Here is a 71,872-nt window from a genome sequence, read left to right on the forward strand (position 1 = left end):
TATGTGATGAGAACCAGAGATTGTTAGAGCAAGATTGGCAACTTGTGGTGAGATTGTGATAAAGCCATTGGTGATGATTATATAGCAGTTGAGTGAGAAGGAAGCAATGATGTCACAACGGCAGTTAATGGTAGTTACGAGGAAACTAGCCGTTAGACAGAAAAGGGGCTTTAATTGCTATGCTTCTTCGAAGAGGCAAATCCCAAGATTTCCTCTTAATTTGTCAAATGTAGCAGCATCTAAGGGTTTGGTAAAGATGTCAGCCAATTGTCTCTCTGTGGGGACATGTTCCAAAGTAACAATTTTATCCTCCACTAATTCCCTGATGAAGTGATGTCTGATATCTATGTGTTTGGTTCTGCTATGTTGAATAGGGTTCTTGGCAATATTGATAGCACTCAAATTGTCACAGTACAATGTCATGACATCTTGCTCAACTTCATATTCCTTGAGCATCTGCTTCATCCAAATAAGTTGAGTACAACTGCTTCCAGCAGCTATATATTCAGCTTCAGCTGTGGATAAAGACACGCAGTTTTGCTTCTTGCTAAACCAAGAGATTAAGTTGTTCCCAAAGAAGAAACACCCTCCAGATGTACTCTTTCTATCATCAGCACTCCCTGCCCAATCTGCATCACAATACCCTACAAGACAAGAGTTAGTATCATTTGTATAAATAATCCCATAGTCACAAGTACCATTTATGTACTTAATGATTCTTTTCACTTGTAAGAGATGACTGGTCTTTGGAGCAGCTTGATATCTTGCACAAGCACCAACAGCAAAGGTAATGGCAGGTCTGCTAGCAGTGAGGTACAACAAACTTCCAATCATGCTTCTATATAAGCTTTGATCAACATCCTCTCCCTGATTGTCTTTAGACAGCTTGATATGTGTAGCATAGGAGTCCTTTTATGTCCAGATTTTTCAAGTCCAAACTTCTCGACAATGCCCCTAGCATACTTACTCTGGGAAATAAACATGGTGTCTTCCATTTGTTTGATCTGAAGTCCCAGAAAGTAGTTCAATTCACCAACTAAGCTCATCTCAAACTATGACTTCATTTGTTGGACAAAATGTTCCACCATCGTGTTCGACATCCCACCAAACACAATATCATCAACATATATCTGTGCAATCATGAGTTTTCCTCTTTCATTTTTCACAAATAATGTCTTGTCTATTCCTCCCTTGCAGTAACCATTGCTCACCAAAAACTCTGTAAGACGTTCATACCAAGCTCTCGGAGCCTGTTTTAATCCATACAAGGCTTTCTTGAGTTTGTAGACATGTTCAGGATGATGTGGATCTGTGAATCCCTTTGGCTGTTCAACATAAACTTCCTCATTCAGATAACCATTTAGAAAGGCACTTTTGACATCCATTTGGAATAATCTGAACTTCAAAAGACAGGCAACACCAAGCAAAAGTCTTATGGATTCCAACCTAGCCACTGGAGCAAAGGTTTCATCAAAGTCTACTCCTTCAATCTGAGTGTATCCTTGAGCCACCAGTCTTGCTTTGTTTCTAGTTACTACACCATTCTCATCTGACTTGTTCTTGAAAATCCACTTGGTTCCTATGATGTTTACTCCCTCAGGCCTAGGAATGAGATCCCATACTTCATTTCTTCTGAATTGATCAAGTTCTTCTTGCATAGCATTTATCCAGTATTCATCTGTCAGAGCCTCCTTGACATTCTTGGGTTCTAACTTGGATATAAAACATTCATGAGCAATGTAGCTTCTAGCCCTGGTAGTAACTCCTTCTTTGAGATCACCAATAATATTCTCTTGAGGATGATTCTTTTGAATTCTGATCGATGGAGCTTTATTTGCAGAGGTCAACTAGTGATCTTGCTCATCAGAACTGGTTTCTGATTCAATGTCGAGGTCAATAGTTGGGACATCGGCTGTGACATGTGGACCATCATCATCTTCAGTTGCACCAGTGTCTTCTCTGTCATTTGGTTGATCATCAATAGAGACATTTACAGATTCCATCATTACCTTTGTTCGAGAATTGTACACTCTGTAAGCTTTGCTGTTTGTAGAGTATCCCATGAAAATTCCTTCATCACTCTTAGGATCTAGATTTCTTCTTTGTTCACGATCAGCCAGAATATAACATTTACTCCCAAAGATATGAAAGTGTTTCACAGTTGGCTTCCTTCCTTTCCAGAGTTCATATAGAGTGACTGTGGTTCCAGCTCTAATGGTTACTATATTGTGAATGTAACAGGCTGTGTTCATGGCTTCTGCCCAGAACTTGTTAGAAATCTTCCTTGCATGAAGCATAACCCTGGTGGATTCTTGAAGAGTCTTGTTTTTCCTTTCAACAATTCCATTCTGCTGAGGTGTAATTGGAGCTGAGAATTCATGGCTTATTCCTTCTGAATCACAGAAGTCAGAGAATTTGGAGTTCTCAAACTCTCTTCCATGATCACTTCTGATTCTTACTACAGAGCAATTCTTCTCAGTTTGAAGTTTCAGACATAGCCTTCTGAATATGTCAAAGGTTTCTGATTTTTCCTTCATGAAGTCAATCCAAGTGAACCTGGAATAATCATCAACACAGACATAAACATATTTCTTACCTCCTAGACTTTCTACCTGCATGGGTCCCATCAAGTCCATGTGAAGAAGCTCAAGGACTTTTGTTGTAGTTGGATGCTGAAGCTTTGCATGAGATGTTTTGGTCAGCTTTCCAATCTTGCATTCTCCACATATCTTTTCTTCATCTATTTTCAGTTTTGGTAGCCCTCGTACAGCATCTTTAGAGATAACTTTCTGCATACTCTTGAGATTGATGTGACCTAAACGTTGGTGCCATAGATTCAACTCATCCACCTTTGATATCAAACATCTAGACACTTGGGCTTTCTTTTGTGGAATCCACATGTAGCAATTGTCTTTGGACCTGACACCTCTCATCACAATCTCTTGATCACTAGTGGTAACAATGCATTCAGTCTTGCTAAACTTCACATCCAGATCTTGATCACACAACTGACTTATACTGATTAGATTTGCTGCCAACCCCTTGACAAGAAGAACGTTGTTCAGATTAGGAGATCCAGAGTTTACCAATTTCCCAATGCCTTTGATTTTTCCTTTAGCACCATCTCCAAAGGTGACTGATTTACTGGAGTATTCCTTGAGATTTTCCAGATACTCCTTATTCCCAGTCATGTGTTTTGAGCAGCCACTATCAAAATACCAGTCTTCACTTGATGAGACTCTAAAAGATGTGTGTGCTATAAGACATGAAACTTCTCCTTTGGGTACCCAAGCTTTCTTAGATGTCTTGAGAACCTTCTGGATCTGAGGATATCCGTATAGCTTGAAGCAGTAGGGCTTAATGTGACCAAACCTACCACAATAATGACATCTCCATGGAATTTGAGCAGTAGCCTTCTGAGTAGTAGGATGTTGAGGCATATGTTGTGACATCGGGCTTGACCTCTGATAGTTCTCTGGGTTTTTAAACTCAGAGTTTTCCTTAGCTCTTACAAACTTCCTTGATGCTTTCTGATTTCCTCTATTCTCAGACTTGTAACTGAAACCAATGCCTTTAACACTCTTTCCTTGCTTGCTTGTTTCTTCCAGAATCTCTTCAAGTATATTAGATCCACTATTCAGCATACGCACTGACTTGTAGGTATTTTCCAGTTTGGCTGTCAATGTAGCTACTTTCTCTTGAAGATCAACTATAGTTAACAGAAGATTGGCTTTTTCAACAGTTTCAAGATCCTTTAATTTTGAGTTCCATTTATCCAAGTCATCTTGCAGTTTATCAATGGTCTCCCTCAGTTTTTCATTTTCAGTCTTAACTAGTTTCATCTCATCTTCTTGCTCCTTCAGATGTTTGCAAGTTTCCTTCCATTTAACATGTAGGAGTTTGTAAGTCTCTTCCAAATCCTCAAATGTCATTTCATCACCACTGGAATCTGAGTCATTGACAGCCCCTGAGAAGGCATTAACCTTGTTGGCAGATAACTCTTCCTCATCCTCAGTATCTTCATCTGACCATGTCACTACCATGCCTTTCTTTTGTTTCTTCAAGTAGGTTGCACACTCAGATCTAATGTGACCATAACCCTCACATTCATGACACTGAACACCCTTGTTTAGGCCTGATTTGTCCTCTTCTTTGACCTTTCGCTGGGAATTGTAGGATTTAGAGTTGTCTGACTTAATGTCCTGGACATTTGGCCTAGTCCTTCTGTCTATCTTCCTTAGAGCTCTGTTGAATTTTCTAGCAAGAAGTGCCAGAGCTTCAGATAGATTCTCACTTTCACTATCAGCATCATCTCCTTCAGTGGTGTTGGATACAAACGCAATGCTTTTGGTCTTCTTTTCAGGTTTTTCACCCAACTTTAACTCATAAGTCTGCAGAGAACCAATCAGCTCATCCACTTTCAAACTGCTGATATCTTGAGCTTCTTCAATAGCAGTGACCTTCATTGCAAACTTGCTGGTTACAGACCTCAAGATTTTCCTCACAAGCTTTTCATCTGACATAGGTTCTCCCAGAGCAAATGAAGCATTTGACAGATCACGCACACGCATGTGATATTCAGAAATTGTCTCATCTTCTGTCATTGTCAAGTTCTCAAAACGAGTAGTAAGCATCTGGAGTCTAGACATCCTCACCCTGGTTGTACCTTCATGTGCTGTTTTCAAAATCTCCCAAGCATCTTTGGCTACAGTGCAAGTATTAATCAATCTAAACATGTTTTTGTCCACAGCATTGAAGATAGCATTCATTGCTTTTGAGTTTGCCAGAGAAGCTTCTTCTTCAGCACTTGTCCATTCATCCTCAGGTTTTTCTTCAGGAGTAGATGTACTTCCTTCTGCTTGAGCTTTGACAGGATGCTTCCAGCCTTTGACAACAGCCTTCCAAGTTTTGATATCAATAGACTTGAGAAAGGCTATCATTCGAACCTTCCAGTAATCATAATTGGAGCCATCCAGGATAGGTGGCCTGTTGATCGATCCTCCCTCCTTATTGTCCATGAGATCAAGAAAATATCTCCCTGGAGCTCACCCACACAGAACAGGGGTGCCTGCTCTGATGCCAATTGTAATTCTAGATCCCTTAGAACAAATGTCCTGCACGATGCTGGGACAATCGATTAGAACATCATACGACTGAAAAGCATGAACACACAAAACAAACAACTAAAAGAAACAAGACACAGAAAGTTGTTAACCCAGTTCGGTGAAACTACACCTACGTCTGGTTAGCTTTCGCCCAATGAAAAGGAATTCCACTATCTCAAGAACTAGGTATTACAGACACACATGAACACATCAAGTTCATTGTTCTTAACCTAATCTACCCAGTGGTATTCTACTTAGAACCACAGCCTAAGTATGAGAGCCCCTCTCACTTTTCCTCATTCACTGCCACAGTGATTGGTAACAACAATAACACAAGGTTTGTTTGACACTCAAACACAACACAGAACTCAGTCTCACTTTATAGAATCAGTGAGCAAGACTAGTTCAAAACAAACAAAGACAAAGAACAACTTACACGCTTAAGAACACTTGATCTTCAAGGTAATTCTCTCGATCACATCAAGCTTCAGGTCTTTGTCTATATATATACTTCAGCAGAGGCGGCTAGGGTTTTTTTGGGCTTAAGAACACTTTGATCCAACTCATATCAGTAGAGAATCTTCCAAGATCTAATATGAGTGATCAACAAATAAAATAGAAACAAATCTTTTTAATCACAGATTTGCTCCAACAAAAACAACCCGCAACTGGCTCCCAACAATCAGTTACTTGACCTTCAAGTAAGAACAGAACATACCATAAAGCATAACCATAAGGGACCCACTTGCATGCCAGCAGGGGCGGATGTCCTGGCCTTCACCAAGGCAGATGTCACAACATCGGCTAGGGCATCAGGTTGTTTTTAACAAAATTGATGACAACAAAGGAACAACAATTTTGTAAACAGATGAAACAAACATTAAAATAAATAAAAAGTTATTTTTGTTAAAGAAAGTTGAAATAAACGCACTCTAAAGTAGCTTTTCTAAATAATATGCTTTCAACTTATTTTAAAATAATAATTTTTTAAAAAGCTGAAACAAACATAAAAATGAAAAAATGTGATATTTTTTTCTAAAATAAGCTGAAACAAACACACTCTAAAGTAGCTTTTTTAAATAATCTACTTTCAACTTTTTATAAAATAATAATTTTTTGAAAAGCTGAAACAAACATAAAAAATATTTTTTATTGAAAAAAGCGATTTTTCTAAATACAAGTTGAAATAAACGCACTATAAACTCTAAAGTAGGTTTTCCAAATAATATGCTTTCAACTTTTTGTAAAATAATGATTTTTTGAAAAGCTTAAACAAACTTAAATATGATAAAGATGATTTTTGCAACAAAAAAAACTGAAACAAACATAATCTAAAGTAGCTTTTTCAAATAATCTGCTTTCAGTTTTTTTTTAAATAATGATTTTGTGAAAAGCTGAACAAACATTAAAATGATAAAAGTGTTTTTTTCTTAAATAAAGTTGAAATAAACACACTCTAAAGTAGCTTTTCCAAAAAATCCGCTTTCAGTTTTTTTAAAATAAGGCTTAAATAAGCTTTAGGTCTCTGAAATTGTAAAAGGAATCAAAATTAGTCATTGAAACTTTTTAGCATGAAATGTTATCCTTGGAATTTTTTTTAATCAAATTGGGTCCCTACGACTGTTTTAGTCTTATGTGGCTCGAATTTTTCCTTGTCATCATTTCCACGTGTTTTTTTTATTTTCCATATCAGATATAATGATTAAATAAATGTTTTTTGAGAGAGAGGGATAAGTCAAGAACCGGAGCAGTAGAGTAGAGGGCAAGACCAAGGAGGCTCATTTGCTGAAGGTAATTCCTGATTTCTCAAGGCTGATCTGTTGTCCAGAAGCAACCGTGTACTTGTTAAGAATAGTGATGAGTTGATAGGACTCTTCTAGAGTTGCTTTGGCAAAGAACAAAGAGTCATCTGTAAAAAATATGTGAGTAATAGATGGACAAGTTATAGTAATTTTCAAACCTTCTACTCGACCCTCTTCATGAGCTCTTGAGAGTGAGTGGGAGAGAGCTTCAGCTGCAAGAACAAAGAGGTAAGGATAAAGGGGGTCTCCTTGTTTAATACCTCTTTCTGGGATAATTTTTCTTCCTAGTACACCATTCACTTTAAATCTGTAAGAAATTCCTTTGACATATTTCATTATTCTGTCTAGCCAGATGTTGTAGAACCCGAAAGCTTTTAGGCATAGCTCTAGGAAGTCCCATTCCAACCTATCATACGCTTCATTCATATCTAGTTTCAAGGCCATATACTTATCTTTGTTGTTGCTCTTCTTTTTCAGGAAATTGAAGGCTTCATGGGCTACAATAATGTTGTCTTGAATTTTTCTGCCCCCTATAAAAGCCCTTTGAGCCGGAGAAACTATCTCATTCATAAAAGGTTTGAGCCGGTTGACCATAACATTAGATATAACCTTATAAATAAAATTGCAGCAGCTAATGGGGCGTAGTTGGCTTATCTTTTCAGGTTTGTCCACCTTTGGAATGAAAGCAACTATAGTTTCATTGGAAAACTCCGGGAGGGTACCATCAAGGAAGAACTTTCTTACTACTTCACAAATGTCTTATATGGTTTTCCAATGTTGCTTGGAAAATAGCTCGTTGAGTCCATCAGGACCTGGGGCTTTTAGTTCTCCCATATTGTCAATGGCCTTTGAAATTCTGGCAACTGTCGGTCAGATGTTCTACCAGATGTTTAAGACATCTTGTGTAACATTACTCAAAACACAGTAAATATTGCAGCAAGATAAATGACTGAAAAACTAAAATCACACAGAAAATTGTTAACCCAGTTCGGTGCAATATCACCTACGTCTGGAGGGTTTTCACCCAAGAGAGATAATCCACTATTATAGAGAAATTATACACAAAAGGTCTCACAAGAACTGCCCTAGTTCAACTACCTTTTCTACCTAACTCTACCCGTGGAATATTACTTAGGTCTCCCCCTAAGTATGAGAACTCCCTCTCACTCTCTCACACAATCATTGCCACAGTGATTGAACTCAAACACGAGATACAAAGACAGATCTCAAGATCACACAATAAACACACAACCCTTAGCTCACAACTATTGCATAAAGCTGCTAAGGGAACAAGAACAGTATCAACTCAATGAAACCCTAATCCAATACACTGTCTCGATGCCTAACCAACTAGGTCTTGGGTCTTCATAAGTAATAGTCTTCCAGTCCTTGTCTTCGTTGGGCTTGAAAGATCACAGAGTCCACACACACAATCAGGAAGTTGTTATTAGAAACAAACAGACAACAAATCTACACATGATCTTCGGGTAGCTAATAAAAGTGCAGATTCCAACTTCCATAAATAGCTCCAAATCAAACTCCCTTGAACCGGGTTTGATTACACATATAATATTCCTTGACGGCGCACAGAAGCTCCCAATAGTAACCTAACTTGATCACAAAGTAATCAACTTGAAGCTTCACAACAAATCAACCAAGTTACAGAACGTTTCCCAGGGACACATGTCATAGCTCGATGTTACAACAACTTGTCCGACATCTTGCCACACAAACATACTTAGCTAAAATGCAGACAATCAAACAAAGGAACAACAATCTCCCCCTTTGTCAAATTTTAGCTAATACAATCCACTACCATAAGGACTCTTCAGAATACTTGCAGCTTGAAACATCAGAGAAGAGTAAACCACAACATATGAAGGTAGCTTACACACCGATTCACACATAGCTATCACATCAATTCACACATAGTTATCAACAACATCTATACACATCCAGAAGTAGTAGTACTCAAACACACAAGGCAGATCAGAGTGCACATCAGATAACTAGTGCATATAGCAACATAAGCAGGAATAACCAGAAACTACTCTGCAAACTACAACTACACTACTCCCCCTTATTAGCGCAATTTGGCAAAGACTCAAAGAAGATCATATGAAGAAACTGCATACAGTGGAGTGAACCATAATAGCTAACCAAAGTGTAAATATTGTAGAATTATTATAGACCATGAGAGAAGTAGTCTTCAGCAAATACATCCAAAACAATAGAACCATAAAATAACAAAGTGAAGCACTGGAAGTGGAAGAACTGGTAGAACCAGTTACATCCTCCTTTCCTGCTCCATCAGACTCCTCTTCTTCTTTGTCAGACCCACTTTCTTCTTCTCCAACAGTTTCATATTGAGCTTCTTCTTCAACAACTGTATTCTCATCCTCAGCATTCTCAGCTTCCTCTTCAACCTCTTCTTCCTCAACAGCAGCAGGAACTTCAGTCAAAGCTTTGATCAGTTGATCAACATTAAGTTTCCTTACCCTGCAAGCCTGAATAGTGTTTTGAAGTGTCTTGGAAACTTCCTGCAACTCAGCAACAATGTCTTCCTTCCTTGACCCAGGTGGCTTAGTGTCACTGGCACTGGCAGTTCCTCTAGAAGCAGATATCATGATGTCTGGAACATGTGGTCCAGTAAACATGCGATAATTAAATTTCAGAGGTTGAGGTTTCTTACCTAGAGGTTTATCAGCCCTCAGAATAGTGGAATGTTGGTGCAAGATAAGTCCAGAGAGAAGACAGGGAAACAAGATAGGTAGCTTCACAGCAAAGGAACTTGCATGCTTTAGAGTTTGCTCATAAACAAGATTACCAAAATCAAATTCTCCTCCTTTACCAATCAGGTAAAGCATTTTGGCCAGTGGTGGAGTCACTCTAGAGAGATGTTGAGTAGTCATCCAGTTTGTAGTGCCTATTTTGTAGAGCACAACATACTTAGCAGTAAGTTTTCCAGAGGGTAAGACCCCTTTATTTGGCCACTTCTTGACCAACTTCCCAGTAAGAGTGTTAGCAGCCCTATCCAAGTCAGGCTCCTCCTCAGTCACAGCATCAGGGCTTCTGCCCAAATAGGTGTTGATCACTTCAGGAGAGAAAGCAATTCCTTTTCCTCTCACAAACACTTTCCTATACTCAGCACTATCCTCATTATCACAATCAGAGGGAACACAATGAATTCCCTTACCTGTTGAATATAACACTTACCAATTCCAGTCACAGTCTTCATCAGCTCTGCCTATTCAATAACAACCATGATCTCAGTGTAGCTTAAGGCTTCTTCACTTAATTCTTTTTCAACAGCACCCCTCCTCTAGAACACAAATTTCCATCTCTGAGAAAACTCAGCAGAGTGGAAGGACACATTGTCCATGGGTGCATCTGGAACATTCAAGGGAATTCTCTTCCCCTTGACTCTTTTCTTGGCAGTGGTGGAGATGTCTGGAACATCTGGCTCGACATCTGGTTCAGAGTCAGTTTCAGAAACATGTTTCCTCTTCCTTCCATTAGAGACAGCAATCTTCTCCTCTTTCTTTTCCTTCTTTTCCTTCTTCTCAGAAACTGAGATCTGAGACGCTTTTGGACTTTTGGGGGTCTGAGCACCAGAACCCTTTTTCTTCTTTTTCTTCCTATCTGCATCATTCTTGCTTGCAGAAGCAGTGGCCTTCTTGCCAGCAGAGGCAGTGGCCTTCTTGATCAATTCTTCATTATCAGATTCCTCTTCTTCAGAGGCAATCAACACTTGTTACTTACCTTTTTCTGGACAAGGGTGCATGTGATTTCTCATGGGGGATCTCAGCAGAGGGAGTCTTCTCACTTGAAGATTCATGGCTTGCAACATCAGAAACATCGCCCTTCTCAGCATCACACTCATGAGAGTTCCCTTCAGAGTTGGAATTAGAACCACAATCTTCCTGTGATTCAACATCTGGCGTGACATCCTGTGCAGTGGCAGCATTAGCAAGAGTCTCCAATACATCATTGATGACTTGAGTTGCTTCATCATTGGGAACATCGATTTCTGGATCAACATCAACCTGGGGGTCAGGAATAGAATCTTCAGAGATGTCCTGAACACTGGAAGCTTTCCATGTTCCTTTCTTGACACCATGTTTGATTCTCAGACTTCTTGTCCTCTTAGCAGGTCCAGAAGATTCTGGAGAGGCAATTTTGGCAGAGGAGCGCGTAACCCTAGAGGGTGTAGAAGATGAAGTCTTCAATCCAAGAAATTTGACTCCATGAGAGTTTTTGACAGGCTTGGGACCGGCATCGTTCTTCTTTCCTGAATCTTGAGTCATGATTGTGAAGAACTTGAGACAAACACAAAAGTAACCGTTAGAGGTTAGAGAGAAAGATGATCGAAAATAACTGAGGTTTGTGTAATCAAGAGGATTCAGTTCTGTGACTTCCTCAATTTCTTCAAGGGCGGTTAAATAGAGAGAAAAATAGTTGTTGCCCTTGACATGTGTCAATATCTGCTATAAGTCAGTTATTACACAAATCCCTAATTTTCCTCTAAGTTTTTCAAATTTTGCCACATCTAAGGCTTTAGTAAAAATATATGCTAACTGCAGATCAGTTTCCACATGCTCAAGAGTAATTACTTTTTCATCAACCAAATCTCTGATAAAATGATATCGGATATCAATGTGCTTGGTACGACTGTGCTGAATAAGATTCTTTGAGATGTTGATGACGCTCAAGTTTTCACAGGACAATGTCATAACATCTTGTAAGACATTGTATTCTTTCAACATCTGCTTCATCCATAGTAACTGAGTGCATCCACTTCCAGCAGCTATGTACTCAGCCTCAACAGTAGATAAGGAGACACAGATTTGTTTCTTGCTGAACCAAGAGATAAGGTTACTCCCCAAAAAGAAACATCCTCCTGAAGTGCTCTTCCTGTTATTTGCATTTCCTGCCCAATCTGCATCACATTATCCCACAAGTCTAGAATTTGTATGATGAGCATAGAAAATACCATAGTCACTCGTTCCACTAACATACTTGATAATCCTTTTCACTTGAACAAGATGGCTTTCCTTAGGAGTAGCTTGATACCTTGCACACACTCCTACTGCAAAGGCAATGTCAGGTCTACTAGCAGTGAGGTACAGAAGACTGCCTATCATACTTCTGTAAAGACTTTGATCAACATCAGGACCACGGTCATCTTTTGTCAATTTTATGTGACTAGCTGCAGGAGTTCTTTTATGAGTTGAACCTTCAAGACCAAACTTCTTGACTAGTTCTTTGGCATACTTGCTCTGTGAAATAAGCATAGAGTCTTCCATCTGTTTAACTTGCTATCCTAGGAAGTAGTTTAATTCACCAACCAAACTCATCTCAAACTCAGATTTCATATGTTGAACAAAATGTTCTACCATGTGGTCTGACATCCCGTCAAAGACAATGTCATCCACATATATCTGAGCTATCATAAGATTTCCACCATCATTTTTCACCAATATGGTCTTGTCTATTCCTCCCTTGCTATATCCCTTATTTATCAGGAATTCAATCATTCTTTCATACCAAGCCCTTGGTGCTTGCTTCACTCCATACAATGATTTTCCCAACTTCTAAACATGTTCTGAAAATTTTGGATCTACAAAGCCCTTTGGTTGTTCTACATAGACTTCCTCATTCAGATATCCATTCAAGAAAGCACTCTTTACATCCATTTGGTACAACTTGAACTTCAGCAGACATGCTACTCCTAACAGCAATCTGATTGATTCCAATCGAGCAACAGGGGCAAAAGTCTCATCAAAACCAATTCCCTCAATCTGAGTATACCCTTGAGCAACTAATCTGGCTTTGTTTCTCGTCATAGTACCATTTTCATCTGATTTGTTTCTGAAAATTCACTTGGCACCAATCACATTCACACCATCTAGTCTAGGAACAAGATCCACACTTCATTCCTCATGATTTGACTCAGTTCTTCCTGCATGGCATTGATCTAGTACTCATCAGTTAGAGCTTCCTTGATGTTCTTTGGCTCAATCCTGAAGATAAAACAAGCATTTGCAATGATGTCTCTAGATCTAGTGATGAATCCTTCATTCAAACTCCCAATAATGTTCTCTTTGGGATGAATTTTCTGAATTCTAATTGATTTTTTCTTCTTCTGATTCAAGGTCAGACCTGCTGTCTGTGACATTTGGTATTTCATCAACTATCTGAGGCACATTATCATCTCCATCTATATTGTCTTCTTCCAGATTGTTTCCACTGTCATCCACAACCACATTTATGGACTCCATCATAGTCTTTGTGTGAGAATTGAAAACCATGTATGCCTTGCTATTCATTGAGTAACCCAGAAATATCCCTTCATCACTCTTGGGATCAAGTTTCCTTCTCTGTTCTCTATCAGTTAAAATGTAACATCTACTTTCAAAGACATGAAAGTACTTAACAGTAGGTTTCTTTCCCTTCCACAACTCATATAAAGTAGAATTAGTTCCTGAGCGGATAGTTACTCTGTTGTGAATATAACAAGCAGTATTTATGGCCTCAGCCCAGAAGTGATAAGGAACTTTCTTTGCATTAAGCATCACCCTGGCAGATTCTTGTAGAGTTCTGTTCTTCCTTTCAACCACACCATTCTGTTGAGGAGTGATAGGAGCTGAAAATTCATGCTTGATTCCTTCACTGACACAATATTTTGAGAATTTGCTATTCTCAAATTTCTTACCATGGTCACTTCTAATTCTCACAATACCATAGCCCTTCTCTATCTGGAGTTGTTGGCTTAGTTCTCTAAACACTTCAAAAGCTTCTGATTTTTCTGCAAGAAAGCTCACCCAAGTGAATCTTGAAAAATCATAAACACATATGATGACCCGGGTGTTTAAGTCATTTTTCTAGTTTATTTTTATGCATTTTAATATATTATTTAGGGTATTTTAGTCATTTTAAGTCACTTGAGGATTATTTCATGCATTTTATTATTTTTATTAGTTTTATTAGTTTTCATGATATCTTTCTAGTTTTTGTTAGGATTTAAATGGTTTTATTCTAGGATAAGATAAGTTTAATTTAGATTTTTATCTTATAATTATCTCTAATCTGTTTTTATTTGCTTTGTTTTAGAGGAAGATTTGAAGGAAATCAAGAGAAGATGAAGATATGGTGTGGCTGGAGATTTTGGCATCAAATCCGTGCGAATTCAGCTTGTTTCTCGCGCAAATGCTTGAGCTTCATGGTTGCTGGAATTTTCTGCACGAAAACTCGTGCCAATCCTTCCCTGTTTCGCGCAATTTCCATGCTTTTCCATTTATGCCCGAATTTCCATGCTATTTTCAGTGTTTTATGGCGCAAATGCGCCAAGCTCTGCTGGAAGGTTATAAAACACGGTTTTAACCTAATTTTTGCTATTCTTGGAGATGGAACACACTTTTGAGACTCTTTGGAGGCAGAGCTTTGAATTCTTTAGGTTCCTTTACAGGTTTCTACTGTAATTTGGATGTTTTGTCATCTTCTTCTTGAATTTTTCTCCAAGACTATGAGGAACTAATCCTCTTTTGCATTAGGGATAGATGAAGTTACATCTTTGATTATGTTTGGATTCGTTTCGGTTATTATATGAATGACTATATTTCGTTCTTGAATTTCTCTCTTGCTTTGATTGTTGTCTACGGCGCATAGATTGTTTTACTTGTTTCTATACAATTGGGAAATTGATAGGAACTAGGGATCTAGAGAGGAATTGGATTTTGGTCTCTACGCCTTAGGGATAAGGGTAGCAATAAATCTGTGATTGTCTGATATTCAACTGAATCTCTAGTTAATGAGGATTAGGTACTAAGAGATTAGCTATCACAAATTAACTAGAAGGAGAACTTGACTAAGGAATTAGTAAGTAATCACAAAGTCATAACACCTTGAATGAGTTTAGTCGAATTCATATGTAATTGGAGCGGGTACAAGCATAATGAGGGTAACAGGTTCAATTCCCTAGTGCAGCTTTTCTCCCTAAGTTTTCAAATCAACAACCATTTATTTGTTTTTCTTGATTTATTTTCGTGATAATCACAATCAATCAATCATCTATTTTTATCTTTGCAACTAAATTGGTAAATTTAGAAGTAAACTCACACAATCCTTGTGTTCGATAATTAAAACCCTGGGCGAAACTGTACACTTGCAGTTTGGCACATCAACATACAAACACATACCTTTTTCCACCAAAGTTTTCTTTCTGCATTGGTCTCATCAAGTCCATGTGCAACAATTCCAAAGATCTTGTTGTACCAACATGAGTCAGTTTCTTGTGAAATGTCTGAGTCTGCTTTCCAATATGACATTCTCCACACACTTTGTCCTCTTCAATCTTCAGTCTGGGAAGGCCTCTGATAGCTTCCTTAGATATGACCTTCTTCATGCTTTTAGGGTTTAGATGCCCTAATTTTTTATGCCATAGTTTTGCTTCATCTTCCTTTGACACGAGACACACTGAGGTCATAGCCTTGTTCTGTGGAGACCACATGTAGCAGTTGTCTTTGGATCTCACTCCAGTCATTAGGGGTGTAATCGGACCGGATTGGTTCGGATTTAGGGTGTTTAAATGTCCGAACCAATCAAACATGTTCGGTTTGGATTGGTTCAGATTTTCTAATTTTTGCTTCTAAATCCGAACCAAACCAACCCGATATCAATTGGATTGGTTCGGATCGGATGGTCGGGTTAGGAATAAAAAAATATTATTTAAAAATTTGCATGAAAATTATTCTAAAAACGTGAAAAAATATATATAAATATAGAAAAATTTAACATTTCCAAATAACAAAACATTCAATAATGACATAATCCATATAATCCAAATAAAACCAACATCTCCAATACATATAAATAGGCAATGTAATGGGATAGAATGTTTTGGATGAATGTAAATAACACTTCTCAATTCATTGGGTTGGTTCGGATAGATCGGTTTTTCAATTCCTAAATCTGATACCCGAACCGATGGTTGTCAGATGCAGTAAAAAAAATCCGAACCGAACTGATGATCCAATCCAACCCACCAAAATGTGTGCGGTTCGATCGGATTCGCGGATCGGACTGTACCCGCTTACACCCCTACCAGTCATGACCACTTCCTCATTCTCATCAGTAACTTTGCAGCCAGCTTTGTTGAATGGGACATTCAAGTCCAAGTCACACAATTGACTTATACTGATTAGGTTTGCTGTCAATCCTTCCACCAGTAGTACATTATTCAGATTTGGAGAGCTAATACTAACTATCTTCCCAGATCCTTTGATCTTACCTTTAGCACCATCACCAAAAGTGACATAACTGGTAGAATGTGGCTTGATATTGTCAAGATACATCTTCACACCTGTCATGTGCCTGGAACATCCACTATCAAAGTACCAATCCTCCTTAGAAGATACTCTCAGAGAAGTGTAAGCAACCAGTGCTGTGACATTGTTCTTAGGTTTCCATTCTCTTCTCTTTGGACTAGCATAAGTGTGCATCTGAGTAACCTTCCAATTTTGAGGAGCCACATACAGTCTGTAACAATAGGGTCTTGTATGTCCATGCTTACCACAGTGATGACATCTCCAGTTTGAGCTTCTCATTTTCTGAACTGGAGGATAAGAATAAGGAATCTGACACTACCCATGTTGAACACCATTTGAGCTTCTCATTGTGTCATATCCTTTGCCACTTTTCCTGTTTCCAAAATCAATTCAAACACATCAGTCCCTTTATTCAACATACGAACAGATTTTATCATGCCTTCAATCTTTGAATTCAGCACAGTGACTTATTCTTGAAGATTGTCATTTATGATCAGCAAATTCTGATTCTCAATCTCCAGATCCTTGACAATTCCTTCCAATTTCTTCCCTCTTTTACATGCATCCTTCCAGTTATTGAATATAAGTTTATAGGTTTCAGCAAGTTCCTCCTCATATATCTCACCATCACTTGACTCTGTTTCAGAGTTGCACTTCACAGTAAGACCCATGACTTGAGGTTCATCTTCATCTTTTGTGTCATCATCAGACCAAGTTGCCACCATCTCTTTTCCTAGTTTCTTTAGATAGGTAACACATTCTGCTTTAATATGCACATATCCTTCGCATTCATGACACTAGACTCATTTTCTTTTGTTGGGCTTGTCTTCTTCCTTGTTTCTGCGAGCAAAACCAGAGTTCTTCCCAATGTCAGACTGTTTGTCTGGCACATTTGGTCTAGGTCTTCTTTCAAACCTCATCATAACTTTGTTGAACTTTCTCCCAAGCAAAGCTATTGCCTCAGACAGATTTTCATCAGACTCTTTCTCACTTGAATCATCATCTTCAGCCTTTGACACAAATGCTATGCTTTTACTCTTCTTATCTGACATTTCATTCAATGACATCTCAAAGGTTTGCAAAGAACCAATTAATTCATCAACTTTTATGTTGCCAATATCCTGAGCTTCCTCAATTGCTGTCACCTTCATATCAAATCTCTTAGGTAAAACCTGATAATTTTTCTAACTAACTTTTCCTCAGACATTTGTTCTCCAAGGGCAAATGATGCATTTGTCATGTCTCGCACCCTCATCTGAAATTCAGAAACAGTTTCATCCTCCTTCATCTTCAGATTCTCAAACTGAGTGGTGAGAAGTTGAAGTCTTGACACTCTCACTCTTGTAGTATCTTCATGAGCCACCCTGAGGATTTCCCAAGCATCCTTAGCCACAGTGCATGTGTTGATCAATCTGAACATGTTCTTGTCCACTCCATTGAAGATGACATTCAGTGTTTTTGAGTTTGCTAGAGCTTCATCATCTTCTTCTTTGGTCCATTCTTCCTCAAGCTCCAGTTCAGTGGTTGAAGTTCCTTCTTTGTCACTCTTCATCGGGTGCTTCCAACCTTTGACAATAGATTTCCATGTATTGCTATCAATGGATCTCAAGAATGAAATCATTCGTGCTTTCCAGTAGTCATAGTTAGAGCCATCCAAGATTGGTGGCCTATGCACATATCCTCCTTCCTTGATGTTGTTCATAATACCAGAAATGTCTCCCTAGATCTCACCCAATAGTAGAACAGGGGTGCCTGCTCTAATGCCAATTGAAATTCTGGCAACTGTCGGACAGATGTTCTACCAGATGTCTAAGACATCTTGTGTAACATTACTCAAAACACAGTAAATATTGCAGCAAGATAAATGACTGAAAAACTAAAATCACACATGAAATTGTTAACCCAGTTCGGTGCAATATCACCTACGTCTGGAGGGTTTTCACTCAAGAGAGATAATCCACTATTACAGAGAAATTCTACACAAAAGGTCTCACAAGAATTGCCCTAGTTCAACTACCTTTTTCTACGTAACTCTACCCGTGGAATATTACTTAGGTCTCCCCCTAAGTATGAGAACTCCCTCTCACTCTCTCACACAACCACTGCCACAGTGATTGAACTCAAACACGATTTACAAAGACAGATCTCAAGATCACACAGTAAACACACAACCCTTAGCTCACAACTATTGCATAAAGCTGCTAAGGAAACAAGAACAGTATGAACTCAATGAAACCCTAATCCAATACACTGTCTCGATGCCTAACCAACTAGGTATTGGGTTTCATAAGTAATAGTCTTCCAGGCCTTGTCTTCGTTGGGCTTGAAAGATGACAGAGTCCACACACACAATCAAGAAGTTGTTATTAGAAACAAACATGCAACAAATATGCACATGATCTTCGGGTAATTAATAAAAGTGCAGATTCCAACTTCCATAAATAGCTCCAAATCAAACCCCCTTGAACCGGGTTTGATTACACATAGAATATTCCTTGACGGCGTACAGAAGCTCCTAATAGTAACCAAACTTGATCACAAAGTAATCAACTTGAAGCTTCACAACAAATCAACCAAGTTACAGAACGTTTCCCGGGGACACATGTCATAGCACGATGTTACCACATACTTAACTAAAATGCAGACAATCAAACAAAGGAACAACAACCTTTTTTTACTTCTTCATTGTTACTTGTTCCAATATAGGTGCATTGCACTGAGGTGGTATAACATTTGGGATATCTTCCACCCCCTGTTCTAAAGCACACGGTCCAGAATAAGAAAAGAGTTATGAGTAGAAGCTTTCAATTGCCAGCACAATTTGGTATGTCTCTTTAGCCCATTCACCATTATCGGTTTTGATTTTCAATAGCTTATTTCTTCCCCTTCTTTGCAGAGTAGTGGCATGGAAGAATTTAGAATTCCGGTCTCCCCATTACAGCCATTTTAGTCGTGATCTCTGCCCCCAATATTTTTCTTCTTGTTCCCAAAGGGATTTAATTTGTTTTTGGATGTCCCTCATGGCCTCTGTGATCTGGGGAGAGGAGTCTTGATTACCCAAGGCTTCAAGTTTCTTCTTAAGAGCACTAATCTCCTTATCGACTCTTTTGAAAGTATTTTTGCTCTCGGATGTCAAAGATTGACTGGTTTTTTTGATTTTTGCCTGTAGGGTGGACCAAACAGATTCCTGGTGCCTAGCAGCGTTCCAGCTTGTATTAACCACTTGACCACAGTGCTTGTGATCCCCCCAGTACGCTTCATACTTGAAGGGAGTGAGACTCCTTCCCTTGGGCTTCATGGATATGATTATTGGGCTATGGTCAGAGGAAACAAGAATAGCTTGAAATTCGGCATGTGGGTACTGTTGTCTCCACTCCCAATTAGTGAGTATTCTATCTATTCGTTCCCTTATGAGAACTTCTTGTCTTCTACCTCCTCTCCATGTAAACTTGCACCCACTGAAGTCTGTATCCATCAGGGCGTTAGATCGGATAAAGTCGCGGAATAACAGGATCATGTTCGTGCAGGCGGGGCGAAGCCCTTCCTTTTCATGTGGATAAAGGATTTCATTAAAATCCCCAAAACAGAGCCATGGTCTGGAGCTACAGGTTTGAAGGCAGGAAATTTCATCCTAGAGATGTTTCCTCTGTGCAAAGTCTGGATGGCCATACACAAAAGTATTGCACCAAGAAGCTCCATCTTCTTTAGGACTCAAGATGGAATGAATATAGTTGTCAGTAAAAGATAAAATTTCAACTTGTAGATCCTTTTTCCAGAGGAGACTCAGTCCTCCAGACAAGCCTTGTGGTTCAACGGAGAAAGAAAAATCAAACCTTAAATATTTTTTGAGTTTTTCAATTTTTTTCTTTTTTATTTATTTTTTTAATAAGGAAAATAAGAGAAGGGGAAAAATACTTACAGAGGTTCCTAAGTTCAATCATTGTTGCAGGGGAGGCAGCCCCACGACAGTTCCAACTGATTAGAATCATGGGACTGTTGGGGGCTTGATTTGGCCTGCCTCCTCGGCCTTTGAAGATACTGAGTTCCCCTAATAAAGAGATGTAGATATGCGCTACAGCTTAGGGTCCAAGAAACAACCTACATTATTCTTTTCTTCATTTTCAAGACTACTCTCTCTTCCTCGTTTGAGTGAGAGTTTGTCCAGAGATATGGAGTACCGGTGCTCTGTATCAGAAGTTGGTGGATCCTCTTCTCCATCCTCTTGCGGAAATTCAACAAAGTATTTGGTGGCAGAAGAGCTTTTCTGAATCTCTCGTCTTGGTTCCCACACTTGAGGAGGGGGTTCCCTAAGATAGCTTTCTTTCTAAAGGTGACCATGATATGGTCCAGAGTTGAAGGCTTTTTTTCTCTGTCTTCTCAACACTAGAGAATTATTGTTAGTTGGCCCACCCTTGCTTGTGAAAGGCTAGCTTCCATAGGGCCCAGGAGAAGGAAGCCTCGAACTAGTCTTGCACGGTATGTGGTTGTATGCACTTGTATCCGCATGTTTGGGCCCATACCCATCTTTTTGTAGGCCCAAATACTCCCTTCTTGCAGGTCCTAGCCCCACTTCAAGATTTAGGGAGTTTAAATCTACCTTGATAGGTTTTGGCCCCGGGGCATCAACTAAAAAACCCAGTGGGGAGAGAGTGTACCACTTGTTGTCGTTGTTGTCCAAGTTTGCCCTCAAATCGCTACTTGGGTGGCCAACATTCTTAGGCGAGGTGACAGACACACTCCTAGAGACGCCATCGTCATCAATACCAGAAACAGCGCCCCCAATAGGCAATCCGTGAACCGGTGGGCCATCCCCAAGACCTAAGTTCCCTATCAGGGAGTGATGCTTCAGTAGAAGGTTCCCTCAAAGTTTCGCAAATGCCCTTCCCTGAAGATTCCCAGTAGAAGGGGGAAAGGTAGGGTCGCAGGGTAAAAAAGTAAGGGGTGACTCCCTTAGGGGAAGCAAAGTTGACTCTTAAGGATTTTCTGTTGTACTGGGTCCCCCCTCGATTAGGCTGACAGGGTTGGTGGGGTCTGGCACGTGACCATGTCTCCCTGGTACGCTCTCTGTTGCCACCTCATATTCTCTCGGATATGACTGTGGTGGCTGCACCTTTCTCAGGGAAGTTTCCGATAAGATAGAGTTAAGCGATTTAGCTTGTGGGACCCCTAGCTCCGGGCCAAACCTTGATTTCGAGGGGTTTGTACCGCCATGGCCTTTGGCTGAGTGCATCTCTTATGATCGTGGCCAATGATGCCACAGTTGTAGCAAAAACTAGTCAACTTCTCGTACTTGAGAAAAGCCCACGACTTGGACTGATCTTTCCTAGGGATCCAAAACCCAGTAATCAAAGGTCTCCTCGAATTAAGGCTCACCTTTACTCGCAAAAATGTTCTCAGTAAGTGGCCTTCAACAACAGGATTTTCCACCTCAAGGACAGGTGCTCTGCTATTTTATTAGCATTACCAGTTGAGAGGGAGTCAAGAGAGAGGCCATGAATCTGAACCAAGCAATCAATGAAGGAAAAGTCGAGCTCAAAGATAGAGGTCTCTGGATTCTAGCTTTGGAGACTCACTAAGTGGCCCATCACGCTCCAGGGGCCTCCTTCCCGAAACTTCTTAGCTATTAGACTGTCTCTGAAGTTGAAGAGGAAGACATTTACTCCCATATCAGCTATGGTGACACCATTCTTAAGCCCCCAGGCTTTGAAGAAGATATCCTTGACTGTATGTTTGCTCAAGGTTTTGTCTGTGAGAACTTTGCCTACAAGCGTCCTTCCTGCTAGCTGGAAACCCTCAGAGGGGTTAAATTGGAGCTGGATAGTAACTCCCTCCATATCTAGAGGGGACATATTAGTATCGCTTTCCATGGATGGAATGGTAGCATGGACTAGAGGTAGAGATCGAGAGGGGTTGGGGTAGAGGCAGAAACAGTGAAGGGATCAAACACAAACGACCTAAGGTCAAAGGGGGGGGGGAGGGGGGTTCACGATGACCCAAAGAGACCCTGTCGGGGTAGAGTACTCCGTTAGACGGAGAGAAAAGCCCTAGCAGAGGCCAGTCCAAAGGTGGTACTGATTGTGCCGATTCCTCAATTGAATTGTGGACATCAACATTAAGAATATTACTCACAATCACACAGATTTGAGAATAAAAAGAGAGGTCCCGGACTGGAACAAGAACTGGGATGGGGCCAATGTTTCCTGGATGCGTTCTCCAACCCACATGAGCCTTCATAGTTATGCTAGACCATTGAGTGTGTTGTTTCTTACCCCAACCGCTTGTACCCTTAATGGGCTTTTAGCCCAATGAAATAGTGATCTACATCACGTTGACAAAAAGGTCAGTTACGGACGTCCTATATATTAAGAAGGTACACTAAAAAATCACAAATCATGCAGATTTTTAAATTGTATAGTAGCTTCCCCAAAACTTCAAAGGAGTATAGTATAAATACTGAAACAAAATAATTTTACATTTTGAAAGCATCCTTCTGAAATAGGATTAAAGTAACCTTAGATGACAGCTAGTAAGAAATGACTAGCTAGAGGTAGTATTAATTAACCAGTTGTTGGAATATTGCCTCCAGGGCACATCATAGTATATTACTCATGCTTTGTGTTCCATGTGGCTATTGTTTATACGAGAATATCTTGTATTTGTGAAGATCCTGGCTTATTTGATGGATTGAACCAACTACAGCAGCCAATGAAACAAGTAAGCAGAGGCAGTTTAAAAGTTGGAGTGCACACCACTTCACTGATAGTTTTCTTATGCGTTTCTGGGCAATGTGCATTTGTATAGGGAAGAACACAACAAGAGGCCCGAACCCAATTGCTCCAAGCAGGGAAAGAACCTCATTGAAAAATGGCATTGCCATGGCAAGAATTGTAGCCAAAATCACGAATATCGTCCTCCATATTAGCCTGAACAGGTTGAAATAAACTGTTACACTGCCCATCCTGATTGGATATTCCTTGTTTATGAAATTTGAATCTGGCCAAACTATGTTAGCGCCCATTTCAACTACACGAAAGAATGGTTGAGCCATCACCTGCAATAAAATATTGATTTGATTTCTCAACAACAAAGTTTAACCAAAGTTAAATATCAAGTAGTAATCATCCAACCTGATATGCTCCAATCATGTGGATTACGATGAAACCATTTCCCAAGGCGACCAACCAAAAGGGCTCACGAAATCCAGTAAAAATGTTACCAGGTGTATGATCACCAAATGAAGCATAGCCAAGGCCACTACATAGTAGAAATACTGTTGTCATTGCTGTGATCCCTATCACGTTAGCCTTTTTCATTTGTTTATTTTCTGGTGGATGTGACTTTAGAGTGTCCTGTACCAAGCATGGAATAATCAGATTCAGAGTAAAAATAAAACCCACACACAATTCCAGTTTGTGCATCTCTTGGTTTCTTTTAATTGAGTAAATTGTGTTTTACCATTATATCATAAATAACAGTAGCGTAATTGCAAGCGAGTGCTATATTTCCCATTGAACTGAAAACCCTCCAAATTTTGTCTTCTGCAGACAGTTCCGGCCCTATTTTGGTTCCAGTTATGCTGGTTGAAGCTCCTTCTCCTGTTCTTAACCAAAATGCCATTGTAATGAAATTAGATACAACTTCATAACAAAAATATAACCATGAAAAAATAAGATAAATAAAAAATCTCTTGAATTTTGATAAATTTATAATTAAGAGATAAAATTAAACATTTATTAATTAAGGATAAATTCTCTGTATTAAATTATTGTTCTTATGATAAAAAGTACCTGAGATGAGAACCGAGAGACATAGCCCAATTGCAATGAATACATAACCAAATGAGGTGATAGCAGCAACTGTTGAGAGCCATGTGAGTTCGTGGAAGTTTGGGATCTGAGACAAGAAAATTTGCAATATCCCAAAGCCGATCATGAAGGGATTATAAGAAAATTTGCACTCAGCTGCATGTCCTCTTTGGTGGAAGCAAACTGCTTTCTTTATAGCTCTGCAGTACTCATATTACATTCATCATCGATCATGAACCACACAAAGCAGGGAAAATCATAAATCAATCTGATCGACCTTGAGGATCTAAAGAAAGAAATTCTTAAAATGATGTCACACCTGCACATTATTTTAACCGGCCACCATGAAAAGATGGGATGTCTAACTTACTCATAGACTTAAATAATCACATTAATTCTCCTAACAAAAACAATGTTATTAATAACAATTCAAGTAATATAGTACAACTAATTAACTAGCTCGTTAATGTAATAACGTACACCAAGCTTATGGATGAAGTTATTGTGTAGCCCACTGTGATCCCGGCGAGCTTCGCATATACAATTGATCCACAAATCACTTGCATCGTTCCACCTGTATATTATCAAATACCAGTATGAAAATTTTGGATAAATGTGTGATGTTGAATCACTATCTTGGTCATCAAGATTTGATTCCTCCCATCTTGCACAATAACAATTATTTCCTATGTATGTGATACTGGGAAAGTGCGAAATACGTACGTACCTAAGTATGCCTTGACAGCCTGCATGTAAGTGTAATTTCTCTTGCCATTGACTGGGTCTGGAAATCTGTAGCAATCGGCTACAAGGCTGTAAGTGAAAACAGAAATGGATGCAAATAAGAGCACGCTGGCTATACCAGCTATCCATCCTAGTTGGGCCAATGCCCACGCTAGAGCTAGCACACCAGCCCCAATCACCACCGTTATTATGTGCGTCGTAGCAGTAAAAGCATTCCCTGCGTACAATTGTAACCCAAAATATTATATGTATTTTATTTTATTTAGCATTTTCTGATTCAAACTAAGCAAATAAAAAAAAAAATACATACAAGTTTCTATTGAAAGAAATTTTTAAAACATTAATATATTAGATATTATAATTCAATATAAACGGTTGGACTTCAGTTTAATTTACTATTGATCTGTTTTTTTAACCTTATTTAATAGCTTATTACAGAATAGAAAAATATTAACAGAAAAGGATGCAAGTATTATAAGAGATAACAGAGAAAAGAGGAAAAGGAAAAAGCCAGTAGCTTCATGAAGGAGAAAGTAACTGCATTACAGAAAATGAATTTTCAGTTAAAATACATTGAATCTGACCCCAGCTTATATAATATGAATCTAATACTAAGCTGGTAACTAATTCTGTTATTAAACTCTAACAGCTAAGCAGCAGATGCTTGTTTAGTATCTAATACCCCCTACAAGCTGGAGGATGGTATATGTCAACCATACCCAGCTTGGGAAGTAGGGAAACAAAGACATGAAAAGAGGTAGCTTTTGTAAACAAATCAGCTAATTGATCTTTGGATCCAATAGGAAGCGGATGCATTAAGCCAGCTTGTGATTTTCCCCGGACTATGTAAGTATGTGACAATCAATGTCCAAATGTTTTGTCCGTTCATGAAAAACGGGGTTGGCAGCTATGTAGAGAGCACTTTGATTGTCACAATAGAGAGCTGGTGTTCGGAAAGAAGTGACCTGAAGATCTTTCAATAGGTAAGTGAGCCATTGAAACTCACAAGTAGCAGCCGCAAGCGCATGATATTCCGCCTCAGAAGACGATCAAGAGATTGTGGTCTGTTTCTTAGCTTTCCAGGAAACTAAGGAAGAGCCCAAAAAGAAACAATAACCAGTAATAGATTTGCATGAATCAGGACAGCCACCCCAGTCGGTATCACTGAATCCAAGTAATTGAAGCTCAGAAGTTCTTGGAAAGAATAAACCAAGCCCAGGTGAACCTTTCAAGTACCAAATCACACGCATGGCAGCTTGATGATGCTGCTCAGTTGGAGAGACCATTAATTGGCTTAGCTGAGCGAAACTAATAGCAGGCCTAGATGTAGTGAGATAAAGGAGACAACCTACAAGGCGCCTATAGGCCTGAGGATCAGTAAGTTTATGCCCATGTTGTAGCCGTATGGTACTGTCCAATGGTGTAGCAGCAGGTTCGGATCCCATGAGACCTGAATCATGGAGTAAATCCAAACAAGATTTCCTTTGACAAAGAGAAAAATTTTCAGGGTGCCAAGATCCTTGATCCTGAAAGCTTTGTCATGAAGTTTCATGACTAGAGTGAATTCAGCTAGGAAAGAACCAGCCAAAAGAATGTCATCCACATATATTAAGAAAGCTGTGAAATCAGACCCTGACTTCTTAGTAAAAAGAGTGGAATCTGACTGTGCTTGCTGATATCCATGCTGGAGAAGCAAAGTGGTGAGTTTCTCAAACCATCTCCTACTCGCTTGCTTAAGCCCGTACAAAGATTTCTGGAACTTACAAACTTTATATTGATTCTAGGAGAAGAAAGTCCATCAGGAATTGACATATAGACATCCTCTTTAAGGTCACCATGGAGAAATGCGTTGTTGACGTCCAACTGGTGAAGGTGCCAATGATGAATTGAGGTTAAAGCAAGCAAAAGACGGATTAGTTGTCATCTTAGCAACTGGGTAAAAGGTGTCAAAATAGTCAATCCCCTCAATTTGTGAATAACCTTTGGCCACTAAACGCGCTATATAGCGTTCAATAGAGCCATTAGCATATCTTTTGATTTTGTATACCCATTTACTTCCAATAGGAACAACCTCAGGAGGTAAATCTACAATCTTCCAAGTTCAAGTCTGTTAAAGAGCTTGTAATTCTGCATCCATGGCACCACGCCAACACGGAAATTGAAAAGCCTGCTTGAAGGTTTTAGGCTCTGGGATACTGGTCAATGATAGTGTGTAGTGTTTGTGTGAAGGAGATAAATGCGTATAGTCAAGCCTTCTCAGCCTCTGAGAATTTCTTCTCTTCGGAAACTCCCTTGGCCTCACAGTGCTGCTCCACCGTGATGATCCAGCCATAGGCCCATCTCCCGTCAAATTCTGGAAACATCCTCATGAATCAATGGTTACCACAGCACCTAGATCGGTGCTCTGATACCAATTGATGAACTCACAGAAATGCGGATATTTAGCGGAGGAAGAACATGGACCAAATAACAATTTGAAAATAATAAACATAGACCAAATAACAATTTGGTCCATGTATTTCCAGCAAAAACTTCAAAACCACCACAGATGGAATAACAACTCACAAATCGCAATCGCAGGTGGAATCGCAAATCGCAATTGCAGATTGAATCACAAATTGCAATCATAGATGGAAATGCAAATCGGAAATCGCAGATGGAAATCACGACGTCGCAGAAGGTAGCAGAGCCCCAGCCAATGGTGCTCTGATACCATATTAGAGATGACAGAGAAAAGAGGAAAAGTAAAAAGGCAGTTGCTTTTTCATGAAGGAGAAAGTAACTAACTGTGTATTACCCAGCTTATGTAATATGTATCTAATACTAAGCTAGTAACTAATTCTGTTATTAAACTCTAACAGCTAAGTAAGGTGGCTTATAGGGTGCAAGAGCATCATAGGTCTTGCACCATGCAAGATCAAAAAATACCTGTTATAACAGGTTATGTTTACCTGTTAAAAAAAATCAAAACAATATAATGCACTAATAGTACTAAAATACCCTTTCCTCTCTCTTCTCTTTCACTCTCCTCTCCCCTCTCTCTGCTCCTTTAGCCGTTTCATTTCTTCTCCGGCGAGCTCCCCTCCGCCGTGTTTCGTTGCTTCTCCGGCAAGCTATTCTCCACCGCGTTTTCTTTCTTCTCAGTCGATCGTTGCGCCTCCGTCGTGCTTCTCCGTAATTGTTACGCCTCCATCAACCAGCCACCGAGAACAGATCCGCGCTCTTTTCCCCTTGATCTCGCCGGAGCAGCCATCACTCGAGCTCCGCCGCTGACGCCCCCATAACCACCACGCGACACCGTTGTTTCCTCTTCCTCGCCGCCCAGATCCAAAGCCCATCGCTTGCATCGTCGACCAAATCCAATACCCAGATCTAGTTTCTTGAAACCTCTCTTCAAACTCCTCTAGCAGTGTTGGTTCAATAGACTCAAACCCAAAGGGGTGCACTTAAGACCAAGCAGTAGTTCTTGGAATAGATCTGCAACTTGGTGATGTGATTTGGAAGACCCACATGTTCATCCCAAAATCTGAAGATCCATTGGCCAAAATCACAGATGCGATTTGGTTTACCTTCGTTTTCTGGGTTTTTTCTCTGAACTTTTTTGGGTTTTTTTTGGTGCTGTATTATTATCTTGATGAGTTGTCTGCTTGATTTTCTCTCAATGATAAAGTTGTGGCTTTATGTGAAGTAATTTTGATTTGAACTTCAGGCTTTGTGTTGGTTAAAGCTTGCAAGTTGCAATCCGTTTATTGTAAATTTACAGCAAAAAATTCCAGATGCAATGATGTATTACAATTCAATGTTCTTTTGTCCTTTGGTTTCATTAATATGGTATATCCAGTGTTATGTTGATGGATAACAAAGAAAATGGGTAATGAAAAAACAAAAAGAAGGGGAGGAAACATGACCACCGCCCGGGAAGGGATGAGGGAAAGGAAGTGACCACTGCCCTGAAATCCTCCGGCAGCCGCCGAGGTGGTTGGTCGGAGTTGGCCACAGTGGCACACTTGCAGGTGAAGAGATCAAAGAAGATCAAGGGAGAAATGATGGGGCACACAATAAGGGGCTTTAGTGTCATAATCAAATTGAAACATTAAAAAATTGAAAAATCCATTTAACAGGATAAAGTATAAACAGGTTTCTCATTCTCCACCATGATAGGTGTTGCCATCCCATTGGCTCTTGCAAGAGTGGCATGGGTGCAAGACCCATCCACTATTGCACCTTATACATCACCGCTAAGTAACATGTATCTTTTTGGTTACAGAGGAAAAGTAAGTAACATGTATCTAATAAGTGTTCATGGCAGAAGAGTGTTAAAAAATACTAATATGATAATATCTATCATCACAAATTTTTCTCATCAGTACTTTTCAAATTTATGAGATTCTCTCTGTCATCAGTACTTATAAAATTTTCAATCACAAAAAAGATAATAAATACTCATCAGAAAAATTGGTGATAGAAATCTTGAAGAGAATTAGAATAGAATCTGAATACAAAGAAACTGGGAGGTAGAAGCAGAGAGAGAAAAAGAAAAGGAACCTGTTCTTGGGATTCTCCCATCATCGTCTAACTCGAGTTCCATGAGAGCCTTGGTGATACTGCTGCTCATGTAGATCCCCTTATCTGCACTGACGACTTTACCCGTATATTTGGAGAAAGGGGAAGTGAGTGGTTACGCTTCTTTCTGGAAAAGTGGAAATGCACGGACCAAATAACAATTTGAAAATAATAAAAAAATATAATCGGCGACTGTCATTTTCTTTTTCCTTTTTTTATTTAAAATCAGGAGTTGATTTTGGTACCCATCATCACATCAATTAACAACCCCTTTAATATAGTAATTTCCCTTTACCACGTTTTTAAATCCTGAAAACATGTTGAGTATTTATATTCTGCCATGTTAAAGCCTGAGACATTGAAATACAAAAATGCTTACGGATTCTAATTCCCATCTAATTCCCAATGGTATTAAACTAAGTTTCAAGGAACTAATATTCACAAAATACTCAAATAAAATTCCCAAGTTTGTAAAATCCCGTGGTACAATTCTCGTTATATTATAGGTGTTCTGAGTTCAATAATTCCCGAACACAAAATCAAACAATTTCGGGAAGTTTTAAACCGGTATTGTTAATAGGAATTCTGGTATTCATAACCCAGAATTCTTTGGTTTGCACTTGGAGTTCTCCCTTCTGGGTTTTAGAACGTGGTAGTATGCAAAACTTACAAAAACACATTTTGACAACTAAGGAAAATCCAACTTTAAATATATAATGCATCATAGGTGAATGACAATCCAACTCAAATTAAACATTTAGTTTACAATACAACTCTAACATTGAATTTGCTCAAAAGATTCTTTAATCTTGTGAAATGTCTACAAAATGACAGGACCCTATGCTATTTCTTTGTCATTACTGATCGAAAGCAGTAATCAAAATGTCTGCAATTTGAAGACCATCTATTGGATTGGTGTCAATATGCAGGGTTGCACCTCGTGCCAGAAGGCTATCTTCAACCTCCATAGTGGAGGTAATAAAAAACTAACACCAAGAGAGAACAAAACAGCAGAAACAGGACTGAGCAGTGACGGGGGACCTGGGAGGCGTAACCAAAGAAGAGCCAGGACTTGAGCAAAAACCCAAGGGTTTTAGAATATCCGCCTTGTACGGAAAAAGCACCATATGGTTATAAAATAAACAGTAATTCAATGTTAAATCAAAAAACAAAAAAGAGCCAGCACAAACACAAGAACAAGATCAGTGGTCAAGAAAAATATCTGGGTCTGGCTTTTCATAGAACACAACATATCCACAAGGTTTTATTTCATATTTTTCACTTTTTTCAGTGCACAAGTTTCCCTAGTCATAAACATAAAACATTAATTTGAAATTACAACACATTGTATTAAGTGTACAAGGTCAACATGTATAATTCAACATTTTTTGTCCATTCTAAACATCTTGCAATTAGCAGGTTCCAAACACTAATAACTGATAAGGTTAGAAAGCAACTATTCAGTTGATTTTCTCTTTCTTCCCAGAACATTAGATATCTGAAATCTGGGCCCCCCCATTCGCCACTTCTTGAAGGATGCCATTGCAGATTGAGCTACCTCATACACTACAAAAAAAGCATTAGATCATACAAAATTTAAAATGTCGAAAAAGATGTGACCACAAAAACAAAGATAAAAGGTACGTTTCGTTTAGCAAGTGGAACAATTCTTACAATTGATCTCTTCTTTTGTCAGAATAGTCCAAAATTTGGAGCCAGTTGCAAATGCTGCAGTATGTGCCTTCGTGAGGACTTCCTTGTACCTACTCTTAAATGCAGATAATAACAGAAACCCAATGGTCCGGTCGCCAACTCTGCCATAAATGAGTAGTAAGTAAGCAAAAAAATAGAATTCAGTGGCAGGATAGTTGCATGAAGGAGGACAAGGCAAAGAAGAACTACATTTATTTCAATTATGCATGAACCAAAATGATCTAAACGTTTTTAAAGACTTGGAATGATAAAGCGTGAAACACAAACATACAGTTCTTTCTCTCTATTTAAATTGACGTGTGTTCTATATATACAAGAAGACAAAGGTAGTTTATGGAGTTACTCTTCATAGTCAAAATACAATAAATTTCAATTCCAATATGTGCCAAATTAAGGATGGTCTATGTTACAGAACCAGAAGCCAGGGTTTCTGAAGATTCATCCAAAGCCACATTGTAATTATTTGGAGTTTGGACATTTTGTCATACTATATTTTCAATTTGGTTGTCTTTATTCATATAGGAATTGGTGGTAATAGGGATTTGAACGAGACACTATGTGTAAGAAGTAATAACAAGTTTTAGATTCCAAGGCCCGTTCTGAATTAGGATGATGAAACATGACAGCCATGAACTATCTTCCAAGGCAAAACTCAGGAAGAAAATATATATTTAAGTAAATCAGAGAGTAAGATTAAAAAGCCAAAGAGAAATAAACAATCTTTAATAATGCTGCAAGTAAGAAAATATAGGCATATGCAATGCAAGACTTACATGGGTGCTATCTTGCAACCAAATTCATAAAAGAATGGACATCTAGACTTGAGATCCACAGATGCAGAATCAGCTTGGATCTCTAGCCTTGTTCTGAAATCAAGAATCATCAACTATAAGATAATAAAACTAACATTTTAAACTTAAATATAAAGCAAAATAATAATACACCATCACACTATCAACATTCATCTAGTACATTTGAATGTGAAGGCTAATGCAGATTTGCATGCATATATTTTTAGTTCTATAACTTTTATGATAAATAACCACATAAATTGATTTTTGAGTAACTTGTTATTCATACTTCCATGCAACACCATGCAGTTAATGACAGTAATTTAAAATACATGAAAAATAAGGATAAAGAAAAGACATTGGTCCAAATTCACTAAGGACCCTAAAAAGGTTTAACAAGAAATGTCTGCAAAAGCATTTTAAGAGTAACAGAAATTAAAATGTACTTAAGAGTGCTTCCTACTAACTCATTGCTAGTGTCATGGCATGCTCTACAATATGATGAGCTTATAAGATATAAAATGTTATCATTACTTTTGATTGAAACAAGGGGGAACATTTACTGATACTGCTTGTCTCAACTGTAATTCATGAGCAAGCCAAAAAGGCAATTCAACTTTTGAGCCTGCTTCAATCTGAAATCAATTGTTCTAATGTCAGGTCAAATTATAATGTTCCACCATGCAAGTATCTGGTGCCACTGCCATTAATTCTTTTGCTTTGGAAATACATAAATCAATGTCAAGGGCTCTTACAAGGTCCGTCTCAGAACTTGGATCTATTCCCACTCCAGATGCCGACTTCTGAAATATCACCGACACAATCTGTTACCAGAACATAACAATACACAGTATTAGGAAACTAAATTCAGGTTGCATTGTCTATATCCTTAATGTTGAGATAATGAGCTGAGTCAGTTATTGTATACACTAGCAAAAGCCTGAAACATCATTGAGCATCTTAAGGCAAACTACTGTTGTAAAACATTTCCTTATTTATAAAAATCACCACCCTTAAACTACCACCCCTTATTGAATTTGACATACGTCAACTAGAAGCGCAAGAAGAGAGTCTGAACCCTACCTCTTCCTCCACCATAATGTCATCAATATCATAGTACTTTGCCATCCTAACCTCCACCTTGCAGCTATCACACTTTCTTTTAACTCATCCAAAGGGAGAACTGCAAATAAATAAACTGAGCTTGAACCAGATCACTAAATTTATAAATTGAAAAAAAAAAACAAACCTTGAACTAACAATGAAGACATCAGAACTCAATCACATCTATTGTTGTGGCTCCATTATAAAAAATGTAAAATTGTGGAACAATGAGATCCACAGCATAAAGAAAGAACAAAAGCCATAATAAACGCAAAAACTTGAATCAGAAAAATAAAATAGATTGAGCAAATTGTAGAATGCAGCGCCTATATACACAATATGTTTCAAATTATATAACCATATTATTTTGTTCTTAACAAGTGGACTGGGCGAGCCCCTAGAGGGGCGACGCCCAGGGTTCGGCCCGCCCAAGGGCTAGAGCCTGGCCTTAAGTTGGGCCTCAACTTCAGAGGCCCAATTGGCCTAATAGGTAGTACCCAAGCTCTATAAATAGGAGGTAGATACCAATTGTAAAGGACTTTTGGCTCATTTCATAAAATAGCACATGAAATTCAGCACTCTCTCTCTCTCTCATTCTCTTTCTCTCTCTAGCACATTCTTCCACTCTCTAGGTACTATCCCTTCCTTTAATGTTCATTCCCAGAACAACAAGAATGAGAGAATTTTTTTTTTTCCTCCAAAAATGAAGTTTAAAACTCAGAATAAGAGCACCTAACTGATTCCTGGAAACAAATGACATATCACATATTACACCCACATACTCATATTCACAAGTAGTACATATGTCCAATGTATAGGGATACAAAGCCAATCCTCTTCTGAGAATCCATCTAAACCTATATGGAGGATGTAAAGAGAATGACTGCACTATCCACACGAAGAAATTACAAGTCATATTTCTGGCATCAATATGCAGGTAGCATTTATCCATATAGATTCCCAGCAGGTGACTTCTCTATTAGCATATCCCAGCTCCTATTCTCCAGTGTTAACATGCCCCTCATCAAGTTTTCAAGGTAGATGCCATTGCGCAGTACTATATAATATTCACAAACAGAAAACAACACCCAGATAGAGTTGAAATACCACAATCAGATAACAACTAAAATGAACAGAGCCTACTTCAACAAGTTCCAGTAAGATCTCACACATAGAGATCTAAGAACACACTTTAATTCATCTTTATACATAACATAACTAATTGAGCTTCAAGACTGAAGTCCAAACAATGCAAAATCAAATATACAAATATCAGCTCATATTAATAGAACTTGGAGTTTAACACTTAAAAATCAAGGTTCATATGGAGTTCTATGCCTAAAGTACAGTAGCTGAAATGCTTAAGGCAGCACATTCTTCAATAGCAACAGAGTCCCAAACCATTAAATTTATTAACATTTAATTTCACCTAAAACATAGTAGGATGATAAGAACCTTGAAAGAACCACACCACAAAAACTAGCCGTTGTAGCTAGGGAGCCCAAGACCTTATAAACCCCACATTAGAATCTCATGCTGGGACTGAAGTCTCATAGGAACTGAATCCTAAAATCTCACCACGCTCTGTTGCCACAACGCCTATGCGAAATGGTTGTGAACTAACCCCGTGACTAGTCCCAAGCAAACACTGCAACGCTGGCATCACCACCCGCGCCTCTCGTTTGCAGTTGAGAGACATGGTGGAAGACTCGGATACCAACTAGTAGGTGTCAACGCTAAAGAAGAAAGAAATAACTTTTCATTGAAGAAAAAACTTTTAAAATTTCTAGATATTCGAGAGATCCATGTCTCTCACAAGTGCCCAATTACAAATTATCCTCCAAGATGATGATCCACCTCAACTCTCTCCCAATAGCTTAATCAACGCTCTCAATTAACTAAACTACTAACACCCTAACTGTCAAGAACCAATTATCCCAAAAGCTTAAGTTGTTGGGTAAAAGACTCCGAATGATTTTATATTATATTTCTAACACTAACTAACTCTCTCAACTATCTATTAAACTACTAACTATCAATAATTCGCCCGCCCCTGAAGATTCAACTTGTCCTCAAGGTGAAAGGATTGAGAAGAAGCTTAAGAATTGAAAAATTCTTCCAAAGTTCCACCAGGGTCCCACTGTTTGAAACATGAAGGTAAATGAGAGACCATAATGTGCATTTCTTCCAACAATAAGCAGAACTCCCAAACCCTATGAAGGTGGAATTGACACTTAATATTCGCATATGTCATGTTAGCAATTCAGATTTTGTTCGAATCACCGATCACGTGAAACTTACCGTGAGTTCTGAAGCTGAGCGTAGTGAACCAGTCTTTAGTCGCTAGAAATGGAAACTGAGAAGCTTTGAAAGAAGAAGAAAAGTGTAAAATGAAGAGGAGAAAATTGGGAATTAGGGCTTGAGGTTTCGATTTCGGTTGAATGATTTGGGGGGAAAACAGAAATTTGGGGTAGAGCGCGAATGAGAGGAGTGAAAATCATTTCGCACCTATTCTCGGTCGGACAGTCCGGTTTTATCCGGTTTAATAACCACTGGTTTGAACCATGACAGTTTTAGTTCATGTTTTTACCGCACATCACGATCCAAATAGGCGTTTTGAGGAAACTGTTGCTGGTGAATCTATGTGTGTTCTTTATAAGGAAATTGCATTCCATTAAGATACAATTTGACTTGTAATTGTTTTAGGTACATTTCCACTTACTGTGTATTGTTCCTTTCTTCCCCGGCATATATTCTAGTTCTACCGTCTTCATGCATTGTGTGCATGCCTTCGATGCCTATTTGTTGCTTTCTGTGTGCTTTTCATGTGGCCATCATTTGATGTTATACTAGCTTAATTCAATAGAAACTGGTTTATGTATTGGTATTGTTTTTTTTTTATAAGCCAAAACATTGCATTGAAATAGCACAAGGGGTGCCAACCCAAATACAATGAGAGATGATTCAATCAAAAGATAGAACCAAAACAGAAAAGAAGGTGCGATTTACATGGAAAGAGGGAGAAAAAACACAACATAAAACAACAGAATCAGTCTAAAACCGAAAATCCCAACAGCTAATGTTAACCTGTGTTTGTTACAACAAACTCGAATACGCAGCATGATCTCCTCATGGGTTGCCTTCAGCCATAAACAATTCCAGCCAGTACATATTATGTGAGCCACCCACTATAGCAATCAGAATTGAATGAGCGTGCCATTTAAAGGGATAAGATGCACACACCCGGATTCTCCTTCCATTTAAACAAAGAGTAACTGAAACCATCTATTTTCACCCTCAGCCACTGCCATACTCTCAACTGTGCCAGTTCCAGAATCTGATCACTCTCAAAAGCTTCTCCCTGAAAAATCACTTTGTTCCTTTTTATCCAGATCGACCACACGATAGCCATCCAGATAGCATGTTCTCCTGCCCTTTGCGCTTTGTTTCTTCCAATTGACGGAAATTGGAGGAGATGGTCCCGTAATGACGGTGCCAATACTGTCCGAAACCCGAGCCAGCCCGAGCAAGCATACCAAATTGGACTTGTAGCAGCACATCGAAGAAATAGGTGCGTACTGGATTCCTCCTCTTGTAAACACAGAGGGCACATGGTAGCCACTCCCCTTGCAAGGACGTGCCTCTTGCATAAGTTCTCCCGTGTTTGCACCCTGTCCCTCAGTAAACGCCAAATGAACGCTTTAGTGTTCGAAGGTACTGGAGTCGACCATACCTGTTTGAACACAGGATCTTCATCCTCCAAGTGTTGTCCCTGCAAAAACAAGTAAGAAGAGTTAACCGTAAAAACTCCCTCCCCTCCATGACTCCAAACCCACTTGTCTCGTTTATTTTCAGTCAATCGTACCGCCCTTAACTCCCCTAGCACTTCCTCCAACCATTGCACCTCCCTCCCCCTAAGCCTCCTACGCCATTTAAATTCCCAGTTCCACACCCCATTGGACCACTTCCCCATATTTTTAACAACCTCACGTTTTTGCTGTGAGAGATTATACAGTCTCCGGAAGCGAAGGTCAAGAGCTCCGGGGCCAATCCAATTTTCATTCCAGAATTTTGTAGCGTCACCTTCTAACATAGTTTTCTGAAGTCCAGTTTCAAACCAGTTCCACCCCTCAAAAACGCAGCTGGCCTGAATGTCTTTCCACCAAGATGAGTCACCATACTTTTCGCTCCTCGGCTTTATCACCCTACACCAAAGGCTCTGTGGTTCAGTCAAATACCTCCAATTCCATTTGCCCAGTAATGCCATGTTAAACAGATGCCATTCCTTAATTCCCAGCCCACCATGTTCCTTAGGTTTGCATACCTCTGACCACTTTACCCATGCAATCTTACTCCCCATGTCCACCCCTCCCCATAGGAATCTTCTCATAATTCCAGTACATATCTGGACTACCCCGGCTGGGACTCTGAAAAATGATAGGAAGAACAGTGGTAACGCAGGGAGCACACTCTGAATGAGGCAGACTCTCCCCCCAAAGGAGATATGTTTCTGTTTCCAAGCTGACAATCTCCCCTTTAACTTGTTAATAACCGGGTCCCATAATGCCACACTTCTGGATTTTCCTCCCACTGGAATGCCTAAATAGGTGAAGGGGGTGCTCATCAATTTACAGTGCAGCACAGCAGCAAACCTATCAAGGCTATCTCTATCCACAGCAATCCCAGCCAACTTACTCTTGTGAAAATTAACTTTTAGCCCAGATATTAATTCAAAACATCTCAGAACACACTTCAGGGTTGTCACATTTTGTGTTGTTGCCTCTCCTATGAATATAGTATCATTTGCAAATTGGAGTATTGAGATGACAAGTTCTGAGCTGTCTCCAAATTTGAACCCCTCAAATTTACCCATACTCACTGCTTTGTTGAATAGACCAGTCAAGCCTTCTGCTACAATCAGGAAGAGGAATGGAGCCAATGGATCCCCCTGACGTAATCCTTTTCCCATTTTGAACTCCTCACATGGGCTGCCATTTACTAAGACCGAAACCGATGCTGATTTGATGCAACTCATAATCCACTTGATCCACCTCTTGCTGAAATTCATTCTGTTCATCATATATTCCAGAAATTCCCAGCTCACTGAATCATATGCTTTTTCATAGTCTACCTTAAACACCACAGTTGGTTTCTTTGATTTTTTTGCAACATCCAATACCTCATTTACTACCACCACACTGTCAAGCATATTACGGCCTCCCAAGAAAGCAAATTGTGTGTCATGGATCAGTTTAGGCAGTACCCTTTTCAATCTCATCGCCAGCAACTTGGAAACCACTTTATATATACAGCCAATTAATGATATTGGACGGAAATCATTTAGGCTTACTGGTGAGCTTACCTTTGGAATTAGAGCTATAAAGGAAGCGTTGGAGCCTCTAGGCCAAGCTCCTCTACCCCAAAATTCACCAAGCACCTTTTGGAAGTCTTCTTTGAGCAGGTGCCAAAACTTCTGGATGAATTTGAAATTGAACCCGTCAGGCCCTGGACTCTTATCCCCTCCACATTCCCATACGGCTTCCTTCACTTCCTCCTCATCAAATTTATTAGTAAGCAAATTATTATCATCCTGTAATAGCTGATTGAAGCTCACCCCATTCAAATTTGGGCTATCCCACGCATGTGCTGCAAATCGTTTTTCGAAAAATTTTTTAACCTCCGCTTTGACTACCTCTGGTTTTTCCTCCCAAGAGCCATCCACCATGAGCCCTACTATGGAATTGGCTTTCCTGCGCCAGTTAATATGTATTGGTATTGTAAACTTTGGTGAATTCCGTTGTATCCCTAAATTATTTTGGGTGTGATACCCGCATTGAGTGACTCAATAGATTATCATGGTCGATGAACGAAGAATGATAGGGTTCTGGCCATCGAGGCTTTTTGACGACAGGGAGGGCGACATATGGAGATCGTGGTCGGCAAATGAAGAGAATGGCGGTGCAATTATGGCGCCATGCTTTGAAACAAAATTTCGGTGATGTAGAGGAGAAGAAATGTCAGGAATTGTATGAAGAAATACTTAGCAAATAATGATAATAATATTATCATTTAAAATTTATAAAAGAAAATAATAATACAAAGGGTGAAACTTACATACAGTTCCCTAGGTGCTAGTGGTATCGTTGTCCAACGAAAATGTGACAAGTGTATTAAATTTTTTTTCCACTTAAATGAATTGTTACTGTTACCGTGGAAAAAAAAAACTTTTATTAAAGGAAAAAAAGACCCCCTTCTTCTCTATCCATGTTTCGTCGGCGTTGTGACCAAGAAAGAGGGAGGTAAAAGGGAGAAGAAGAAAAAGAGAGAAAGAGAGTGGAAGGAGGAGAAGGAAGCTGACGACAACGATCTTAAGATGGAGAGAGATCAGAACATGGGAGGCATGCGACTTTGATGGCCTAGGCAACTACTGCGGTGAGCACTTAAGTTTTTCCCTAATAAATTACATGAATACTTTTTTTTTGTGCTTCGGAAAACAAATACATGAATGTTGATTCAATTATAACGTATATGTTTTTTATTGGTACACATCATTTTAGGTATCACATTTTGATTTGGCTTAAAGGCACCACAGCAAACACCGTAAATTTTTAATATAAAAAAACCAAATTAATTTTTGACACTTCATAAAGTGATGTTTAATTTATTTAAAGGTAAAAGGATGTATTTGCAGTTGTAAAAAAATCATTTTAAATGAATGTGCATATGTGACCATTTTTAATGAGTTTCTTTTCTAGGATCAAACATTATAAATAAATTTTACACAGGTATTTAAGAATGTATTAATTTGACATTGAGAGAGAGAGAGAGAGAGAGAGAGAGAGAGAGAGAGAGAGAGAGAGAGAGAGAGAGAGAGAGAGAGAGAGAGAGAGAGAGAGAGAGAGAGAGAGAGAGAGAGAGAGAGAGAGAGAGAGAGAGAGAGAGAGAGGTCTTAAACCAGATTAAAAGGCAAGACGAGGCTCGCGGCCAAAGAGACCTATGACGTCATTGTTTCCGACTTTAGGAGTAAGAGGGGAGCCGCGGGAACAACGAGCACTGATGGCATGTTCGCCCCATGAGATCAAGATGACTAACGAGGGGAAGACGAATGAAAGGAGGAAGGGACGAATGGACGATGATGAGGCAGAGAAGAGAGAGTTAGGGTTAGGTCTAAAAGAGAGTGAAAATTAGGAAGATTACGAGCGTGAGGTTTATCAGTTGACAATTAGCATCAACCCATCTGACGCTAACTTAGTCGATGTTATATTTAAGTCATAAGATTCAGGCCTCATATTTAGAATCGAATAATACCGATGCTAGTTCACAAAAGAAGTAATGCCAACCTTTAGGACTTGTAAAGTTCAACACTACGTTCAAATAAAATTAAACGATACTTTGATGTTATGTGTTGGTAAAATCGAGGCTAATGGTCAAAATTAGCCTCAGTATTGAGGTCATCGCTAGATTTTGACTCTAAAATAGAGCCTTCTTGTATGGAGAGGGTTTGGAATCTTCAACTTAGACTCAATAAGCAAGGCCAATAGCTTGATATACCTAATAAGGAAAAGCCCAGGTTGAGGTAGTGAGTAGTGATACATAGATGGTGGAGGATATTGTGGTGAAAGTGGTAGTCGGGTGATTGGATAGAAAGCTTTTTTTACCCAATCTCAGATGATCTAGAGCTCAAAATTGAAGGCCTCATTTCTTGATTCTTGAAGGTCCTGGCACATAATCATAGAAGAGAGTTTAGCACCAATGGCAACCATAAGACCAAAGACTATTCAGACTAATCTGGTGAGAGAGACATTGAAAGCTCCAATTTGGTTGGTTGAAATTATGTGAATTATCTTAGAAAGAAAGAAGGAAAAACACTCACTAACAATTATTGCCTAGTTTATTCTTGCCATTTTCTTATCATTATTTTCATATTTATTAGCTGGGAACTAATTCCCTAAGGATTATGAATTATGATACGTGTACCACTAGCAGTATCGAGAATGCTTGATGGCACGAGACGAAAATTCGTCTATGTACATTGGTGTTTTAAAATGGGTTAAGCATCATATTAGTCTATGTCTTTGTATCGTTGTCTGACCTAGACACCTCGCTGAAAAAATTATTGTAAATGATCCTCATGTTTGAAAATTATTTGGAGCAGATCCTCGTCGGAGCTCCGAGCTCCGGCGAATGCTGATTTGGATCGCTGATTGGGAATAAAATGCATACGAGGATTATAAAAATAAATTAAAAATTAAAATAATTTACACATCAGAAAATTAAAAATTAATTAAATTTATCCATTGTTTGGTGCTCACATTGTATTGTATAAACTTATACATCAATCTCCTCTTATACATCAAAATGATGGATTATTTAATCCACCCTATAGATGATGGATAATGCATGATAAGAGTGCAATGTATAAACTACTTCAATATATTTAATCAACCGCCACCACAATCACCCTCCACCTCCACCACTACCACCACCACCACCACCACCGTCATTGTCGCAACCACCGTCGCCGGCACCATCACCACCACCACAACAACCCTCCACCACCACCATCACCGTCGTCGCCACCCCCACCACCACCACAACCACCTCCACCCTCCACCACTACCACGACCACCACTATCGCTGCCACCACAACAACCCTCCATCACCACCATCGTCGCCGCCGCCACAACCACCACCACCGCCACTACCGTTGTCACCGTCGCCGCTACCACCACCACCACCGTCGTCGCCACCACAACCACCCTCCACCACCACCGTCTCCACCACTACCAGTCTACCACCACCGCCACACTCTAGTCATCGTTATCGCCACTACCAGCACCCTCCACCATCACCACCGCCACTACTGCCACCACTATCACCACTGTTGCCGCCGCCACCACCACTGTCGCCGGCGCCACCACCATGCTCCACCACTGCCACCATCGTTGATACCTTCATACCACCACTGTCGCCGCCCACCCTCCACCACCACTGCCGCCACCAACACCACATCCACCCCCACTGTCACTGGCAGTCACCACTCATCAAATCCTACCCATCTTTGTAACACTGCACTATTTCACCAACTATCACTCACCAGTCACCATTCATCATCAAATAGAGCCTCAATCTCAAATTCAATAGAGGACTCTCTTCTCCGTAGGTAGAACCCGTTATGACGAAGATGGACTTAAACTAGATAGTTTAAGCATTTTAACTTTTAGAAACAACCCTGCAATCTTTCAGGACTTTCTTGGTCGACCCCTTCCACCAAACACCACCGTCTCTTCTTCTTCTCTTCCTGCTTCTCCTCAAATCACCTCTCTGTATTCCCCTGCTCCACCACTCGTCACTGCCACCCTTAACCCCAATCGAAACCCTAACCTGCAACCTCACCCCCATCCACCTGCAACCTGCAACTCCAACACCCACCCACCTGCAACCCTAACCTGCAAAAGAGGAAGAGATCGACCCACATCAATTCTCACCCACCGCAACCCTAACCTCCAAACCCAGGTGCGAATCGGAGTGAAGAAGTTGCAGACGTGTTTGTAGAGGTGGATCTAAGCTGACGGCTAAAAATGCAACCTTCTGGGATTTGGGCATTGCAGCAAGAACGACCTGAAGCCTAGACATGTGCAGTGGGCAGTGGAGGCGCAATAACAAGATGAATGGAGTTGAGGCCTTCGGTTAAAGATGAATGCATTAGGGGTGTTCTGGAAGAATTTGGGTTTGGAGGAAGGAGGCTTTTTTTTGAAGAGGAAAGAAAGATTAGGGTTTGAAATTGGGGGTGTTCTGCTTTAGAATTTAGGTTAATTGGTGGGATTTTGAGTTAATTTGGGGAGAAACTTAATTTGTTAACTAGATTAGGGTTAGATAGTTAATTTAGTTTAATTTTAGTTAATTGGATTGATAAAGATGACATGAAATTTATTTTTATTATCCACGTAAGCATTTTTATCCCCGTCAGCAATCCAAATCAGCGCTCGCTGGAGTTCCGAGCTCCGGCGAGGATCCGCTCCAAATAATTTTCAAAGATAAGGACCATTTACATTAATTTTTCCGGTGAGGGACCTAGGTCAGATGATGACACAAATATAGGGACTAATATGATGCTTAACCCTTTTAAAATTAGTTGTTTTTGCAATATTTATGTTTTTATCCCTTGGCCCCACTTGTATTTGTAGCATACCATTGGTTGATTCAAAATTCGTAGCTTAAAATTGTCGAGTCAAGAACCATTGCTCCTAGCAGTACATGCACTTTTTAAACACCATATTTTTCTCACTATCTCACACTTCTTATCACACTACGTCATATATCATATTAATTTTTTTCTTCTTCTCTTCCTCTCTCTCTCTTTAGATGAATGACTAGGTGGTCTTTCAATCATTTTGTTCCCTAAAGAGTGGCCTAAATACCAAGTGGCAATATCTTAACAACCAGAATAAAGAAATTAACTAAGTAAAATAAATGTCAAATTGAATTTTTAAGCCACTTGGGCTTGTTTCTCACCCGCTTGGGCCTCTTGTAAGATAGAAGAATCAAGATCGGTTTGATCAATAGTCCACCCTGCAGATGAAATGCATTCTGTAAACTTTTCCCCTACTGGGGGAAAACCCTCTTGTGCAGCGTCGTCAACCCCCCTTTGGGGGTCTCCTCCTCCATTGGGGGGTTTCTTCCTCCATTAGGGAGGCTTTCCTTCTTCTTGGTAGAACTTGTCTTCCCACATTAGGTGGATTTCTTTCACAATAGGTGGATTTATTGCCCAAATAAGTAGGTTTTGCTTCTCGAGTTTAGCTTGAGTTTTCTCCCCCTTTTCCTCCTCCACCCTCCGCCAACATTTCCTCCATCGACCAAACCTGTCGCCCCCCACCACTAGCTCCGCCTCCGCCATCCACCCTTGGGTGCCCAACCAGATCTAGCGTTTTTACGTCATATCCAGAGGAAGTTAGATATTTGGTACGTCTCAGCGGCCCAAAAGCTCGATCTGATGTCTTGTTGCCACGCCGCAAACCTTGCCTGAGGCCATCTTCTCCTTCATCTCTTTCTGGCGGGCACTATAGGTTGCAGGCTATGAATATTGGGTGGATCTTTTTTGTAAGAATATGGGGTTGGATCTGTGCTTCACTGCCAGAAGCAACTTGCAACAGTTCTGGCTGCCACCTTTGGCTCCGACCATAGATCCAGCCATGGTCTCTACAATGTTAACTTTCTCCCACGGTCACAGATCCCGCTAGCATCGCTTCTGGGCCCCTTTCACCTGCTCGTCTTTCGTACCTCTTAGCTCTTGCTGCTGCGTGTTTGGAATCTGCAGAAGTTCCCCTCGTCGTCGTGTTCTCAGAGGTGCTGACATGCCCCTTTTGGTGTCATTGAAGTCTCGCCGCAGGCTTCATTTTCCGTCGCCACACTACAAATTCGGCATAGCCGTTTTGTTGTAGATAGGGAGCGCTGGCTAAAAATGATATAATATCTTCTCCGCTCATAAGTCATTAGGCTCTTTGTTAAGTTGGGGTTGATGGGCTTTTGTTTGTCTCTATGGATTTTTACATCATGTTTTAAGCTGGTTGTTTCAGTTGTGTATGCATGCTTGCTCTTCATTTTCTTATGTTTATGTGCATTGTGGTAGCTCACAGAGATTCATTCTCGCATGTTGTAAGTATCATTTGGAAACTCTTTGAGTTTTATTCCACACACCTTTGACTAAAAAAAATTCAATTCGGTAAATTTCTTATTTTGTTGTTCCACAAAATTTCTTATTTTATTCTTGCTCTGAAATTCAAGTATTCTTAAGAAACTTCGAAAAAAATTACTCTTTTGGAATTAAGAAAATATGATCACTTTCGTTGATGTGTTTTGTTGTTTAAAACTTCAGTGACAATGTAATTCTATTTTGTAGAAATTTCATTATTTATAGATCGAAATACATTTAATGCATTTAAATGAATTATGTTTTTCTTTCTATTTCTTTCTATCATACTAGTGTTTCTTATCCGTGCGTTGCACGACGAATTTTGTTTTATTATTTATGCATGTATCAATAAATCATAACAAAATTGACCAATTTTTTTACTTGTTAGAATTAAGAGACTAAAAATATGTGAGCGCTCAACAAAACAAAACCACAACAAATATCACACAATCTACAAACTTTCACACAACTTTTACAAATTTTGAAAAAAAAATACATAAATTATATAAAATTTATTTTTCTATTAGGTTTAACAATGAATGTACTTTCTTGTTAAAATGTTCCTACCCATATTATACTATGATGAAATCTTATTAACTTTTATTTTTATGTAGAAATATTTTCATGTAAAATGATTCTTCCCGTAGGAGCTTTAAACCTTATAATTACCAATCACCAATTACATTACCAATCACTTTCTTAATGCCTTAGTCGTGGCCCTTAGCTTCCAAAAGCAAGGCTAAAGTCATGAATGTTACCCAAATGGACTACCCATACTGTTTGCATCTGAATTATACATAGAAGACTCTTAAAACAACTACTTAATTCTCAATTATGAAGAATATACTTTGCATCATAACCTAATTATTGTTTGTTAGTGACATAAGTGTTAGAAATAATATTAACAGTGGAAATTTCAAATGATGAGGATAAGGATTAAAAGTGCAATCCCATAAGGAAAAAAAACATCAAAATCTCTTTCAGGTTTCTCTACCACTGTCACCACCGCTTTTCTATAAATTATCCACAAACCCTCACAAATTCCATACAGTACATTACATACTCTCTTTTGAAACCAAAAATTGACTTGCAAATGATTGAACCCAGCTCATAGCCCAAATCTTTTATATGCTTTTCATCAGAATATGGAAACTACTTGGAGTACCTGATAAAAAGAAGTTTAAGAAATGCCAAATTAAATAAAAAACTGAGCAAACATTTTAAGATGAAGAGAATTAGTAGGATCTGAAAAAAAAGAGCAATCAAACACTGATATGAAAGCTTTTTCTGTACAAATTAAAGACCCTTATGTCATTTATCAATTGATCCCATAATAAGAACCATTAAGTGATCTCAAAGGGAAAACAAATTAAGTTACAATTAACCCAAGATTAGCTAAAGATTTTTTCTTATAATAAAGAAGAATGTTGTGTCATGCACTACCTAAACGAACATCACCTAGTTAACCAAATCATAAACCATTACCAATTCATATGTATAAGAAAACAAAATTTCATTTTCTCTAAAAATTTGAAAAGGCAAGAATACATTAATAACCCTAACTAACCTAGAAGCCCCTAAGTAATTTACCCTTCTACTACATCCTAACTGTGACTTTCAAGTTCTGATAGGTAACAGTCCAAACTTTTTTTTAAAACATAAATGTGTATCATATTTGATATATTTCTAACACAATATAAATTGCATGATTTAATTCTACAACTTGGATCAAACCCAAGAAATCAATAGAAGTTCAGTTCCATGGTTCACCTACAGAGTCTAAAAAGAAAAAGATCAAAATTATTTTGGCCATACCATGCCCAGCTGCACCAAGGATGAGTCCCCATGAAATGCAAGAGGCTTAATAGGTTTTCTAAGCTATTCTGCAACAGATAAGTTACTTAAGAAAATAAATATGGAAACAACAAAACTGATTTGAAAGTATAGAAAGCAAGAAAACTATGCCTTCTTTCCATTACATGTGAAATTGATCAGGAACAGGAACATTTTGTAGGCTTGAATTTGTCATGTTCAGGAATATCATTTGATGAGGTATAGAGATTTCTTCAATAAGCACACATGGTGACGTGTGTTAGGATTTACAAATCCTGGAGGTTACTCCATGTAAATGGTTTCCTTTATGTTGCCATGCAAAAGGCATTTTTTACATCAAGTTGCCTTATTTTCCAATTTAAAGAGAGGGAAAGAGCAATGAAGGCCTACGCAATGTTTGGTCGTGACAATGCTATAGTAGAAGCGCTCTCAGGCTGATTCAATTCTCCTTCTACCAACAATGGTTGTTGTTCAGGCAAAGCATCCTCTGTTGTTGCTCAATTTGATTATGGTTATTTTCTTCTGGAGCTGAAATAGTATGTGCACATGGTCCTGCAAAACAATTGTGATCACAAAATAAAAATTTGTTAGCACCATTTTGAGTGATGTGATCAATTGACTGCTCCATAGTGTTCTTCACATAGGAATCACGTGGCTGGTTTGAGCTAGTGGACTGAGTTATGCAGAACTTGGAATCTAGCCATTCATCAATGCTAGGAAACTCAATCAGTTCTAGATTTGGAGGAGAATGAGCTTCATCTGATGGCTTGAAGGGGAATGTTGTTTCATCAAAAACAACATGACGAGAGATGTATACACATTTAGTCATTGGATCCAAACATCTGTATCCTTTATGCATTGGACTGTATCCTATAAAAATACAAGGATAAGTTTTTGAAGAAAATTTACTGCCCCCTTTATGCCTTAATGAAGGAAAGCATTGACACCCGATCACCCGCAAGCTGCTGTATTGAGGATGTCGTTTGAAAAGCTTAAAATAAAGACTTTCATTATTCAACGTAGACAGTGGTAGCCTGTTCATCAAATAAACAGCAGTGAGAAAAACATCAACCCACAAAATTAATGGAATATTGGCATGTAACATCATGGTTAATCCTGTCTCAACAATGTGGCGATGCTTCCTTTCTGCAGTGCCATTTTGTTCTGGGGTCCATGGACATGAAACATGAAGTTCAATACCACAATTATGAAGATGATTCAAAATATCATTTTGAATTGAATTCTCCTCCTCCATCACACTGGAAATCTTAATTTTCCTATAAAGTTGATTTTCCACTAGTCTTTGAAACTTTAGGAAGCTATTCATAAATCCATACTTCTTCTTTAAAGGATACATCCATGAAAAGTGCGAGAAATCATCTATAAAGAGTGCATAGTATCGAAAATTCTTATTGGAAGCCAATGGTGAGGGTCCCCAAAGATCACAATGAATTTTATCAAGAGGAAATTCTGAAATTTTATTAGAAACTTGAAATAGAAATTTACAACTTTTTCCCATTTGACAGCTAACACAAACAACCGGTTTTGATACCCATTGTTTTACATTGATCTTATCTTTCAACAAAGATAAGATTTTTGGGTTTGGGTGTCCAAGTCGTTGATGCCAGACAGTGGAAGGAGAACCTCCTCTTATTGCACTCAAAGCCTCATGGTAGCTTCCTCCTAGAGTATATAGTTGTCCTTTCTTATGCCCCTTCGCAATCATCCTTTGATTTTGGTCCTTAATAATGAAGCCAAAATGAGTGAATTCAAAACTACAATGGTTGTCAGAAGCAAAATTTCCAACAGATAACAAATTCTTCTTTAATTCAGGAACCACAAGGACATCATTCAGTTTTATATTCCCATTAGTTGTGGCAACATTTATATCACCAGTATGTGTTATTGGTATACTATTTACATCACCAACATATATTACATCATTTCCATGATAAGGCTTAACATAGGACAAATTACCTGCATCATTGATCATATGGGATGTGGCCCCATAATCCACAATGAAAGACTGGTCCTTTGTGTCATTTAGAGCAAGAGCAGCAAGAGCCTGTGGAAAATCTTGTGACTGGTAAGAATAATCATACCTGTACCAGCAATCAGCAGCCCCATGATTTTAGTTTTTGCAAATTTGACAGGTAACTTTTCCTTCACCGGTTTGAGGAATTTGATGTGGTTTCTCTCCCCTCGGGCCATGGTAGTTTTTTGATTGAGTTTCTTTGCTTTGTTGTCCATTTTTGCTATTAAATCGACCTTCAGGTGTGAAGCCTCTTCCCTAGGAGTTAACATGACCTCTGCTGCCACGTCCATTTCGACCTTGACCACGTCCTCGCTGGCCAAAGAAGGCTTGTGCGTGTTTTATGAAGTTATTCTCCTCTTCCTTCCGTGCATTCTGTATCTGCTCATGTCCTTGGAGGGCTAACAGAAACTGACAGAAGGAAGGGTAAGGTGGTTTTGTAAGCATAGTAACACGAAAGGTTTCATACCTTGGTCCAAGGCCATAAGCAAATTGGAACACCTTGTCTTGATTATAAACCGGTTCTTTTATTGCAGCTAGATTGTCACAAATTGATTTGAATTCTCTTGGATATTCTCCAAGGGACCTTGATCCCTTTTTGATTGTCATCAGCATGATTTTCAAATTTCGTGCCTTCTCTACTGTGGCAGGTAGTAACTGCTCTTCAATGGAGGTCCAGATCTCATATGCAGTGTCACCACTGATCACGGTCAGAACTTCTTCTGTCATGGTTCCAAGGAGCCACGAACACAGGAGACCATCGTTGGTGACCCAATTTTGATGGTTTGGATTTGGACTGCTCTCACCTGAGTCACCCTTAACTTCTTCTGCTAGTTTTTCTTCACTGGAAAGATGGTGAAAAACACCAAGACTTCGAACTAAGGGTGAGACTTGATTGCGCCACAGTAGGAGGTTGTTTGTGCTCAGTTTCATAGAGATAAAACTTGAGCATTGGTGGAATTGTTGGATGCTTAGGATTGGTTCTGATTTTGGGAGGGAGTTGGTATTGCTTGAAGACATGGTGATTTGGCTTGCAGGTTTGTATAACTCTGATACCATAAAGAGAAAGCAGAAGCGTTGATTTGTATTGATTTCTCAATTGATATATATACAACTGATGCAACTCACTAATATGGAAATACATTGACTCATATTCTAATATTAATGACCCTAATTGTTTCCACAATTTAAGAAATCTGTTTCCTTAATTTTCACTGTCATATAATTGTGAGAATTGATATCAGTTCCAGCTTTCTTTCCCGTGTGACTTTCACAATCACCACCATTCAAGGGATTTTGACTTTGCTCCTTTTGCTGCTGATTTTGTTCCTTATCAATGTTTCCCATGACATCACTGAACATGATAAGTGTCAGTAGAAATATTATGAGGGAAAACAAAGTGTGAAGAAAGAAGAGTATATGTCAATTTCTGTTGATAAAAGATAAAAACGCAGATTGTCCACGTCACAAGCAATTGAACTCAGTGTTATATATTAAGATCTGCTTCTCCAATTATTTACTTAAATTTATGAAATCATATTTGCAATTTTGTTAGATTCAACTTAACATTTTTATTAACAAAACCCAGTTCGTGATTATAGAAAAAAACAAGCAGAGTCCCACACTGATAAATTAAACATAGGGTGAGGTGCTTATATATCTAAGATTTTGGTTTTTTATACGCCGGGTCATGGTAACTCATGCCTGTAATCCAAGTGGGGGCAATAAAGTGCTTGAAGAGTGTCCAGTGGAGGATCCTTCTAGTGTTGGTTCTCTGTTTCGACAAGTTGCCAGGAGGAAGCCCCGAGTGGAGGTGGAAATGGAGAGAGGGCAAAATGTTCTTGCAACTACTATAAAATGTTCACAGTTATGGAGACATTGCAAAGTTTTTTTTTTGAGAAACAACTGCATATATTAATGAAAGAGTATCCATGAGAACATTCCTCTCATGTAGAAAAAAATATAGAAACAAAAGATAAGAAACAGCTGCCTAAAAAGATAAAGGTGGGGAGAACAACCCAGGAGAAAGCCTCATCAAAACCTCTCCAAGGGAAAACCCAAGGAGAGGAAAAAGAGTACCTAAACCTGGGCAACCACCAAGAAACAAGACACAGCAGCTGGGAAAAACCCCCCAAAAAAGAGAAATCCATGGAGTCTCAAACATAAACCCATAGAAGCAGCGCAAAGCCTTAACAATGTATAGATTCCTTGAAGTAGAAAAAGTCCTTAGGATGATCAGGTTTATCTGCTTCTGAGTTTGCCTCTCTGAAAATATGCTTCACCTAGTTTTAAGTCCAACATAGACGATTAATAAGACAAAAGAAATCAAAGAGTTTGCCGATTAGATTATCAAGATTGGAAATGGTGATCATGATGATAGTGGAACCGGAGAGTATGATGTTGAAATTTCTTCAAATTTGCTAAACTAAAATGCTAATGATTCATTGATGGAGTTAAATAATTATACATATCCACAACTTTCTCACAACATGTCGGATTTGAGTTTCTTTCAAGACGGAAATTTTGGCTCCAACATTGGAAGTTGTTGAAATGATAAATGATGAAATGTTTTCTTTGATTAATTCAACTTTAAATGAATATTTAAGCTCTGACAGTACATTGCAATCTGATAAAAATTCTGAAATCCTTAGGATGATCAGGTTTCTCTGCTTCTGAGTTTGCCTCTCTGAAAATATGCTTCACCTAGTTTTAAGTCCAACATAGACGATTAATAAGACAAAAGAAATCAAAGAGTTTGCCGATTAGATTATCAAGATTGGAAATGGTGATCATGATGATAGTGGAACCGGAGAGTATGATGTTGAAATTTCTTCAAATTTGCTAAACTAAAATGCTAATGATTCATTGATGGAGTTAAATAATTATACATATCCACAACTTTCTCACAACATGTCGGATTTGAGTTTCTTTCAAGACGGAAATTTTGGCTCCAACATTGGAAGTTGTTGAAATGATAAATGATGAAATGTTTTCTTTGATTAATTCAACTTTAAATGAATATTTAAGCTCTGACAGTACATTGCAATCTGATAAAAATTCTGAAATTCAAGGTGCATACTACCGAATGTTTGAATCAGATAAAATGTTAAGGAATACCAAATCATAGATTAGTATTGAAATTGAGATCTCCAATCATAATTTTGAGAAATATAGACCTAGTCAGTTGATTTATGTAGTGGGACCGAATTAGTTGTTAATGAGATTGGAATTTTTTTTGTTGGAGCAACCATTACTATAGGAAAAAATACCGGGGACAAAACATACATTCCTAGCATGAAATAAATTAATTCATACCCAAATTTCCAATTAAATTTTAGAGATCACAATTTCTAGTTTCAGTGTGTTTTATAGTGACCATAAACAAAAGTCAAGGACAAATATTGTCTTCAGTCAGAAAATTTTTCTTCAAAAACATGTCTTCACTCATGATCAGTTGTACATAACACTTTCTAGAGTTAGGTAAAAAAAGTCTTAAAACTTATATATTCGATGATGTTGAAAATCTACCGACTTCAACCCCGAATATTGTGTATAAAGAAGTTTTTTGTAATGTGTGGTTATTTCAATAAACATACATCTACTCATTGGAATGTCCGATTCTTTCAAATTTACTTATTGATGCTTCTAATTTTTATTAACAAAACCCAGTCCGTGATTATAGAAAAAAACAAGCAAAGTCCCACACTGATAAACTAAACATAGGGTGAGATGCTTATATATCTAAGATTTTGTTTTTAATACGCCGGGTCATGGTAACGCATGCCTGTAATCCAAGTGGAGGCAATAAAGTGCTTGAAGATTGTTCAGTGGAGAATCATTCTAGTGTTGGTTCTCTGTTTCGACTAGTTGCCAGGAGGAAGCCCCGAGTGGAGGTGGATACACAACCACAAGGTGTGCAATTAACTGCCAGGAACCCCTAGAAGAACAACTCCATTACACTCTAACTTTCACTTTTGCAATTTTTAATGAAAACCCTTTGTTCTTTCCAAGGTAACTTCCGACAAATACTTCCTGTTATTAATGGAGAGCGAGCAAAATGTTCTTGCAACTACTGTAAACTAGATATTATACATGTGTGTTGCACGGGCGGGCTTACTAACGATATTTTTTACCATTATATATAAACTATTTTAGTTTAAATAAATAAATTTTAAAATATTTTTAATTAATAATATAAAAAGATTGTATTTATACATTTCAATAAATATAATTAAAGTTCTTTGTAAATAATTAATATTACTCTAAATTAATTATTGATATTTAATTATTATCATAGAAATGATTTTAAAAATTTATTAATTTAATGATATGAAAAAAATATTAATTTAATTTGAAATATTTAAATTAAGTAAAAAACTTAAGTAATAAGTTTTTAATATAATGAAATAAGTTTTAATATCATTTTTTATACTTTTAACCGAGAAAGTCATTTATTGTGACCTGTCAAGACTCAAGACTAAGAAAAATAAATAAATTTTAACTTTTTAAATTATAATAAGTTATAACTTAAATATCATAAAATATTATCTTATTAAAAAAAAGCATAAAATATTATCTAGTGAATTTAAATTTATTCAACTTATTTGGTTTCCAAATGTTTCCTCACAGTTGATAGCCATGAGACTCTACGATCACGTTAAGTGGATAAGTCTCTCACAACAAAAATTTATACAACTCAGGCCATTATTATTTTTTTCTATTGTGCTTCCTCGAGTATTTTTTACTAATATATCATAGATAATTTTTTTTCGAAAACAAAATATATATTAATTGATGAAGAAATGTCCAGGATTTACAATCCTCATCAAAAGGGATAAAAAATAACAAAGTCATTGACAAACCAAACTCACCCAAAGCACCAGCCAAATGAGCAAAGCAACAAAGAAAAAAAAGCCTAAAAGCCTAAAAACTCAAAAGCCAAGGACAGACAAAAAGCCCGCAAAAACCCCAAACCAACCCAACCACCTAAAACTCTACCAGGAAGCTAGCGCGCATTGATCTGGAATGCAATCTTGTACTGGGCAACATCATATGTGCAATCACACATCATGCTTAGGCGTTCACCAATCAAAAATATATGTTATAGTTCATATTAAATACTTTTTAGCTGCATTTTTTAATTTTGAAACTATTTGATCTCAAAATGGAAATTGACTTGATAGGGTAAAATGAGCCCCACTGGCACTGATAGGGTTCCGACGAACTCTTTCCCTGAGAAGCAGAGAAGATTTGCTGGAAATGAGGGTTTTTCCGGGCAGGCCAAATTTGGAGGGAGGCTACAGGGGGGGCTTTCCATTGTTTTTTGATGGCATAGAAGATAACATGAATTATTATCAGCTTAAGGAAATTTTCCTACGGTATGGCGAGATTAATAGATTATTCCTGCAGGCAAGGAAGATATTGGGTCGTCGACATCGATTCGCTTTTGTACGTTTCAGACATGGACAAGATGCTTTGGAGGCAATTTAGGGAATCAATGAAGCCTTTTACAAAAGTTCTTTGCTGGTTGTCAAAAGAGCACAATATGAAGCACGCACAAATTGGAAGAATAATGGATCAGCAGTGGGTCCTGGGAATTGAAGGAAGAAACAGGGGAGCAAGGAGATGGATCAAAGGAAGCAAACTTATACGAATATGGTATGGAGGAAAAAGCAAGAGAAGCATCAACGAGTGAACCATGATGTTATCTACACATCATCTGAAGAGGAGCGTGCTAGGATGGAAACAATGGCGGAGTAAACAACAGCAGGGATGTATACGGTTGAGGGGTTACATGAGTTTCTTGACATAAGCGGCCTTGGAGAAATCCGGATCAAACCTTTGGGGGCGACACAAGTGATATTGCAGTTTCCATCAAAGGAGTGTTTGCAGGAAATTCTAGGGGAGAGTCATGATTTCTTAAGCCAGATGTTTACATAACGTTATACAAGAATTAAGAGAGGTGGGGTATGAAGAGGAGGGATTACGGGAGATGGCAATGTTCAAAAATTATTATCAGAATCATGATGGAATTAAGGAGGAGGAGATGGAGGAATTGATGGAGAAAAATTGCACAGAAATAGGGAAACAGTCACAAAACGGCTTTGATGAGAGTCAGGAAAACGATGAGCAAAATTTGGAAGGAGGAAAACCTTTTAAATTGGAACCAGGGCTGGATTTTTGCAATCAGGGAATGTACTATCCAAATGTTTGGACTGCCGGCAATAGTAATTGGGCTCAACCTGATGCTAGTTGGATCAGCTCAATGAGAGGAAAAATAAAAGCCTCATGTGGACTAGGCGTGGGCTAGACAAACAATTGACAAAGGTTGGAAGGAATGAAATGGGCCTCTTCTCTCATGCAGGAGATAATGAATATGCTGCTGCTGAATTCTCTGATGATGTGGATGGCAGTAAATTGGTAACAGACGGAAAAAGTGAGAAAGACAAGGAATGGAAATTGTGGAATTTACAAGGAAATTGTGGAATTTCAAATACAAGATGGAACATTAAAATACCATTTAAGGGTATTAAAGTATCATTGAATGGGTTGAAAAGAATGGGGGTCAATGCTGGTTGGCAAAACTTAATTGAGGAGACCGTGGACCAGGGGTTTTCACCAACATGGGTTGCTGGACCGGGTCATGGAGCGACCCAAACAGTGAGAGTTAACCGGATTTTGACCCAAACACATACTGGGTAATTTCGAATGCAGCAGGGAGAATTGAAACAAAAACTATCAACACTGTGAGAAAGAAGAGAGGTAGGAGAAAGAAAATAGTGACCAGCTGTGTACAATCCAAATCGCATGAGAGCCTGAACCCGCCTGGTAAGAGAGGAAGGGGGAGGCCCAAAGGCAGCAAGAACAAGAGGAAAAAGAAGTAAGTAGAGGTGGGTTTTAGCCATGATGAAGAAGACGAACCAGCAAGAACAGGAAGAATAACAAAATCGCAGAGGACTTGGAAGCTAGCAAAGGAGTTGGGTTTTTACTATGAAGGACCAGAGAGTTTAATGTTAGAAGGATTAGAAACTCAGATCAAGGAGAATCACCCAGATTCTTGTTGAAATCCTGTGCCCCTTTTATCCATGGCAAATTCATGGATTTCTTGGAACGTACGCGGAATTGGAGGGTCTGTCAAACGAAACATTGTGATTGAAATGTTGCAAAAAGAGAGACCGTTGGTGGTACTTATTTAGGAATCCAAGCTTGATAGATCAAGGTTGAAAATAGTGGAAGGCTTTGCATCGTCTTTAAGGATGAATCACGTGTCTGTGCCGGCTATAGGAACAATAGGGGGACTGGTGATTCTGTGGAAGGATGGTTACCTGGACATAATATCAATGGTGAGTGACCTTCGATATATTTTTCTCTTTGCAAAATTCCCATTTTCTGATATGGTATGTATAGTTGGGAATGTATATGGAGCGCACACTAGCTCAGAGAGGCAGCATAATTTTGATGTTATGCTAGAACTGTTTAGCACTCATCAGGGTGGCATTATCTTAGGAGGGGATTTCAATGCGATTCTGAACGACGAAGAACGAGAAGGGGGATTGGAGGGGGTGCAGATGTAAATTTTAGACAGTTCATAATAGATGCAGGGTTGATTGACTTGCCATTGCAGGGAGCAAAGTATACATGGTCATTGACTAGGAACGGCGGTATCTGGAGTAGGATAGATCGGTGGCTTATATCAGAAGAAGTAATTCTAGTGTTTGATAATGTTGTTCAGTCGACGTTGGAGAAGAAAAAAACTGCTGCAAGTACTCCACTCGCATAGTTCCTCGCCACCATATCAGAACTAGCCCCTGCTTCCTCATGGAACGAGCGTCTAGATTCCCCTTGACGGTCCGTCTCACCGGTCGCGATCAAGATGACAGTAAATTTCTCCTCGCGCGCTGCACTGCTTCTGGACCTGGCTGAGGGACCTCCAACAAAGCAGACGCGCGCTGCAACAAGCTCTCAATGGTCACCGGTTTGTCGTGGAATATGATAGCATTACGAGCATCCCACAACGTGTATAACCAGGTCTGAAAAAATGAGACCAACTCATCCTCTGTTGCACTCAAGAACTCCACAACCATCTCGTGCAAAGAGGAGAAAGAGGCCACTGGAACTGCCAGAGGTGAGGCAAACCACAAGGGTTGAACCGTTGGGCAAAGGATCATGACATGTTCATTTTTCTCAGCTTATCCACCACAAAACGGGCACACATCATCAACATCTAACCCACAGAGCTTGAGACTTGCTCTCACAGGGAGAACCCCTTTTATAGCTCGCCATGCAAGCTCCTTACACCTTGGCAAAGCATTTCAAGCCCATGCCAGATTTAAATTTCTTTCAAGACAGGGAAATTTAGGCTCCAACATTGCAATTTGATGAAGATTTTGAAATTCGAGGTGCGTACTACTGAATTTCACATAAAATGTTCAGGAATACCAAATCATAGGTTAATATTGAAATTGAGATCTCAAATCATAATTTTGAGAAATATATAGATTAGTCAGCTGGTTTATGTACTAGGACCGAATTAGTTGTTAATGAGCTTGGAAAAAAAATTGTTGGAGCAACTATTATTACTGGAACAAATATTAGGGACAAAATATACACTCTTAGAATGAAATTAATTAATTCAGACCCCAATTTCCAATTAAATTTTAGAGAGGACAATTTCCAGTTTCAATATACTTTGCAACGATCATTTGGGAGCTACTGTTATTATTGGAACAAATATTAGAACAAAGAAATTTCAAGATAAATGAAGGGTCTGATTAAGAATCTACTAAAATACTTGGGGGCTGAACTTAGAGTTATAATAATTAATAAGAATCTACAAAACCTTTAGAAAGCCAAACTAAGAATTTTGAGAAAATTCTATATAGGAGGATCTATTTATGCGTGGCCAAAAATAAATTTTGATACTATGTCATAAACTACTTATGCTAAAAGTTTAATTGATTGAAGGTATTATATTTTTATTTTTATCTAATTCGGTCCTTAATACAATCATATAAAACGATAGATAAATACTATACTTATAAAATAATCTACAAAAATCGAACCATCTTTTTTTATTATATATATGTAGAACCATCTATATACAATTTTTTTGTATTTATTTAGTTTTTTCCTTCAATATTTTTTGGTCGAAAGTTTTTTCCTTCTTTATACGTGCATCAAACTTATGGCATACTGCATACATACTTGCTCGCGGTGTGGAGCGCGCAGCTTCGGACAGCTTGACACACCTCTTCCATGCCCTAGGTCTTGTTTGCTTTGGCGCCATTTAGCTTCAATATTACCTCCTCTCGCTCCTCATGACCTGTTCTCGATTTGGCTCATGAATCTCCTCAAACAACAGCAAAGTATCTTAGGGGTGGTAGTGTTATGGTGGAGAAGGAGATGGAGGAACGAGCAGTGTTTGGGTAGAAACCAGTGGAAGTTGAATCATGCATTACGACGGTTCTGCTGGATGTCGATGCTTGGAGGAAGCGTCTTGTTGCGCAATAGCCTCTGTTACCGGTGGGTGCTGGTCGTGTTGCGCCATATTAGTTGATGGTTGATTGATGACCTAAGTTTTTTTTTTTTTTGAACTGATGACCTAAGTTTGACCCTGCATAATTTACAAATATCTAGGTATATATGGTTGATCCTGTGCATATGCACAGATATTATATCTCAATTTTCTTGCCTTTTTTTTTTGTAATTTATACTGCCTTTAAGATCTTCAACATTGCCCACTTGCCATCGTAATTGGTACCTAGCAAGTTGAAGGGTGCCCATCACTAACAACAATTGATAATAGTTTTTTTTTTCCCTCACGTAATCAGATATGAACAAATTATTCCTGTGTTTCACATGTCATATTTACATGTTTATCCAATAAATTAGAAAGTGATGAAGACATTAACTATGATCTTCTTTTAGGTTAAAAAAAAACTGATCTTCTTTGACAGTGACATTAACTATGTTCTGTTTTTTATATCTTTGCAGATCTCAGCTTGTAAAAACGGGTATCCCAGCTACCTGAAGATTCTTCAAGAAGAAAGAATCAAATGAACTCACTGTGGAAGTGGCACTAACTAACATATTAGAGGAAACATAGAAGTATTCATTTACTCCATCCAAACTGAATTACAATAAGTTAGGGAGTGAGTAACACTATTACCACCTCTATATACAAAAGAGGTATCCATAAAATCTAAACTAAGAGCGAGATCACGACAATCATGAACAACATAGAAAATATGGGATCTGCCAACTGTTGGTTTACGTCAAATGTTGAAGAGCTACAAACACTCCGTATCAAAGCACACTCTCCTAACACTCAAATATGTAGCTAAGGACATAGCCCATCTCAGACACAATACCTGCGGAATCAGCGGTGGAAAAACATCGAACAAGGAAGCAGTGGCCGCAGCTAAAACCTCACCCTCGAAATTCCTTGCTACGAAGCCAAAACCCACAATATGCAAACCATTCATTGAGGCATCAAAATTGATAATTTCAATCCCCTCTGATGGGCGACTCCAGGTAGACTAGAGTTGCAAGCTCTCCCTCGCTGAGGCTCGCAGGTCTGGAGGTGGCAAAAAGCTATGAGCTCGCTGGAATACCACCTCCAAAGGAATCTGCACCATCACCATAAACGAATTTTTCCTCCTTTCCCAAATACAATTTGAAGAGCAACATCATTCCCACCTTGCATGAAACTGTGAAAGAACTGCACCGAAGATGCTGTGATTCTAAGAGAGGACCACAATCTAAGAGAGGACCCAAACCAAAGTTGCTGTGATTCTGGGAAAAACAACAAAGCATGGGCAATGGTCTCACAATCAACACCACAAAAAGGACAAAAGTATCCACATTCATTCCCCGACGGCTAAGAGCACCCCACACTAGAACAATCTCATAGCAAGTCTTCCAAACAAGCTCCTTACACCTCGGTAACGCCTTTGAATGCCAAAGGCGCTTCCAAGCTATAGGGGCAAGAGCCGCCACTGATGAGATGAGGCCGAATTGGACTATGCCTGCTGCCTAATAAAATTGTGACCTGAACGAGTTGAATAAACACCATCACCATTAAAAGGCTAAATAAACATTTCTTGTTGAGAATAAGTAGATAGAGAAATGCAAAAAAAAATTATGAGCAGTTTCAGGGCTAAAAATCAAAAGAGGTAAGATGGCGACCCCAACAGGCCATGGACTATATGAGATCCCCAACCATTTTAATACCCTTATCCGCCAAATTTTGGCAATAAATAATAGGGGGCCTTTAGGAATCTGATGATCATTGATCCTAAATACGCACACTAGTATCATCGCCTATTTTCCAAATGTCATCTTTTTCAAAAATTCAACTACAGCGGAGGACACTTGTCCACGCATAACTAGGTCTATATCCTCGCTTCTCCCCCATGAGAGGTCCATTGGGAATTGTTGAAGGTTTAAGAGTGTGATCTTCTAGTTGTAGATCACCTTAGGGTTTCCTAATATTCTCTTCTGATGGAGATGAAGAGAGTTTTTTTTTCACGTGTCTACAAATGGGGACCATAACCCATATAAGTAACAGACTTCAGTTACATCTCAGTTTTCAATAACACATATGCTCTTAGAATATTGTCTTATGGTATCTACATAATACCCTTTCATAACACATATGCTCTTAGCCATAAAATCAATATCAAATAGACCACTTAAGTTTTGGCTAGTTAAATAATGGCTTTAACACATTTAAATGCTACATTTGTGACCCAAAATTCTAACAATCCTTCTACTAATCTGGCACAAAAAGGTATTCAGATCAACATGGCTTGTCCCTTCTGTTCGTTGGAACCAGAAACGGTAGATCATCTGTTCTTATCAACTATCATGCCCGGCTACCCGCACTATCTGGTTTACCTCTTCCCTCTCAATCCGTATCTCTGATGCTCAGGTGAAATTTGTGGATTGGCTATCGAGTTGGATGGAAGTTGATAATGGAACGGCCTTGAACGCATTTTTCTCATAGTCTAGGGCCTTTTGAAATCGAAGGAATAAGTTAGTCTTCAAGGAGTGTTTGATCCCTACCCATCTGGTTGTTGCTGAAGCGCAAATGAACATGATGCCTGAAGTTGGTTCCGATACGGTCCCTACCCATTTCATTTGCTCCTTAATTAAAAAGGTCCAATATAGTCTCCCCACCTTCTCCCTAAATAAATAAAATGCACCCAGTCACCCACCCACCTACACCCCATCGTAATAAAATGTCTAATATATAAGCGCAAATCCAATGTAATTTCTCGCTTCTCCCTCTAGTGGGATAAAACTTCATTGATACAAGACCATTTAATTGAACCATATGATTAGATCAACTGTCCAATCAAACCACCACGTAAAATCAATATACAAAACTCATTCTATATAACTTGCATGAAGACCATTTATGAGTTAAACATGTGAAGCAAATGCAAATTGACTTAACTAATTCGTGATCAAGTCATAGAACATGCTCAAATTAAAATCTCGAATACAGGTTACTTATGGCCGCTCTCACGACAAAAACAAATGTGCAAAATCTCAAAGCAACAAGTAATAAATTAGTCAAGCATACCTTTCATTCAGACATCTTGTTTTGGAACTCCATTGGCTCCTAGTACTAAATCCCATTTGGTACCTCATCCTGACAAGTGATATCATATAACAAGCTCATTATGACCGCACACAAAAAAGTTCATTAGAAAATCATACAGCAAAATTATATATAATCATACATCATATAGTTACAAAATTTCTATTCCAAATCAGTTGGAAGAAAAGAACAAAGTTAAGTATAATACTTACCATTGTTGAAAACTGGTCTCTAACATTGTACATTGCTTTCAGCATCATCTCTAGAGAATCTGTGGCCAATTGAAACTTTACATCCAGCTCTCCCGTGTGAAATCGAGCATCGCTTTGGAGCTGAAAAGTATGCAATTAAGAGTCACATAAAACCACATTTGATCATTTTCCACGCAATGCATATATACATAATAAAAGTTAAACCACTCGATTGATATCCATATCTGTCATTTCTCACCTGTTTAAAGAAGGAAAACAAGTGCAGGATAAAAGGTGTTGAAGGAAATTATTTCATCTACAGAAGTATAGAAGCAGAATTTACCTTTAAATTAATAGCAGCCGCAGGGTCTGTTGATTCTTTATCCTGATTTGTCATATTCCATGTCATTGCCTTTAATCGAGGCACTATATTCTGAGTATAAAATAATTTAAATATACTGTCAGATCAAAACATCCAATCTAGTTCACAAATAAAATCTGCAGTAAAGTGACTGACCTGATCTTTCAGCACATCTTCTTGCCACTCCTGCTGAAACTTGTGCAACAGAAGTGTCAACAGGTTTTGCAATTCGGGCAGAACATCACCTGGAAACAGCTTTGGAATATCATCCTTGCTGATATTCTCGTAAACACACCTCCTGATTAACATTCGGAGGCAAACTAAAAGCTGCAGAAGTGCAGATAGAGTTACAATGAAAATCTGTACCTTAAGAAATCATCTAAAGAAAACTATTACTGACACATTGAAAAAGATGGTAGTTGAAGGAACCAACCACCCTTCCATATCTTAAATTCATTGTTTCCCAGGACCAACCACCAACTTATCCAAAAGGCTTAAAAAGTGCTACACATTTTACAAGCTTCTATGTATTATAGTATATGGGGATTGTTTAAAATCATAACATGAAATGACTGAACTGCTACAGAATTGGTTAGCTTCTAGAGAAAAAGAAGACCCAACCTCTCTTCCTTTTTAGAACAAAGCAGTGAAGCAAAGAACTAAGCGTATTTTAGTAATTACTGATTTGCATAACATTTTTTTTTCATCTTGAGATGATATCATTATAACTTTGCAGCCTTTGCTTATTGTTACTATAAAATGGAAACAATATACACTCCATATTTTCTTGTGTTTCAATTTCTCAAACCAAATGAACAGACAGACCTGCCATAAGCATAACACAGGGAAATATGTTTTGTACAAATCTATTTAACAGAAAGTGTAACTGCCATTATATAATTATAAAAACAAAATAAGAGAGAGATTAGAGTATAGCACTGGGTCAAGGTCAGATTCATTTTGGAGCTGAAGCATGTCTAGGATGATGCGTCGATCAGCAGAGTGAAGACCGGTCTTTCTGGTCCTCCAAAGGGCTTGAAGAATGTACTCAATAGATTCTTTGGTAGTTGCCCTTAGCAGGACTGGCAAATGACCCCACACCGTTTGCTCCATACCGGCCAACGAATTAGGAAAGATTGGGTGTATCTACCAATATGAAATCCCAAAACATTACAGAAGAGCATGAAGATGCCACACAATTAGATCTCTTCAATCAAAAAACTACAAACCAGGGTGGTGAAAGACACACACACATATAAGCAACATGGAGCGCTAAAGTGAGCATTTGAGAAGGAAAATGTGGATATTTCTTCCAGATTAAAGAAATATGGAACACAAAGCATTATGTTACAAAATGAACATTAATCTTCTTTAGCTACAATACAACAACTTCAATCACAAATTGAAAGATTAATCAGAACAAGGGACCTTTCATTCTGCACTATTTCGAAGAACAATTTTCACATGCTGCTCAATGATTTCTAGTGTAGCTATTAAGAATTCGACCTAGGCATCACTAACTTCTTTCGTTTAAGGCAGGGCAAGTAATTGCAACTAAACGCCGACCAAGTTCTCACTGAAAAGATAAAATGAAAAAGAAAAAACAAGAACAAAAACATACCAGACTCGAGACAATGATGCACAAGGTTGGATAGAATAGTTCACTGCGTTTCAAAGAAAAAGGAGAAAAAAAAATAATTTAGGAGAAGATGGAGAAAGAGCAAAGAGAAGGAGGGGGATGCAATACGCACCTAGAGAATTGCTGCTGCAAGTGATGATGATGAAGCGAATAAGAGAATGAAGTCTATGCAGAGCGAGGAAAAACAAAACAGAAGAAACTCAATTAAATGGATTTTTTTTTTTTTTTATGATAAAAGTGGTGAATGTGTTTCCTTAAGGGATTTCGTCTAGGCTTCTTGCCCGGGTTCGATCTCCTCTGAGGTAAAAAATAGGGTTAAAATATATAACAGTCTCTGAACTTTGAACGAAATCTGAAAAACGTCCCTCGCCGGAAAATTATCTGAAATCCGTCCTCGTACTATCAAAAACAAATTTGACTCATCCCTCCGACCGCCTTAGCTCCGGCAAGAGCCCTTTTTTATTTTTACCCATCCCTGAACTTTGAGCGAAATATGAAAACCGTCCCTTTTTTATTTTTATTTTTTAAAATTAAAATTCCCTAATTTCTAAGAATTAAAATTCCCTAATTTGAAATCTGAACTTTGAGCGAAATCTGAAAATTCCCTAATTTCTAAGAATTAAAATTGCAATTTTTTTCCAACAACAACAAGAAGACAATGTTGTTGTTGGTGGAGGAAATGAGATGAAGATGAAGATGAAGAAAGAAGAAGAGAAGAGAAACAAGATCCGGAGGAGAAAGAACTTGGGAATTGTGGTTAAATTGGGATGAGTTGATTAAGGGATTTGTGGTTAAATTGGGAATTCAGGCTTAGATTAAAGGGTATTGGATTTAATTCTTAGAAATTAGGGAATTTTAATTTAAAAAAATAAAAACAAAAATAACAAAGGGACGGTTTTCAGATTTTGCTCAAAGTTCAAGTATGGGTAAAAATAAAAAATGGCTCTTGCCGGAGCTAAGGCGGTCGGAGGGATGGGTCAAATTTATTTTTGATAGTACGAGGACGAATTTCAGATAATTTTCCGGCGAGGGACGGTTTTCAGATTTCGCTCAAAATTCAGGGACGGTTATATATTTTAACCCTAAACATAATACATTTGTGGTCAGGGACATCACTACCGTATCCCGAGACAGATTAGTCACGTAAGGTCCCTTTCCCCCGTAGAGATTAGTGGCCAAAGGACAAAAAAAAGTAAATTAATTTCAAAAAGAAAATTAGTAAATTGGATGAAAAAAAAAATAGTAAATTAGTCTCTCCTCAGGGTTTGAACCCAGACCTTTCACCCATTATCTCAATCAACTATTATGTTCCTAACTCTTAGGGGAAATGATTTCTTAAAAAACCATCCCTTTGCAATTGATCACTTAATTTTTTTTATATATATATTTGAATCAGTTCAAGAGATGTCATTTTGTCTGTATGTCATGAATATTGCTAAGGTAGTGTTTGACCTAGCTTTTTTGGAGCTTAAAAGTTACTTATAAGTTAAAACTCAAAATAAGAGTTTTAAAAATAAGATAAAAGTTGTTTGTCTATTTTCAGTTTTTATAGCTTAAAAACTACTTTTAAGTTAAAAGTTGTTTGACATAAGATTTTCTAAAGCATTAATTTTATTTAAAAGTAGAATTTCAAAATTAATATGAAACTAATTTAATTGCTTACATGATAATAAAAAAATCATATATTCAAAATTTTAGGTTAAAAACATAATTGCCGTCTTTCATGAAAATTTAAGGTGGAAATCTCGTTTTCCCTTAAAATAGAGAATGATTCTGTGAATGCGTTAGGAGAAATTTTTGTCTTTGGTTTTATGTTTTGATGAAACTCATCCCAATTCTCGAAAAAAAAAAACTTGCAGTCACACATATATGTAGATGGAGAAATATTGGACATGGAGGCTGGAAGGAGAAGAGGGAAAGAATAAAAAAATTATCATGAAAGCAGGAAGGAGGAGAGTGAAAGAAAAATAAATCTGGGAGAGGCAAGGAAAAGAACAACGTCGATCTATTAAGGAATAGTTGAAATTGAGGTCGTTCCATTTAGGGTCCAGTGATATGAATCCGAACAAATAAGTAACTTTTTAGATAAAAGTTACTCCGATTAACTTTTAATTTTAGAGTTTTTCTTAAATTTTCCTTCATAAAAAATAAGTAATTTTTAAGTAACTTTTATTTTAAGATCTTCTTTAAAAAATTGTTTGGTCCAACTTTTACTTTTAAGGAGCTTTTAAGCTACAAAAAAGTTAGGTCAAACACTAAATCAATAGTCCTGGTGGTGAGTCTGGTAAATAGAGGGGTGACTACTCAGACCTTTCATTTTGATTCCTCTAAATTTTTTAATCACTTTCAGTCTCATCTCGCTTTTTCTTCCTCTTCCCTACATAACTACCATTGCACCATAATTCTAACCATCATTCCTCAACTAGACCACCACCGAGCCTCCTTCCTCTATGAACGTCCCAAACCCCTTGCATCACAACAAAAAAATAACACTCCACTATCTTGAGGTTTCTCTATATGACACTAAATTTTAAATCTATTCAAATATTAAACTTCCTCGTTTATATCAAGTAGCATTACTAAGTATTAGAAATTGGGAGACCTATACTCAACTGCAAAAGCTAGCTCAAGAGTTGAGGTTTGTTCTACCCTTATAAAGGCTATCTATACTCTATCTCTAGCCAATGTAGGACTTCTAACACACCCCCTCACGTCCAGGAATGAAAAACCTGGAACGTGGGATCAACAACAACGGGTGGCGCAATTACGGTGGTCTCCATAACAAATAACAAATGAATCTATGATAGGCTCTAATACCATATTAAAAATTGGGGGACCTATACTCAAACACAAAAGCTAGCTCAAGAGTTGAAGTTTCTACTCTTATAAAGGCTATCTATGCTCTATCTCTAGCCAATGTGGAACTTCTAACACACCCTCTCACGTCCAAGACTGAACAACTTGGAACGTGGGATCAATAACAACGGGTGGTCCAATTATGGGAGGTCTTCACAGCAAACAACAAATGAATCTAGGATAGTCTCTGATACCATATTAGAAATTGGAAGGCCTATACTCAACCACAAAAGCTAGCTCAAGAGTTGAGGTTTGCTCTACCCTTATAAAGGTTATATATGCTCTATCTCTAGTCAATGTGAGACTTCTAACACGCACCCTCACGTCCAAGACTGAACAACCTGGAACGTGGGATCAACGACAACGGGTGGCCCAATTATGGGAGGTCTCCACACAAAAAATTGGATCTAGGATATGCTCTAGGGATAACAGACTGATCTCCCCCAAGAGCTGCAAAAAAGACAGCAGCGATACCCGTGAAAGTCGGCCTTAGTGATCCGACGGTGCCGAGTGGAAAGGCCGTTTCTCAACGGATAAAAGTTACTCTAAGGATAATAGACTGTTCTCCCCCGATAGCTCACATCGACGGGATGGTTTGGCACCTCGATGTCAGCTCTTCACCACCTGGGGCTGTAGTATGTTCCAAGAGTTGGGAGAAGAAAGAAGACTTTTTCGCTCACTCTTCTTGCCAAAGTGATTGATCTCTCTTTATTTTCGGACATGTATCCTAGTGAGTTTTATGGACCCACTAGACCAGAAGCTTCTCAAGCTCAAGCATTTACTTTTCAAGTTAGAGACCAACGTCTTAGGGCTAATGTAGGATCCGCTCAAGGGCCTACCTGTTTAGGTAAATACCTAATGCGTTCTTCGACCGGAGAAATCATTTTTGGAGGAGAAACTATGCAGTTTTGGGATCTTCGTGCTACTTGGCTGGAACCTCTAAGGGGTCCAAATCAACGAGATAAACACAACAGATCAAAAAAGCTAGTGCTTAAATAAATATGTATTTTACCTGATCTTAACTCGCAAGATTTGTAGTTAATGCGGACCAACCCGTGGGCCATGATTATATACTACACTCTAACTAGGGTTCCAAGCACGAAATTATATACTACACTGCTACGATGGTGGTTACGATCCCCATAAGATAACTCAAATGGTAGGAGCTGTGGACATATGAGTTGGGTAGGGGAGGTCCAGGGATCGTTTCCTGATGGGTGCAATTTACCTTTTCGATTTGCCAAAAAAAAATTGACCATAAAATTAAACACACATGTTTCAAAAAGAACAGCAACATTCTTGACCAAATACAATAAACGAACACCAACATTCAAAACAACCACAAGGACGCAGCTAGAAAGTGAAACACTTCCACGGCACCACACGATCTTCGTCGCCCGTTCAAGCGATCGGCGATCTCCGACCAAGAGAGGCGCATGCAGCACTCTCTCCTCCGCCAGGCAAAAAATCACCTCGACACTCAACGCCATGCTCGCTTCCTTGCCTCCACCGTCTTCTCCCTCTCATCCCAAACCCCCGATTCCTCCGAACCCGAACTCGAACTCGAACCCGAAAACCAACCATAGCCTTCACACAAGGAACTTGACGTCCTCGAAGCTGAAGGGCTCGGAAGCTCGCAAATGGTTCGCCAAACAGCTCATGCACCCTAACTCACTCACACCTAACTGGTTCGCTCTCTTACCCTCAATTCACTCCTTCACACACAACCTACTTACCACTTCACTTCACTTGAAATTCAATTTATTTTTTGTTTTCGTTTTCAGGTTCGTGTTTGCAAGGCCTTCTGGGAAACATTGTTTTGTTGTTTCCTGTAATGGAACAACGATAATCCAGTTGAGGAACGATCGATGCTGCATCGTTTCCCTTCCGCGTTACCGAGCGGGGCAAGGAAGAAGGAATCTGGTTCTTCTCAGTCTTACTCTATACTAGACTGCATCTTTCACGAGGTTGGGGTTTCCACTACTTCTGATTCAATGTCGCGTGTTTTTGTATGTTTATTAGAATCCGGTTTTGATACAAGCTTATTTGAGCTTATCTACTAGAGAATGCACAAATAAGCTTCGATACTCCGATAAGTGCTTTTTGGTTTGCATCCAAAGATAACATTGGTGTTTGTTTGGTGTGGCAGTTGGATCAAACTTACTATGTTATTGACATGGTTTGCTGGTGTGGCTACTCCCTTTACGATTGTACTGCTGATCTTTTTCTCCTTCCATCCTTTGACCTTTTTCCACACCCTGTCTTGTAGATTGACTCTCACCCAACCCTAAATAACGATCGGGGCAATTTGTAGACCCTAACCCGTCCTTAAACCTAAAACAACCAGACAATGATCGGGCCGAACAAGGACCGGGCCGATGTAGGATGAGGCCGGATTGGCCCGAAGGACACTTGAAGCTTAACCGAAAATAATAATCTGATAAATTCTTAACTTGAAAATTAAAATAAATAAAATGAACCAACCATCGTGTTGCCCTTCATTCCCAAGTGCTAAAATAATACTCCATTGAAAAGTACATATATAATTATACAATAGAAAAAGAAATATAAAGTATAGCCGCACCCATTCTTAAAACGCAAGCTTCACCTAGCATACAACTTCAAGTAAATAGAGAGAAAAGCTTTAATATTTAGTTGGGAGAAACATCTGCATCAATAAGTCTAATTTCCATAATTACAAAAAGTATCTTTAAATCAAATTGCAACACCCCATAAATTTAAGAACATGCATCCCAACTCTATCTGATCTACTTAATAATCTGCATTTGTATAAAAAAAGACATGCAGAGCTATATAAGACTTTTCTATTCACCCAACAGAGTCAGCCTATACAAAAAGACTACGGTTGTCCAATTCAGTCAACATGCATAGCCTCTTGCGTTCTAAACTACTTAATAATCTGCATCCATATACAAAAAGACATGCAGAGCTATATAAGACTTTTCTATTCACCCAACAAAGTCAGCCTATACAAAAAGACTACGACTAATCTCCACTTCATACTTGTTGTCCAGTTCAATCAACATGCATAGTCTCTTGCGTGTCATTCCCTCCTTGCGATTCATGAATCTTAGAAGAAACATCTGCAAAATATATAAATCAGTTAGATATCAAAATAAATTTAAAGAAATCAACTGAAAAAAGTAAAGAAATCAACTTACCATCAACAATCTTCTCAGTGCTATCAAATTGATCAACCTCTTCATCAAACTTACAACCAGCCGGATTTAACCAATTTTGAGCACAAATAAGAGCTTCAGTCATTTTGGGAGACAAAGAACTTCGAAAGACATCTAGCACACGCCCACTAGTGCTAAAGCAAGATTCAGATGCCATAGTAGAAATCGGAATAGCCAATACATCAGGAGCTATATCAGGAGCTATGGTAGAAAGTATCATATATTTAGAAGAATTGCTCTTCCACCAATCCAAGATGTTGAAATTAGAATTGTCATCAGAATCCACTATCTAGTCATCCAAATATCTCTCGAGATCAGATTTGTTTGAATTCGCTTTTGCCCTTTTTTGCTTTTTCCAAACTTGAACCATATTCTGAGTTACACTTTGCAGACCCTCTGCCCTTTAAAGCCTTTCATCAGCAACAACACTATTGGAAGAATCTCCATCTCCATCTCCATTATCTTTATGATCAGCAATTCCTTTTGAGTAAAACTTGTACAAGTCATCCAAGGTGTCAATGACAAATGTAGACATACTTGCTGCCAAATCCACATCATACATATCATCTATGCAATAAGTGACATACTCAAGTTTATATCGGGGATCCAAGACAACAACAACTAACAATAATGGATTAAATTTTTCAATATTCCCCCACTATTTATCAAAATTTTCACCCATTGAAGATGTTATTGATCTCAAGATTTCAAAATGATTCCTACTCCAAGATTTCAACTCAAATTGAATTGATATAATCTCATGAAAGCATTTATGTGAAGTCACATGCAAAGAACTTGATAAAGAAAGTGTCATATCATAGAAAATCTTCAAAAACTGAATAAATATCCTAGCATTCTGCCAATCAGTTTCTACAGGTGGACCAGCCTTCTTTTTACCATTCTCATCATCCTGAAACCATTTTTGAAAATCAGTTTCTTGATCATAAAGCCTATCAAATGCTTTTTCGAATTTCTCTGCACGTTCTAGCATCATGTAAGTGGAATTCCAACGAGTTGCAACATCCAAACACACAAGTCTTTTGGAGTTGATCAATTCAGCCTCAATGCACTCTTTAAACCTCTTAGTTCTTTGGGAAGAAGACCTAACATAACGTACAACATTCCTAATGTTGTCAATTGGAGATTGTTGTACCTTTAAGCCATCACTTACAACCAAATTAAGAATGTGGGCACAGCACCTCATTTGTAAATGTTTCCCACCACACACTAGTCCACCTCTAGCATCTAACTTCTTTTGAAGTATGTGATGGCCGCATCATTTGCACTTGCACTATCAACAATGATGGTAAACACATTTTCAATTCCCCATTGCCTTAAGCCTCTCTCAATCTCTCTTCTAATGGTTTCACCCTTATGGTTCTCAATTAGAGAAAAGTTCATAATTCTTTTTTGCAGCCTCCACTCTTCATCAACAAAGTGTGATGTTAAACACATATATGACATATTTTGATTTGAAGTCCAACAATCAGTTGTAAGACATATACAAATGCATGACTTCTTAAACCAGGTTTGTAAACTCTTCTTTTCATCTAAAAATAATTGGTAACAATCCCTTGCAATTGTGACCCTAGAAGGTACAGTAAACCTTGGTTCTAAACGGTTCACCATTTTACAGAAACCCCTCCCTTATACAACCTTAAATGGCATTTCATCACATATAATAAACTCAGCCACGACCCTTCTACAATCCTCCAAATTATAATCAATTGAACTTTGAACAGCTAAAGCATATTCTTCATTAATTTTTGGCATATACCCATGAAGTGTCCCCTTCTTCCCCACTTTACTAAAAAAAGACGGGTGAACCCTACGCAAATGTTTGTTCATAGAGTTTGTACCATGTTTATTTGGGTGGCAGTTGTATACTTTACGACAATGGTTGCATTTTGCCTTATGTTCACCCTTTGTCGCTTTCATAGGAAGTTTAGTGAAGTGATCCCACACAGTAGATTTTCTACTCTTTCCAGCTTCAATACCCTCTTCCTCTCCAATTGTTTTGTCACTCTGTCCCTCAAGTTCATTTACTGCTGGTGTAGCAGAACCAGCTAAAGGATTAGTGTTCATTGGGGGGGTTATCATTACCAGTTTCAGGGTGTAGGCTCCTCCCCTTCCATTTCTTTCAACTAAGCCTAAAGAATAATAATAATAATAATAAATGAATAATAAGTCATTGAACTCAAGATGACAAAAACATTAAGCAATCATTTTTTTACTAGCAAGTAAAAATAGAAGGCATGGGTGAACAAGAGAATATGATTAATGAATCATTTGGTCCCAAAGTGAACAAGTGAATATGATTAATTCCACCAGAAAAAACAAATCATGGTCTATTCCACTAGAGACAAAGTAAATATGGTTCAAAAGTATTTTTTTTCTATATTGAAGAGTACTCTCATAAAGCCACACACAATACTATTAATAATCTTTAAAAAGAAGACTACACTATTAATGAAAAAAATGTGGTAGACTTAGTACACAGCCTAACAA

At 38.4% G+C, this 71,872-nt stretch overlaps 4 protein-coding genes and 1 pseudogene across 6 annotated transcripts; 1 reads left to right on the forward strand and 4 right to left on the reverse strand.

Annotated features, from left to right (window-relative positions):
- Positions 1-8,829: 8,829 nt before the first annotated feature.
- LOC130739593 (uncharacterized) lies at positions 8,830-11,214 on the reverse strand. Its single transcript, XM_057591930.1, has 4 exons — positions 10,734-11,214; positions 10,239-10,639; positions 9,043-10,098; positions 8,830-8,916 (listed from the first exon to the last, which is right to left on the reverse strand). The coding sequence occupies exons 1-4, from the start codon at positions 11,212-11,214 to the stop codon at positions 8,830-8,832; spliced, it is 2,025 nt and encodes a 674-aa protein (XP_057447913.1).
- An 11,402-nt stretch (positions 11,215-22,616) lies between these two features.
- On the reverse strand, positions 22,617-29,486 carry LOC130731021 (amino acid permease 8-like). The gene is made up of 7 exons (XM_057583204.1): positions 29,328-29,486; positions 24,766-24,999; positions 24,519-24,612; positions 24,021-24,238; positions 23,689-23,828; positions 23,361-23,582; positions 22,617-23,284 (listed from the first exon to the last, which is right to left on the reverse strand). The coding sequence occupies exons 1-7, from the start codon at positions 29,395-29,397 to the stop codon at positions 22,862-22,864; spliced, it is 1,401 nt and encodes a 466-aa protein (XP_057439187.1). The 5' UTR covers positions 29,398-29,486; the 3' UTR covers positions 22,617-22,861.
- Positions 29,487-30,551: 1,065 nt separating this feature from the next.
- On the reverse strand, positions 30,552-35,608 carry LOC130731036 (DNA replication complex GINS protein PSF3-like). Of its 3 annotated transcripts, none has more exons than XM_057583235.1 (7): positions 35,255-35,608; positions 32,933-33,032; positions 32,605-32,652; positions 32,384-32,484; positions 31,832-31,924; positions 31,020-31,159; positions 30,552-30,911 (listed from the first exon to the last, which is right to left on the reverse strand). In XM_057583235.1, the coding sequence occupies exons 2-7, from the start codon at positions 32,975-32,977 to the stop codon at positions 30,802-30,804; spliced, it is 537 nt and encodes a 178-aa protein (XP_057439218.1). In that variant the 5' UTR covers positions 32,978-33,032; positions 35,255-35,608; the 3' UTR covers positions 30,552-30,801. The 3 variants fall into 3 exon arrangements, with proteins under 3 accessions (XP_057439218.1, XP_057439212.1, XP_057439206.1); XM_057583229.1 differs by having other exon boundaries at positions 32,605-32,673; positions 32,933-33,047; positions 35,255-35,602; XM_057583223.1 differs by having other exon boundaries at positions 32,605-32,673; positions 35,255-35,599.
- A 22,953-nt stretch (positions 35,609-58,561) lies between these two features.
- LOC130731065 (uncharacterized) lies at positions 58,562-63,523 on the reverse strand. The gene is made up of 8 exons (XM_057583255.1): positions 63,421-63,523; positions 63,291-63,333; positions 62,609-62,815; positions 61,826-61,996; positions 61,652-61,741; positions 61,330-61,449; positions 61,100-61,168; positions 58,562-59,560 (listed from the first exon to the last, which is right to left on the reverse strand). Exons 3-7 carry the CDS (start codon positions 62,780-62,782, stop codon positions 61,145-61,147), a joined length of 579 nt encoding a protein of 192 aa, XP_057439238.1. The 5' UTR covers positions 62,783-62,815; positions 63,291-63,333; positions 63,421-63,523; the 3' UTR covers positions 58,562-59,560; positions 61,100-61,144.
- Positions 63,524-67,537: 4,014 nt separating this feature from the next.
- Positions 67,538-68,433, forward strand: LOC130739614 (uncharacterized; annotated as a pseudogene).
- Positions 68,434-71,872: the final 3,439 nt, after the last annotated feature.

The sequence above is a fragment of the Lotus japonicus genome, chromosome 1 (assembly GCF_012489685.1).
Source record: "Lotus japonicus ecotype B-129 chromosome 1, LjGifu_v1.2".
NCBI lineage: Eukaryota > Viridiplantae > Streptophyta > Magnoliopsida > Fabales > Fabaceae > Lotus > Lotus japonicus.

What these genes read in the sequence shown, in the direction of transcription:
- LOC130731021 (XM_057583204.1), bottom strand. Translation starts at nt 29,397, where the DNA reads ATGAGCAGCAGTATCACCAAGGCTCTCATGGAACTCGAGTTAGACGAT. An exon ending in GGCTGTCAAGGCATACTTAG is followed by an intron (nt 24,613 to 24,765) that starts GTACGTACGTAT and finishes GATAATATACAG; the next exon opens with GTGGAACGATGCAAGTGATT. An exon ending in ACATGATTGGAGCATATCAG is followed by an intron (nt 23,285 to 23,360) that starts GTTGGATGATTA and finishes ATTTTATTGCAG; the next exon opens with GTGATGGCTCAACCATTCTT.
- LOC130731065 (XM_057583255.1), bottom strand. Translation starts at nt 62,782, where the DNA reads ATGGAGCAAACGGTGTGGGGTCATTTGCCAGTCCTGCTAAGGGCAACT. An exon ending in CGGCTGCTATTAATTTAAAG is followed by an intron (nt 61,450 to 61,651) that starts GTAAATTCTGCT and finishes CATACTTTTCAG; the next exon opens with CTCCAAAGCGATGCTCGATT. An exon ending in GAGACCAGTTTTCAACAATG is followed by an intron (nt 61,169 to 61,329) that starts GTAAGTATTATA and finishes ATCACTTGTCAG; the next exon opens with GATGAGGTACCAAATGGGAT.
- LOC130731036 (XM_057583229.1), bottom strand. Translation starts at nt 32,977, where the DNA reads ATGGCAAAGTACTATGATATTGATGACATTATGGTGGAGGAAGAG. An exon ending in CAAGTTCTGAGACGGACCTT is followed by an intron (nt 32,485 to 32,604) that starts GTAAGAGCCCTT and finishes AATTGATTTCAG; the next exon opens with ATTGAAGCAGGCTCAAAAGT. An exon ending in GACAAAAGAAGAGATCAATT is followed by an intron (nt 30,912 to 31,019) that starts GTAAGAATTGTT and finishes CTTTTTTTGTAG; the next exon opens with TGTATGAGGTAGCTCAATCT.
- LOC130739593 (XM_057591930.1), bottom strand. Translation starts at nt 11,214, where the DNA reads ATGACTCAAGATTCAGGAAAGAAGAACGATGCCGGTCCCAAGCCTGTC. An exon ending in TGCAAGCCATGAATCTTCAA is followed by an intron (nt 10,640 to 10,733) that starts GTGAGAAGACTC and finishes TTGCCTCTGAAG; the next exon opens with AAGAGGAATCTGATAATGAA. An exon ending in CTATTATGGTTCACTCCACT is followed by an intron (nt 8,917 to 9,042) that starts GTATGCAGTTTC and finishes TATATGCACTAG; the next exon opens with TTATCTGATGTGCACTCTGA.